This window comes from Polypterus senegalus, chromosome 2 (genome assembly GCF_016835505.1).
Source record: "Polypterus senegalus isolate Bchr_013 chromosome 2, ASM1683550v1, whole genome shotgun sequence".
Classification (NCBI taxonomy): domain Eukaryota; kingdom Metazoa; phylum Chordata; class Cladistia; order Polypteriformes; family Polypteridae; genus Polypterus; species Polypterus senegalus.
The window spans coordinates 90,993,480-91,065,568 of NC_053155.1; the positions used below are offsets into that span (position 1 = coordinate 90,993,480).

Sequence of the window (72,089 nt, forward strand, 5' to 3'; positions counted from 1 at the left end):
GTGAAAAGACACAGAATACTTTATATTTCTATAAATAAAAAACAAGAACAGGAGTAACATTAATGAATGTAAAATCAATGAAAGTAATTGTTTTAATTCAAATGAATGTGAGCTGTATTTGTAAAACTTTCTTAAAAGATCTACTCAGATTTACTGCTGTTTTCTTCTCCCATATTTTAACATACATTTTTTGTTATTTTTTTTTTGGACATTTTTATTCGGTGTACCCATGATGCCTAAAGAATCCTCTCAATAATCATTTGGTTCAAGTGATACAGCACCTACTGCTTGATGAAAGCTACAAAGCAGGAACATTATATCTCCCATCATTTCTCCATTTATTTCAGCTTCATAACAACCTTTACCTTTTTTTGTCACAACTCCATCAACAACACGATATTCTCCATGTGTCTGGATGACTTTTCCCAGACCTCAAAGTCTGTGTTAATATTTCAAATAACAGATGTACACATACAACAGATAAGTGAAAATTTTGTGCTCTTGTTTAATAATATGTGGGTTTTTATTATTGCTCTGTATTTTTCTGGTTTTCTTCTTTCTGTTGGAAAGATAATTTTGTTATGGTTTATGTTTGTCTGAAAGGATTTCCATGCATTGTGATGTGTGAAATGAAATCTTAAGAAAGGTGAAATCAATGTATAGTGCAGGTCAGTACCTTACCCATTCCTCCTACATGGTTCAAATGGACAAGGCAGGAATGTCTACAATAAAAAGGTGAACTGGCAGAAAAATAAGTAGCATGTTTCATATTGTAGCTGAATTTACGGAGGCAAATTGCATTATTTTCTACTGCAATTTGACTCTAACACCTCAGAAACATCCATGTGGAATCTTCAGAAATTGTACAGGTTCAATTTTGGTAAAAATTGACATTAAATGATGGAGAACTATGCGTAACGGAAATTCTGATATTAAAAATATTACTGTATATTGTTAAGTATTGTGAACATGTGAAATGTAACAGCATTATTAATTTTTACTATTACTGTGGATTCTACGGTAATTTCTACACCCAAAATTCATTAACAGCCAGTACAGCTTTTACTAATAACACTATCATTAAAGGTTCACTTTTGTGTTCTGCCCTAATGCCCTTTTAACTTTCAGGTAGATCATAAAGGGTGACTTGACAGAGCATTAACTGCAAGCTTTCATTACATTTCCTTTTATTGATTTTCACAGAAACATTAAAACTTTTTAAAGTTTTTAAAATGTAAAATTGTTAAGTTTGGTAATATAAACAATATATACAACTTCAGAAAATCCTGGCTATTACAAGAACAGCATATTAAATCAGCATTTACTGCTTACAGTAACTCCCCATAAGTTTGCTCTAACTACAATACAGTTGACTTTTTAATAGATACATTTTCCATCCTTCCATTCATTGAAACCATTTAATCCACCTGAATTGAAGAAGCACAGTCACAGATCAGGGACTGGTGACGCTCATGCACATCCCCTCATTCATTCATGCTAGGCCAGTTTAGAGACAACAAATGACATGGTAGTTTGTCTGAGAGTTCCATAACTCGTGTGTTTCCTGATAAGCATTTTGAATGCACAATTGCAGATTTCTACCAGTGTCCTTGAGTACAAATAATAGGAATTTGGCACTAGATTGTGGCACATTGTTTTAGCTCCTGAGTAACCACATGTTAGCTGGGATTATAGAAAGAAGAAGGGTGTGATTAAATTCATGTTTTCAGTCTTTGTAACCACCACCTTTTATTTCCTTCCTTTCAGCATAAAAAATATCTTATGTACTATTTAATTAGAATAACAGCCATAAATGTTGAATAACTTAGTGTATTACACAAATAAATCAATATCATTAAATGCAATCCATACAATCTAAACATAAAATTGTGCTTAATCTAATTCAGGGCCAGGCTATTCCAGGAGCACTTGGCTCATGCCAGGAAATAGCCCTATAAAGGGTACCATTCCATCATAATGGATGGTCACACAGTGCTAATTTGGAACATGCCCATTGACCTAGCCTACACATCTTTAGGATGTCGGAGAAAAAGAAAAGACCTGGAGAAAAAACCAGGGAGACACAGGGAGAACATGCAAACTCCAAAGAAATAAAGACCAGGAATGTGATTTTAACCTAGAGCATTGGATTCAAATAACATTCCATTTCTGCATTGCTGCTCCATGGAATTTTGGATTTGTCCTCTAGATTCTGTTGCGGGCGGCACGGTGGCGCAGTGGTTAGTGCAGCTGCCTCGCAGTTAAGAGACCCAGGTTTGCTTCCCGGATCCTCCCTGTATGGAGTTTGCATGTTCTCCCCGTGTCTGTGTGGGTTTCCTCCGGGTGCTCTGGTTTCCTCCCACAGTCAAAAGACATGCAGGTTAGGTGCATTGGCGATTCTAAATTGTCTCTAGTGTGTGCTTGGTGTGTGTGTGTGTGCGCACCCTGCGTCCTGCCCGGGGTTTGTTTCCTGCAGGCCCGCCGCAATAAATATTTTGGCCCCAGACAACTGGGTACGTGTGGGCCCCTCTGCCTTCCCCCGGGTCCCTACATGCCAAAACCTTCAAATACGTATACAAAATGATCGAAATGTAGTTTATCCGACAGTGACAATGCTGCATTTATGAATATCATACTTGATGAGTTAAGCTTTGATGACTGCGAGAAGGAAAGCCAGTGCTAACGGAAGCTTGTAGCGGAATTGTAACAATACATTAATGAGATAGGCCTATGTATTATCTAATGCAGCTGTGCGCAACCTGCGGCCGTACGGCCGCATGCGGCCGTGGGCAAGGACTTTGGCGGCCGTGGACGTGTATATAAAAGTGTACGTAATGGCGGCCGTGCAGGTGTAGGGTCTCTGGACTCCAGTGACGGCTCTGATTGACAGCAAAGAAGTAAAGCCTGACCAAATTCCTACCGTCCGTTTTTCGGGCACTTTAGACGGGCTGTTGCAGGAATTCGCTAACCGTTTTCAAGATTTCGAAAAGATTTCAGCAACAATAAGACTCGTTGCTTCTCCTCATCTGGTGGAGACAGAGAGTGCACCGTTACATCTACAAATGGAGCTAGTAGAGTTGAAGAACAATGAGCAGCTTGTGAAAAAGTTTACGGAAGAAAGCGACCTGCTGGATACGTGGAAATCAGCAGTAGAATACCCACAACAACGAGAACTGGCCAGGAACATTCTCGTTCTTTTCGGAAGCACTTATTTGTGCGAAGCAGCGTTTTCCAGAATGAAATATCTGAAAAACAGGTACCGGTTTTTTGTCCTATATGACGTTTCGTAGACATTTTTTTACATATGTAGACCAGTAAATTGAATATTGTCAGATATATCATACTCTGTTTTAATGTGTAATCTGTAAATTTTTACATAAATCATAAAACATTATTAAGTTTACTTGGACTTACTGGCGGCCGTTATTAAAGTAAAAGTCTGTAGTGCGGCCGTTATTAAAGTAAAAAGTCTGTAGTGCGGCCGTCAATAGCGGAAAGGTTGCGCATGCCTGATCTAATGTATTATCTAATCTAACGGTACAATTATACCAATGCAATGAATAGAAGTAACATCTGAACATTTTAATATATACTAACGGTTAGGGTTATCTACATGGTGTACAATCAGTATGGTAACTTGCTGTATCAAACTTCAAAGTTTTCAAAAAATCCGGGTGATCCAGAATCTTTAGTGATACACACAAAACCAACGCACAATCGTGACTGCTTTAAAAACAACAATAAACAACCAAGCAAATGAATTATCAAACTACAGAGACGGACTTCTGCTACACCATACACGTTAACATCCACGATAGTGCACAACAATATCGCTGTTGTCTGAGACAGAACAGCGCCTGTGTGTGTGAAATGGAAGTATTCAATTACAGCAGCGAAGTCAATCCATTATCAACGTACCCTGTACAACAAATATACTACTCAACGTCAAGCTTAAGGACGTCGGCGTCGGCTCTCCTTTGTCTTTGAGAAGCGTGCCACTGCCGGCCCCCTTTGACAAGCGTGCTTCACACAACACGAGCACGATATCTACTTGCGTGGAGCTTGCGGCTATTAAAACACTCACTTGTATTGTTGTAAGCTAAATGATTTAACTTTTCTATTACATGTAACTTGAATAATTGTCCGAATATATATCTATGCGCACAACATCAGCATAAAAAAAAATCAAGCGCGAAGGGGCCCTCTTCCGTTACGGCCCCGGACCAGAGACCCGTTTGTCCCCCCCTAGCAGCGGGACTGTTTCCTGCCTTGTGCCCTGTGTTGGCTAGGATTGGCATAGCAGGCCCCATGGCCCTGTAGTTAGGATATAGCTGGTTGGATAATGGATGAATGGATGAATTCTGTTGCTTCACAGTATTCTGATCCTACCCCAAAACCACCTTTCTATTAATGTGTTTAAAATAATGGTGGTGTACCAAGAACACTGGTGCTGATTCAGCTGTTGTCTTCATCTACTTAATGGCAATCAATTCCTGTCACTATTGGCTGGTTTATATTTTGAGTGCACCTCAGAACGCTTACAGGCCTTTTCATTGGTTCTCTGTGATCCATTGTGTATTTGAGTGATCTTGTAAATTTCAGTTTTATGCTGAATTACCTAATTTCTCATTTTAATGCTTTTTATATATTGTTTAAATTTTCACTTTAGCATTTAGCCAGTTACTTTGAAAACCAAGCATTAGTGTATACGAGTGTAATTTTCAGTGTTTGTATTCTAAATATTAAAACCAGTAAGAAGGATACTTTAACTGTTAATTTTATTAATAGATTTTTCAAAAAGAGTGTGAAAACCCCTAAAATTTGGAATGCTCTTCATCTCAGACTTTGTAAGGAAGAATCTATTATTCATTTCAAAATCCTGTTAAAAACACATCTCTTCAATGAGTATTATTCATTTTTTTTGTATGTAATTTCTATTCTCTTGTTATTTTAATTGTAAAGTGTGCTACATAAATAAAAAATTATTATTATTATAAATATTGTATTTACTTTCTTATTTTGGAAGAGTGACATTTAGAGTGTTATCATTCATTCCTTGCTGACTGAAAGACTAGAATGAAAGTGCAAAAAGGTGGTATTTGTGTATATCTAAAATAAACTTGGCTTTCTTTGGCGTATTTCAATATGTGTGAGAGACAATTTCCACTTTGAATCCTTACTTTTGTGGCATTTCCTAAAAGGAAAAAAAGAATCTCTTCACTGATTCTAGGTTGCTTGCTATTTTTACTGACTCTCAACAAAAGCAGTAACATTTTTTGAGATTATATGCTTTTGCAACAGTAAGGCATAACACACAAAATCAAAAAGAATGCATTTCACATTCATAGCAAATTCTTTCTTCATATAATTGGATTAACAACATCTGCTTGATAATACAATTAACATGGAAGCCACATGATTGAACAAAATACAATGCTATAAAATTTCAAAGGCCTCTAAACAAAGCAGAACTACTTACTTATGGGCATGTATACTGGAATATTTCATTTGGCCTATTTAAAACAGTTATACAATTCTGTAGCACTAGTAATAGTAGAAGAGGAAGACATATGGTCCTCAGCAGAGAGTAAACCAGTAAAATTCCAACTTGTACCTCTGACCAGCATGCAACACATTTTCATTTTCCGGCATGAACAGAAGCCATCATAGTTTTAGTCAGATGTTTTTTCTTAAAAAAATGGAGACCGTTATCTTTTATACTTGCTTAAAGTGGTTAAGAGCTGTGGGAACCAAAGCCCAACTGCAAAAATCTGGTCACAATATCACAGGATGGGACATCACCTAGAAATAAACTTGTGGTGAATTTAATAAAATAAAAACAAAAATGCTTCACATGCTATGTTATTTATTGTATTTTATTTTCTGTGTTTTTAAAAGAGCAAATTAAAATATCTCACAATGTGAAAAATGGGATTTGAAAACATGTAGACTGGTTGGGCAAACTTCCATGCACCCTCCAGGACTCTGCTAAGTGTGAGATTGATAGGCGGATCGGTGTGGCATCTGCAGTGATGCGGGCTCTACATCGGTCTGTCGTGGTGAAAAAGGAGCTGAGCCGAAAGGCAAAGCTCTCAATTTACCAGTCAATCTACGTTCCTACCCTCACCTATGGTCATGAGCTATGGGTAGTGACTGAAATAAACGAGATTGTGAATACAAGAAGCTGAAATGAGATTCCGCCGCAGGGTGTCTGGGTTTTTTCCTTAAAGATAGGGTGAGAAGCTCAGTCATACAGGAGGGGCTCAGAGTAGAGCCACTGCTCCTCCGCATTGAGAGGAGTCAGATGAGGTGGCTCGGGCATCTGATTAGGATGCCTCCTGGACACCTCCCTGGTGAGGTGTTCCGGGCATGTCCAACCGGGAGGAGGCCCAGGGGAAGACCCAGGACACACTGGAGGGACCATGTCTCCCGGCTGGCCTGGGAATGCCTTGGGATTCTACCGGAAGAGCTAGAAGAAGTGGCCGGGGAGAGGGAAGTCTGGGCCTCTCTGCTCAAGCTGCTGCCCCCGCGACCCGTCCTCGGATAAGTGGAAGAAGATGGATAGATGGGATTTGAAAACAAACTCAGAGGGTTTGCAAAGTGAAACTGTAAAGACCTATCAGGTAGGACAGTACTGTTCTTATGTTGCTGAGCTGGGGTCTGACGGTGTATGTTCCGACCCAGTTCTCCTTAAAGAGAACCTGGGAGCTTAGGCAGAAGACCTACAGATGAGGACCAGGTTCTGAAAGGAACACAATGGAGACCTATTATAGGCTCCCGAAGATGGGGACTGACCCAAAGAAACCCACAAAGAAAAATTTCTTTGCGAAAGGTGGGAGTGCCCTGAGTCGGCAGGTGAGGGAGATAATGAATTGGGAGTATATCCCAGAAGAATATGTCTGAGGACAGGCCATGACACTATAAAAAAAAGTTGGGTGTTGGCTACGGCCATATAATAAAAATGCTTGAAACATTGCAGAAAAGCTGGCCTGTGCAATAATAATAAATAGGTTACCCACTAAACTCGCCCAGGTGACCTGGGGACATTCATATAATAACATGATCACCCTCCTGGGGATCATTAACACATTGAGGGAGGAAACCTACTTGGAAGGACCAGAATGGAATCCCTGTGAACCCAGATGGAGTTGTGCCACTAAGTTAGAGTCTTTCTCTTACATTGCGGAACATGTTTTGGAAATCTCCGATGCACGACGGAGGGCTTTGCGAGGTGACACGAGGGTCTGCGGAGAGACGCAGAACGAGGGGCAGAGGGCTCCTGCTAATCCTCTGGCCTTTTCTCATATGGGAGAAGCACTGGTCAATGGCTTTAAAGTATCATCTTTGTTTGACTCTGGCAGTAACATTACCATTGTTGCTCGCCATTTAGTGTTGACGCGACAAAGGTTAAAAATAAAGACCCGTCTAACCTGTATTCATGGGGACGTCAGATCGTATGAGTCCGCCCGCTGCTACATCTGCCAAAATGGCATTTTGAAAAAAATAACAGTGGCGGTGCACGACAATCCTCCATTTCCCTTGATACTGGGTAGAGATTGGTCTGATAAAAACTGCGGCAAAACACTCGCTATCCCTACAAAAACACTAGGTCTTGCTATGGACGCTGATTCTGCATCCTCAGCTACCTCCACAAAATGTACACAGCTGGTAGGGGAACAGAATGCTGCCTTAGAGAATGACGTGGAAACAGCTGGACCGTCGCAGAGCGATATGTCATCTCCAAGCGCTGCGCTGGCCCGGTCTGAAACCACGCCCCTTACGGTCGAGTCTGATCCCCTCAGTCGTCTGCAATTTCAGTTTAGGCAGACACTGGCTTCATTTAAAAGGGAGCAATGGATTGATGACTCCCTTAAATTTGCGAAAAATGCAGTTGTCTTAGTAGATGGCCAGCGTACAACACATCCCATGCCACAAGGTCCCCACATTGTATTAAATAATGACCTTTTATTTCGGGTGGCAGATCATGAAGGGCAGGTAAGGTCACTGCTCTTAGTTCCACAGACTTACTGGTGACAAGTCTGTGAACTAGCTTATACCCACCTCCTGGGAGCCCATCTGGGTCCCGAGAAAACTTTAGAGTGAATCAAGCTCCGATTTTTTAGGCCAGGGATTAATGAGGAGGTCCTGTCCAGTCCAGACTGTCAATTGCGGCAGATTCCTTGAAGGGACCGTGCTCCTCTAATCCCTTTACCCCCAATTGATGTCCCTTTTGAACGTATCTGTGTTGATCTGGGGGACCCCTACAGCCTTCAGCCAGAGGACATAAATATATAATGGTCCTGGTGGATTATGCCACCCGATATCCTGAAGCTGTTCCATTACGCTCAGCCACTTCCAAACATATCGCACAGGAATTGGTAGGAGGATTTGCGCAAGTCGGAATCCCTAAAGAAATCCTGACGGATCAAGGGACTCCATTTACCTCAGAGACGTTCAGGGAGACAGCTAAGTTACTGAAAATAAAATATTTAAAGACCTCTGCATATCATCCTCAAACAGACGGTCTAGTCGAAAGGTTTAATCAAACTCTCAAGCAGATGCTATGCAAAGTAGTCAATGAGGACAGAAGGAACTAGGATCAGCTCCTCCCCCTCATCCTTTTTGCATACCGGGAAGTCCCACAAGCCTCCACGGGGTTCTCACCCTTTGAATTATTGCATGGACGACAACCCCGGGGTTTGTTGGATGGGAAGAGGAGGTCCTTCCCTTTGTAAATATACTTGAATATGTCGCGCAATTACGTGATAGATTTGCAAAAATTAGACCTATCCTACATCCTCACATGGAGATGGCTCAAGCAGCCAGGGCTCGTTGTTATAACCGTGGCACATCTCTTCGGGAGTTCCACCCGGGGGATCGTGTCATGGTATTGGTTCCTACCTCACACTCCAAATTATTGGCACATTGGCAAGGCCCATGTGAAGTTAAGGAGAGGAAGGGTCTGGTCAGTTATTTAATTATTCCACCTAATCGTCGACCTAAAGAGTGGATTTATCATGTCAATTTGCTGAAACTGTGGAAGGAAAGGGATCCCAATCCCTCCTCCGTACAGCCCTGCTCACTCTTCACTCATAAATTACACCTTAACTTTGGTAATGATTTGACTCGCCAACAAGGACAGGAGCTCGAAGCAGTTATCCTGTCTGTCCCAGAGGTAGTGAGCGAAAATCCTGGACGAACCTCCCTGGTTGTGCATGACATAGTGACGAAACAAGGGTTATAGTCAGAGAACGCCCATATCGGATTCCTGAAGCAAAAAAGGCAGAAGTGGAGTTGGAGATCAAATGAATGCTGGATCTAGGTGTGATAGAGGAAAGTTTTAGTCCCTGGTCCAGTCCCATCATGTTGGTCAAAAAGCCAGACGGAAGTTGGAGGTTTTTCAATGACTTCCGTCAGCTTAACCAAGTCTCCCAATTCGACGCCTATCCGATGCCATGAGTGGATGACCTCCTTGAGCGGCTAGGACATGCCAAATTTTTGACTACTCTTGATATGACAGAGGGGTACTGGCAGGTTCCCTTAACAGACTCCGCAAAGGAAAAAACTGTGTTTAGCACTCCTAGTAGACAATGACAGTATCGTGTACTTCCATTAGGATTACATGGGGCACCTGCTACCTTCCAATGTCTGGTGGACAAAGTGCTCCCACCCCATCATTCGTACAGTGCTGCCTATCTGGATGACGTTGTCATCTATTCCAGCACCTGGAAGGAACATCTACTGCAGCTTGATGCTGTATTATGGACACTAGCGAATGCCGGTCTCCAAAGAAATGCTATTTTGGATTGGTCAAAGCCAAATATTTAGGTTACCTAGTGGGCCGGGGTATGGTCAAACCACAATGCTCCAAAATAGATGCCATAGTGAACTGGCCCCGTCTGATAACCAAGCGGCAGGTACAAGCATTTCTCGGCTTAGGGGGTTACTATCGCCGGTTTGTACCCCGGTTTTCCGAGAGAGCAACGCCCTTGACAAACCTGACAAAGAAGGGGAAACCTAACCACGTGGTTTGGGATGATAATACACACGCTGCATTTAGTGACCTTAAGCAGGCCCTCACGTCAGCTCCTACTGATTTTACTTTGCCTTTCATTCTCCAGACGGATGCTTGGGACATAGGTCTTGGTGCTGTGCTGAGCCAAAGTATCGATGGAGTGGAACACCCCATTATGTCGGAAACTGTTGGACCGAGAGACCAGGTATGCAGCAGTGGAGCGGGAGGCTTTGGCGATTAAATGGGCAATTACGCAGCTGAGGTACTACCTCCTAGGTCAGGAATTCACCCTGGTAACTGACCATGCACCGTTGCAGTGGATGGCGTTATACAGGGATTTGAATCCACGAGTCATGAGGTGGTTTTTGGACCTACATCCTTAAAAGTTTTCAGTCGTTTATTATCGAGGTCTGCTTCAGGCCAATGCTGATGCCCTTTCCCGGTGCCACGACCTCACGAGCAGGTAAGCCTGACCCAATGGGTCTGGGCTTTGGGGGGGCTGTGTCACACACGTGCGACTAGGAGTGAGCTGAATGGACAAAGTGGAGGTGATTACCTGCCAGGCCAGGGGGTGGCGGGGTGCTGTAAACCTATTTCTGGAGATCAAATACGGGAAAACCTGCCTGATCTGACGTCACTTCCTGTTCCGGCACCCAGGCTGACACCACTTCCGGGTTACAGAATATAAAATCCTCCATATTGACTAACTAAATCAGCTCAGTGTGGGAACTCAAACAAGCAACATCGCTGTGTTGAATTTAATCCTTTTGCAGCTAGGAACAATATACGGGTGGCTCCTCCAAACCTTTTTTAAGAGTGTTGAGACTCGTTCTTTCACAAGGGATTGGGGCCTATACTGATATGCCATAGATTCCAGCAAAATTGAGTCCACCAGAAAATATACATGCAAAATAAGCATTGGAGAGGTGCTATATACCATCACTCCATTTTCCAACCCACTGAATCCGAACACAGGGTCATTGGGGTCTGCTGGAGCCAATCCCAGCCAACACAGGGCACAAGGCAGGAACCAATCCCAAGCAGGGTGCCAACTCACCGCATGACACACACAAACACATCCACAGCCAATTTAGAATCGCCAATCCACCTAACCAGCATGTCATTGGACTGTGGAAGGAAATTGGAGCAAACCCACACAGACACAGAGAGAACATGCAAACTCCACACAGGGAGGACCCGGGAAGTGAACCCTGGTCTCCTAACTGCGAGGCAGCAGTGCTACCACTGCGCCACCGTGCCATATACAATATATAAAATATTTACAAAACCCTTTTTTGATGAATTGTTAGAGGGAACCCTCTAATTACTAGATTTAATGTTATTAGTATTTGAAAGAAATATAATATTTTCATCAGTTTGCCTAGATTTTTCTTTCAGTTTTTGGCTCCAAACAATACTGTTTCTGACATGTTTTTTATTTAATGTTATTCATTCTCTGTTATACCTTCTTTGAAGTTGCTGGCTATCTCAAGGGAACACATTAAAATAAATAGATACAGATGGTATAACATGAGGAATCAAAGCAAAGTACATGAAAACTATGTAAAATGAAGAAGAACCAATCCACTAGGCTAACACCAAGTGAAGAAGAAAAAAAAATCTTTGTATAATTTAAAATTCTATATAAATATAGATTCACAAGAAATAAATTGATTGGAGTAAAGAAAAATGATCCTACAAAGCTTTAATTCCAAACTGGAGCCGTACCATATGAATTAAGCTAATTACTGGAGACACTATATTCCATTAGCATTATTCTTATACATTTTATTTAGCTAATCAACCTTTTTTCTTTCAATGTTTTGGTGAGAATCTGTATCAGAAGAGCTTTAAAATATAATTCAAGTTTATTAAGAAAATATACCATTATTCCCTAAAAATGAACAAAGAAATGGTTAAAAAATAATTACATAGGGAAAGCTATACAAAGATTTGTAGCAGAAAATATTAATATGGTTCTAATTCTTAAAATGTAGAGATGAACATTATGGAATGATGTTTTTGAGTAGTCCCTGAACCCAGAATAAGACTTGGGTAACTAAAGTAGTATAAAAATATATGCTTATCACCAGAAAAATAAACCATACAGGCAGGAGTAAACACAGTGATCTGTGGTGGTGGTGACATATGTGGTAAGTTGGGGGCTTAATGAGAGAGAGAGAGAGAGAGAGGGGGCTCAGCTGATGTCACTGTTAACCACTTCACTTGTACAGGTATTGTTCAGAGGTAATATTTGAGTAGTCAAAGCTAGGAGTTCTCTTTTAGCTAAAAACTTAAACAGACTGCTTCTGAAGGCTGTTGTAATCCAGACATCACAGGTTCATGTCTAGCCACTGGCATTTACCGTAGTGTAAGTTTGTGAAATAAGATGCATTCCCAATGCATGATGATAAATAACACATAAAAGAATAGGGGAACAATTAACAAGAGCAGCCATGCTTTTTGTATGGCCAAAAATCACACAAGGAATGCCTTAATGGCTTTTCATAGCCACTCGTCTCAGCACCAGCCTTGAATCTCTACAATCAAACTATTACCACTTCAGGCTTCCTGTCCAGCATTTGTTCTATGACTGTCTAATATACTGACTTACCCAATGTCATGCTAACATAATGAAACTCTCATTGTTTTTTTGATTTTCTGTACATCCCTTCAAACTTTGGCCTCTCTTCTTTCTACCAGTTGAGTGGTTGACCCTACTTGTCCTTCTGACTCTACACTCAATATGCTCAAGCTGAAGCTCTACCTAGTGGTTTATGATGGTCCTGCACCCAAGCATTGGACATGAATTGAATTCCTGTATTGTTATTGTACACAGTACACAAAAAAGAATAATCTTCCCATAAAATGACAAAAAGCAGCACAATAGAACAATATGAACATACAATTTGAAAATATAGGTACAATGTACATATACATATAGTACAAAGTGCTCTACCAGGAGCACTTATTGGACTGATTGAGTGTGTTTATAGCTCTTGGAATGAAAATGTCTCTGAGCCTTGATTGCATTAAAGGCTCTGTAGCATTTTCCAGATAGGAGAGGTTCAAATAGAGTATGGCATGGGTAAATGGAATCCATGCAGATGCTGGTGGCTTTCCTGAGGCAGTGTGTGCTAAAGATGTCCTCCAGGACTGGAAGCTGCACCCTGACAATTCTCTGCACTCTTGATACAACCCATTTGAGAGCTTTCTGATCAGCAGCTGTGCAGCTGAGATACCACACAGAAACATGATGGGTTAAAATACTCTCAGTGGTTCAGCAGTAGTAGGTCAGCAGCACCTGTCAAGGGAGGCCAGATTTTTTCAACATTCTTAAGAAAAACAGCCATTGCTGTGCCTTCTTCGACAGTGCTGTGGTGTTAGCTGTCCATGAAAGGTCCCTGGTGATATACTGTATATCCCCGGGAACCTAATGCTTGATACACACTCCACCCTTTACCCATTGATGAAAATAGGAGCATCATGCTCATCCTGTGATCTTCTGAAATCGATGATGAGCTCCTTGGTCTTCCCTGTGTTGAGGGATAGGTTGCTCACTGAGTACCATCTCACCAGACTTTTCACCTCTGCTCAGTAGGCTGATTTGTCATTAGTGGAAATTAATCCAATCACTGTTAAGTCATCTACAAATTGTACTGTGGTATTGATGGTATATGCAGGTATACAATCGTGAGTGAAGAGGGTCTAGAGAATGGGGCTCAGTAAACAGTTATTCAGTGTTATGGTGGAGGAGAAATGTGGGCCCAGCTGTACCACTTGATGGTGCTCCGTCAGGAAGCAGAGAACCCAATTACATACTGGTACGCTGAAGCCCAACTGGTGCAGTTTATGGATGAGCTGGGAGGGGACAACAGTATTGAAAGTACAGCTATAATCTACAAATAGCATCCTCACATATGTGCCCTGTCCTTTTAGATGAGTCAGGGTTGTGTTTAGAGCTAGAGCGATGGCATCATTTGTAGGTCTATTTGCTCTGTAAGCAAATAAATATGATTCCACAGAGGTGAGGATGTTGGCTTTAATGCAAAAGAGAACCAGTCTTTCAAAGTACTTCATTTTTATCAGTGTCAGAGCAATTGGATGATAGTCATTCACTTTACTGATGTTGGTTTTCTTCGGCAACGGCACACTAATGACTGAATTAAGGCATCCAAACTGTAAATACCTCAGCAAGCTGCTCATCACAGTTTTTAAGCACCCATCCCAGTCCAGCAGCTTTACGTGGACTGGCCCTCTGCAGTGTGCGTCGTATGTCATACACGCTCAGTCTGGAGGTGGGAAACTTGGCATGCTCTGTGGCTATAATCTTTCTTGGTGGACTAGGGCTGCTCAATTCAAAGCTGGCAAATAATGTGTTGAGATCATTGGCTAATGCAACATCACTGTGGGGACCTGTGGTGGTTCCAGACCAAATTTACCATAAGTAATTGATTAAAATTTTATCTCTTCAGATCAGGGGCCATAATAGTGGCCAGGGCCAGTTCTACAGGGGCACTGGCCCCTGTTGGCCCCCGTCTAAAACCTCCAATGGTGGGGAGAGACAGGGCTGCCTTTGTGGTCAGTAATAGCTCTAATGCTTTTCCACATGCTCCTGGTATCCAAACTATAAAAATAATGTTCCACACGTTTCCTGTAGATATCTTTGCCCTTTTTTATACCTTTTTTCAGGTTTCACCTAGCAACTCTATAGGTTCTGAGCTCCCCAGAATTAAATGTCTGCTTACGTGCTTTTAAAAGGTGTTTCACCTCTTTGTTCATCTATGGTTTCATGTTTGGAAAATTTATCTTCTTCTCCATAGTGACATTATCTATGGATGAGTATTCCTTCAGGTTTATCTCTTTGCCCCGTACAGCCTGCTGAGCAAATAGATCCCTCTAAGTGCATTCAAAGCAGTCCTGGAGTTGTGATATGGCTTGCTCAGGCCATAGTCTCACTATCTGTGTGACAGCTTTGTTTCTGCAGATATATGAGGATCAAAAATAACGAAAAATGGTCAGTGTCCAAGGGGTTCAGTAAGTGGGGCTTTGTAGGAGTCTCTTACATTTGTATATAATTTATCCAGGGTGTTTGATCCTCAGGTGGGGCAGGTTACATGTTGGTAAAACTTCTGGAGCACAGTTCGAAGATCTGTCTGGTTAAAGTGCAGGCAACATCTCAATGAGTGCCCTGTTATTTACTGAGAGCCAACTGCAGCTGTGCCAACGCTAGCTTAGCATTAGATTGAGGTGAATTGTACTTTGCTATAATGATAACAAGAGAGAATTCCTTCGGTAGAAAGTCATGTCTTTAAATCAGCAAAGCACATTCCTGTACTCTCTGAGTGACAACATGTTCCTGCTCTCTGATTTAGCCATGTGCCATCTGGAAGGTAGAACCAACTGGCATATCCAGTTTTTACAAGGGGAAGTCAAGCTAAAGTTAGAAAATGGGATTTATTACAAAATGGAATGAACCTTAACAAAACTGATAATGTCATTTCTCACTGTAGTCTCGACCCTTCTCAATGTACTTGCGCCACCTGCCTGGAAGTACCTTGATTCCAGCAGAATTAAAGGTTTTGTCTTATCCTTGCAACCACTCGTACACCTGAGTTATTGTCAAACACTACATGCCGAGGGGTACTACAGTCACTTGTGCCAAGTTACTGCGACTTGCTGGAGACCAATGTGAAGCCTACTATTCGATCCAAGTGGAGGGGACTGCTGTCTTAAGACATGCCCACCCATGCAATGCTAAGAACACCAAGGCTTGTCTGGAGAAACCAAAGTTTGAGGTACTGCCACATCCTCCTTTTTTGCTAGATTTGGCACAGTGTCATTTCCAGCTTTTTGAACAGCTAAAAAAAACATCTGGGTGGTCGTCGATTCAAGACAGATGACGACATGAAGAAAGCGATGCATAAATGTTTGTGAGGACAAGACATAACCTTTTATTCTGCTGGAATCTAGGCACTTCCAGGCAGGTGGCGCAAGTGCATTGAGAAGGGTGGAGACTACATTGAGAAATGGCATTATCGGTTTTGTTAAGGTTTGTTCTATCCTCTGATAAATCCCATTTTCTAACTTTAGCTTGATTCCCCCTCATACTTCCCTGTTAAAAAAGAATTAGTAAAGTCAATGGCTGAGCCGCCAGTCTTAGAATCCCAAGAATACTCTGCATGTGTCCATCTCAGATTTACTCTTTCTTCTTCTACTGTGGCCTTCTTGTATGTATCCTTACTGAAGCCCCCAATCCCAGAGATCAATTATTGCCCCATAGTAGTGTACTAGTTACAATGGAACAGAAAGATGTGTGACCATTGCCTGTGTATACCTTACTAGGACCTTGTGCCTTGTCTGATACTACTTTTACCTGCCTGCATTCAAATTTGTGACCAGGACACCTGTTTACAGAATCAAATCCATCTAGACATTCTTTAAAATGACTTTAATCATTAAGTAATTTCTTGTTTACTACTCCAAATACTAGTACTAGTGGTATTGATAGTAATAAAAATAATCATAATAACAAATCATATGTATGAATATACTGTACAACATTTTTCTTGTATGCATATAAGTGTCCATTCCCAAATACCCTTATAGTATTATTAGATTATCAAAAAATGACTGCAGCTTGTTATCACAACATAAATGTATGGATTTGTTTTTGTAAATAGTGGATTTCAACTCACAGAAAATAGCTTGATTAATACAACTCCAGCCATAATTGTCAGTCTGCTTTTGACATATACTTTGGGACAGGTGTAAGAAGCCCCAAAGCAGATTTTATTTCTGAAAGACTTACAGTGGAAACATTGAAAACCTGGGCTGACACAGAGAAAATTACATTTTTTGTACAGAATGCTAGGCAATGCATTCTGTGTACAAAAACAATAAAACATGATTTAGCTGTGGAATACACTGAAACATTTTAGGGTTTGTTGCAGCTTATATCTTATTTTAATTCTGGAAGTGCGGAAAGGCAACAAATTTTCAAAACATAATGTTTTACTCTTTATCCACAGTTATATAGTGTTAACTTTTAAAGATAGTGCATGGAGAGACCACAAAGAAAACCCTGGGATTAGTTTCAGTCACAGCATTTTAAAAAAGGATGTGTAAGAAATTAAACTGTCTGATGTTTAGCCAAAGGGCTACATTAATCAATAAAGTTGAAGATCTAAATCTTTTCATCTAAAAATAAGTTAACGAGCTCTGTCAGAAGAGCCTATCTAGCCATCAAAGAGCCACCAGAGCAGTGGTGGTTAAGAAGCTTGGACTTATAAGCCATTTAAATGTCTGCACTACATCAAAAAGTCAGGTGATCTCTGAATAGGACATGTCCTGTAACCTGAAAAGCATTTGTATAATGTGACCGGTTTGACAGATCAGGAGAGTCACTTTTGAGTACTGGAGCACCAACTGGGAGAACTCTTCAATAAACTAACAGAAAGCGTGCACTGCAACACAATGGGAAGGACAGCTGCAGTAGCCCAACAAATTCACTTTCCCAGGAATTATGCAGGAGCTCTGTTCAGGTCAGGTCTTGTGTCCAAACTGAGACACTACTTTCTGGAGCTATCTGGCTACGTGAACGAGGACAACTGCTTTCATTGGATGTCTTCTCAGGACTGCGGGTGAAAAAGAAGAGACCGCATGAGGGCCCCCTTTCTTCAGCAGTGGTACTGCTTACGTCAGCAGGGCACAAATGCGTGACAACAAGTTCATTATTGTAATTACTTAAATAAATGCTACTGATATTTTAAAAGCTCTACTTAGTTTGTTTGGAGCCTGTTAACAGGGCTTATACTTTGGGAATTTTTGATCAAAATAACTTGATTAGATCTTTTCTTATGTGTTATTGGAACACATCAATATTCTTGGTGAAATGTTAATTACTAGGTTTTGGAGCAATACTGAGCAAAACTGAGCAGGTAGTTCTGTTTACTTTTAATGGTAATAAAAAATACCCAACTAAAGTGGCAGTTACACAGCATTTATAGTGCACGCTTTTAACATGGATTAGACAGAAAAGAGAGACAGCTACTATCAATTGTAACTGTTGAAAACTCAAAGATCACAGCTAAAAGCACATCAAGTGCTGTTTAGAAACTAATGGTTGGCTGGAAATCATCCATTAGACAACTTCTCGTTCCATAATGTGCATATCAGAAATATAGGCTAGTTTAAGTATCTATAAGGTGCTTGAGCAGATATAAAAGCCTTAATCTGTCATCCATATTAATGCAGCAGATGCTGAAATTAATTCTAGCATAAGTGTGTCATGCAATGAATATCATGCATACTTTATTCGAGAAACAACAGTCAATCAGCCACTGTTGGTGGTTATTAACTTTGAAGCTCTTCAGAGCCAAACAGTTTGAGATACATTTCTGTGAGTATCAGCTGTAGAAAATAATTTACAGGATTAGTATTCTTAAACTAAAAATTGAAATGATGTTTTAAAAGTATAGTTGGTGAATAAAGTCTAAAAATTTGAATTTCTAATGTCATCATTTAATATGAATTTTTATATAAAGGAAAAGTTAATACAGTCTAACATATAAACAGTTTTTCCATGGAAGCCAAATATCAGAGAATTATGCAAAATGTTTTCCACTACAATCTCATTTTTCTACACTGACATCAAAAAAAAAAAAATTAGAGGAGTTGATGGTGATTTCAAATGTTCTTTCAGTCAAACAAATTAGGTTGGTACATTATTTAGAAAATGGACTATCTGAAGGTCACGTTGATCATACACTATGTAGCATTTCTGCTAAATGTGGGTAGTGTTAGTGTTCTGCAGTGTTGCTGCCTGGTAAGATCACTTTAGGTCTGGATGAACTAGCCCAATACTGGCTGTAGGCCAAATGAGTTAATTCTGTTTTGTTATGAATATTCATGATTTTAAATAAAGTATTACCATAACATAACCAAAATAACCTCCTACATGCAATGTACTTCTTCTGTGTAGTGTAACAAGGATGTAAGATCCATTTACTAGGATGCTACCTTTTTAATATAGTTCTGGGTTGATTGCTGGGTATGGAGCATTCCAAAATCCAATGCTCCATAAAGCTTCCTGTCTGTCTTCTGTTTACAACTTCACATGGCCTGCTGGCATTTCACTTTCCCTGAGCAGCGTGTCTGTGTTCCCATGGGATAGGGAGCGTGCAGATTTCAGGTCCATCATATACTATCAGATGAGAGGATGCTACATAATATCTCAGAGTATATCAAACAGCATCACTCCTCTAGTATATTTCAGTTGGTGTCAGAACAGTGATAGCAGAACAGTGGTAGGGCACAGAAAACCTAAAGCATCTCTACTGAAATCTACTGGAATCTTTGGCCTGCCACCCATTCTCTTTGACATTTTCTACTATGTAGTAGCAGCCTGGTATGGGATAGAGAGTTACAGGTAATACGGTGCCCTCCACCAGACACATTTTTCTTTGCTTTATCCCTCTGCTCCACAGTTTAAGAATACAAATCAAACAATTAAGACATAATTGAAGTTAACATTGCAGACTTTCACTTAAGGGTATTTGCAACTCTTTTTTCACATGGTTCCCCCATTTCTGGGCACCAAAATGTTTGGGACACAGCAATGGTCGATATATTAAACTGTCATATTTAGTACTTTGTTGCATATCACTTGCATGCAATGATCACTTGACGTATGTGATTCATAGACATCACCAGATTCTGAGAATCTTCTCTGGTTATTCTCTGAGAAGTCTCTAATGCAGTCATCTTCATCTGCTGTTTGTTATGGGGCTTGTCCCCTTAGGTTTTCTTTTCAGCATATGATAGGCATGCTCAATTGGATTTAAATGGGGTGACTGGCTTGGTTATTCAATAGTGCCACCCAATTTTCAGGGATTTACTGGAACTGGAGTAGATAAGTTGTTTCTGTACACCTCAGAATTAATTGTCCTGCTGCCAATACTTGTGGAAAGCCATACATGCCCAAGCCATAACAATCCCAAAGCCATGTTTAACAGATGAGGTGGTATGCTTTGGATGTTGGCCAGTTCCTTTCGTCTCCACAATTTGCTCTTGCCATCACTCTGATATAGGTTAAAATTTGTTTCATCTGTCCACAAGACCTTTTTCCAGAATTCTGCGGGCTCTTTTAAGTACTTTTTTGCAATTTGTAATCTGGCCATCCTGTTTTTGTGACTAACCTGTAGTTTGCATCTTGCCATTTGGCCTCTGTATTTCTATTCAGGAAGTCTTCTGTAGATAGCAGTCTCTGACATATACACATCTGCCTACTAAAGACTTTTTCTGATAAGTCAGACAGGCATTTTGAGCTTTACCTTAGTCTTGTTTTTCAGCCACATAATGGCTTCTTTGACTTTCATTGGCACAGCTTTTGACCACATTTTGAACGATGGCAACTACAAATTCTAAAGGGTAGAAGCAAGCCTAGGTATCTTATGTCTGCACTAATGAAGCAATGAAACACACCTGAGTAATCAAAAACACCCGTGAGACCCTGTAGAAAATGTGTTGTCATTTCTAAATGCTGTGGCCAAAATGCATGTAAATACCCTTAAATGAAAGTCTGCAATGTGCACTTTCATCACATCAGAATTGTTTTATTTGTAATTTTAAACTGTGGGGCAGAGGGGTAAATCAAAGAAAAATGTTTGTTTGCCCCAACCATTATGGAGGGCATTGTATAGAGGTTAGTCATGTTTTTCCTAGCACATAGTCATAGGAAAAATGACACTCTACCTAGATTTGTTACTTAAGGTGCATGACACATAAATAGTTTACAAGGATATGAAACAGCTATGGATGTAGTGAGCTTATGGATGTAGATATCAGATTATGATGATACTGCACTGGATGTATAGCTGTGAAAAGTATTAGAGCTTTAAAATCCAGCTGTTTAACCTGGATACTTTATGAAGAAAATGGATAGCTGCTACTCCACCCTGGAAAAGATTAACCCAGTATCAGTGACCTAAGGGGTGAGGCAAATTTTGCCAAAAGACAAGTTAACATTTAGATGTGCTGTTACGGTGCAGGGAAAATGTGAACACGCCACGGAGATGTTTCCATCCAGGATCCAGTAAACAAGCAAGCATGGCATAGCAGAAACAGCAGCTGTAGCTTCACTCCTAGAAGGGGAAAGAGGGCAATATGCTAAATTAAGCATGGAAGTTGCTTGCTAAAGTAAAGAAATATAAACTAATTCAATGGTGTATACCTTTTTAAGGAAATGTGCAATATACCACCAACAGTGAAAAGAAAAGCTATAGCTCTGTGTACGATGAAGGGTAGTATATTTCTGACAGCAGGGTCAGTGAAGAACGAGTAGAAAGATTGCAGCTACTTGCGTGAGTTTTCATTCCCAGCCTTAAAACAAGTATCTCACGTTCAGTTGTAGCAATAGAGGTAAATTGACAGGACATTTGTCATGGATGTTAGAGTGTACAGAGAGCAACAGAGAGAGAGAGTGTTAGAGACATCAGCATCTTGGCAAAGGAGGATTGAATGCCAGTTACTTCGAATTTGGAGACTATACTCATACATGAAAGAGAGGAAAACACCTTAACAGTAATGAAAAAGATGCTTTAACCCCATACAAGAAGTTGTGAAGGTAATGTTACTCCAGGAAGAGATAGATAGATAGATAGATAGATAGATAGATAGATAGATAGATAGATAGATAGATAGATAGATAGATAGATAGATAGATAGATAGATAGAGATAGATAGATAGATAGATAAGCTTTTCTTCTGAAGAGGAATACAATACACTATTGGTCAGGCATGTCAAATACGTGGTCCCCGGGCTGCATGCGGCCCGCATGACAGATCCTAGTTAGCACTAAACTAATGACAAAATGATTACTATCGTTTGTGATTGAATCATTCTGCATCTTCGGCATTACTTATTGACTTTTCTTACTTCTGCTTTCTGACAAAAGCACATTTTCCCATGGCATTATGGTACCGGAAACGTCATCTGCTAGTATAGTTGCAGCCACGAAGTTGCAACTGAAATGCTAGGCTGTGGTCCGCGGTACACTACCGGGCCGCGAGAGAACTGCCAGCAATGGAGACTCACTCAGTGAAGAGCTACAGCAAAAAGGCTGCCCCCTTTACTGAGGACACTTTTCAGAATGCTAGGTGGGCGGGACTTTGCAGCGGTGCAGAAAGAGGAGAGAGACCGCGGTGAGAGAGTATTACAACAAAGTATTTTTATGTTTCTGACAGTTTCCCCATATGACACGAGTCCACAGAAATCTCGTTACTATGAAGTACATTCAGCAGCAGATACTTTCATTACAACAAAGTGACATTGAAATGCTTGAATGAATCATCCACAGAGCAGTTAGTTCTGCGGTCACAGCTCAGTTGTGGACATTTGCACAACGATCCCCAAACAGAAACACTGTAAAAAAATGTTCTTTCTTCGAACTTTCCTCGTAGTGTTTTTTTGCTGTTTTTGTTTTGTGTGGTTTTAAGTGAAAAATTTTCCTTATTGCTCGTCAACATTTGAAAAACATCCATTAGAATTTAATGGATGATCACCCTTCTATAGAAACGGCATGCTTATTATATGCAAAAAAGCAGAAAAATCTCGGGTTGCAAACGTATGCAAAGTGCTGCATTTGAAGACGCCGAAAAAGCCGTTTTTATGTGGTTGCATTGATGCTTGTTCAAGAAACATTCATATTAATGCGGCACTCATTCAAAAATATATAATGTTTTTAAACTCTCTTGGGACCCGGACAAACAATCTCACATGTGGCAATAGCATGTTCACGTTAAATTCCTCCCACCCAATTCTCGTCAGCATAACTTCTAGACAGGAGAAGATTAAAATAATGCGAAAGAAGCTATTGAAGCTGCTTCCACGTGTGATGCACCTTTTCTGCAGTGACAGCAACCAAAACTAGATTACGGAGTATACTGAACATAAGCAACACACTTCGCGTGTCACTGTCTTCCATCCTCCCCAGATGGGATCGTCTGGTTGCAGCAAAACAAACTCAGGGCTCTCACTGATTCTGCATTATGGTAAGCTGTATAATTTCTATTACTAAATTATAACTTAATAATAATAGAAATGTAATGTAAATTGTGTATAAAACTGCTTTACGAACCCACCCATAATCACCCCAGAAAAAAAATTTGCTTCTAGTAAAGCGGTTCTTGGTGTCAATTAGGTTGCGGACCACTGGGCTACACTACTGGCTGGGCTGCTGAGACTGGCCACTGGGTACAACTGACCATCACGAGTAGTAATAGCTCGCATATTTTTACGTTTTTTTGCTCTAGTTTTATGTAATTTTGTGCTAGTATTGTAACGAACAGTTAGTGCAGACTACAGCTGAAGATCTGAAGTGGACGCGAGAGGTTGGTGAGTTGTTTATTAACAGATTTTTGTGATTTTGAGTTTGTATAATTAGTGTAGGTCAAGGGGCTTTCGCATATCGGCTTATTTTACAATATAAACCTTGAAGTAAACTTAGTAAAGTAAAAATTGATTTTTGGAGGATTTGTTTTCCAACTTGTATTACTGAGCAATGAATTCAGTGAGCGTTTTCGCAATTTCAGTTCACACGAACAGGACTTTGTGCTGTTTACGTCACCATACTCTTACAACGTTGAGAATGCGCCTGAGAATATCCAAATTGAATTGATTGAACTGCAGTCAAATTCTGTTCTGATGGCAAAATACAATGAAGTTGGTGTGCCAGGCTTGTATGCTTACCTGCCACTCTCATATGTGCAGATCCATAAGTTGACACCGAGAGTAATGTTTATGTTCGGAAACACTTACCTTTGTGAGCAATTGTTTTCGTTAATAAAAGCTACCAAAACCCCACATCGCTCAAGACTTACTGTCGGGCACCTTTCATCCCTCATAAAAGTTGCAGCTGCACAAGATTTCAAGCCTGATATTGACAAACTGGTTGCTAACAAGAGATGCCAAGTGTCGGGACAAAAGAAATAAATCTCACACTGTTTAAGACTCCTATATTAGCAATGAATATAATATAATGAATATAATATAATAATATAAGTACCTAGATAAGAGGCTAAGACTCTAATTGTACGCTGTTGTACTGCGATTGTATGGAAATAAATTGCTTTTCTTTAAACTTTAAGTGTTACATTTTTTAAAGTTTTCAGTATTGGAAAGAAAGCTACAGTAACTTTGTATAATAGTATAATAGTATTTGTTACAGTGCGGCCTGCTGACGCACATATGGCAGTCGAAGCGGCCCACCAATGGTAGTGAGTTTGAAATGCCTGCTATTGGTGACAGACGAAGTTGCCATCCCATTGAAGAAGGAGAACTCCAAGTCAGAGAAAAATGTTCAGGATATGAGTGTGCTACACCTAAGCTGAGGATGACAAGTCACTGTACTGTATTTTGGGTCAGCAAAGGCTGGAGTGTTTAATTGCCACTGTTACACCTGCATGAAGCCCAGAATGGTAAGTAACAAATGATGGTGCCAGGGCCAGAAAAGCAAGAGAGAATGGTCTCCAGGAAGCTTAAACCAGGAGTTGACATGTGGAGAAAGCAGGTAGTTAGCATGTGGGACATTAATATAGAAGAATGTCATCAGCCTTGAATGTTTTTCACCAGGATATGCGCATGCATTCTGGCCATGAATAAAGGTCACTGCAAGGAATAAGAATAAGGAGAGGGCAGCATGTCTGCAAACTAGATGATGGCTGGATTTGAGCCCCGTGTGTTGGAATTCTGTGAATCCTTTGTCCTTCTTGAAAAAGACTTTAAACGTGCTTGTACATTTTCTATGTTTATAACAAAGAGGAAGTGCATATTAAAATGCTGCCTTATGACACAAAGTGTGCGTGTGACCGTGGGAAAGTAGCTGTACACAAGTTGTATCAGCAAATGCTGGTCTGGAAAGCCTGCACTCTTCTATTTCTAGCCTCATTTTCAAATCACGCTTAGCAGTGTTATAAAAAATATTAGGCTTATCTCAGCCAACTGAAAATTAAATTTTTATGTAGCTAATGAAAATTCAGTGGTGCACTAATTTTTAATGTTGTTTTATTGGTTATTTTTAATTATAAGAAATAATATTTACAAGCATACCTTCATTGATATTTTACCCTGCTTTCTTCTACTTTTGTTCATTTCATTGTGAAACTTCTTCATTTTGGGCAGCTGGCCAGCTGAAGTGTTTCCTATATTATAATACATTGTCTCAATGTTTCAGTGAAGGAGGACTTTTATACACTGCTTTGATGCCAATTTCTAGTTGCCCACTCTATTATGATAATCATTTATTGCTGTTAATGGTTTCATCATTTGACTACAGTGTTGTTGTAGGTAATAAATAAATGCACATAGATGGATCAAAAGTGAATGAAACTTGTAAATATGAAGATCAGGAATACCTTATTTATGTTGCTCATTTACAACAACCCAATAAATTCCTTTTGCAAAGATCTTTGTCCAAGGCAGATTGGTCTTGAAAGAATGCGCTCATACAAAATTACCATTAGAAAATTGTCATATGTATAAATATGGCATAACACACTTGTGCCAATTACTGTATATTTCCTTTCTTGTAATCAGGCTAATTTATTTCAATAACTTAATATTATCCTTTGAACTCACCGAAGTGCCACAAATAATGTCATATTTCAGTCATGTCATGCAACGAGTTTCACACACACTAATCTAAGCTAATCACTTTCAATAAAATTTATACCAGCTGTTATACTGCATGTAAAGTTTTTTGTATTTTGAAAAACGTGCTGTTCCAATTTACATTTAAATACTGTCATATAAACCAATGGCTAAGACTGAAATAGAAATCAACTAAGTGAGAAGACTGATGCCTTTTGATATGTGAATCTGACACTAGGCTTAGAACCTGATAGCTGTGATTATACTTGGTGTCTCCAATCTCAGGGCAATTACATTATCTATAATTTGTGTTGGGACAGGATTCATTATCATACACCAGTAACGGCACACTGCACAATAACGTGCAGTGAATACACTTGACTTAAGCATTCATAGTTTTCATACTCTTACTTTGTACATTTAGCTCTTCTTTTCTCCACCCTAGCGGCCTGCTTCTTCTCTTCTTTCATCGGCATCTTTTCACACTAAAACACACTAAAATAAGTCAGTATTTGTGTTGCAATTACTTAGTATGTTTTCCTTAATTTTTCACTTAAGCTGGCACTTAAGTCTTCAAACTACCTCAAGAATGATTCAAGAGATAAAGAGACAGGGGAAGTGACGGCGAAGGTGGTAGGTATGAGAATGGTGCCCATACGCATGCACCGCACGGCCACCCTGCAGCCCGCTGCTGTGAGTTGATTCTACAATAAAATAAAATAAAAATAAAAAGAGGAATAACCTTAGAGGTCAATCATTACCCTGAAAGTGGATAGTAGAGTAACGTAGTATATGTGTACCAAATTTCAGATCAATAGTTCAAATGGTTTGCGAGCTACAGGTGATTTAAAATCCTGGACAGACAAACAGACAGCCACGGTAGCGTATTATATAAGAAGATTTCTCCTATGTGAAACATGCATTGCTGACGTGTATTTCAGAAAGTATTTTTTTCCTCCTGTGATTTACAGTATGCTACATTTGAATTACAATTTTTCCTCCTGCGATTTATTTTCACTACATTGTATTGGTGTAAATGGAAAAAAACAACTCATGTATAAAAAAACAGTAAGATATGTTTAAAAGGAGAAAACATGGTATAAAAGGAGATTGGAAAATCATGGATGTGTTTCTCTCCAAATGTTTTTTTATAACTTGCTTTAATTATACATATAATATTTTGTTATAAAAGGTCTTTTAACTAATATTCTTTTAATGCATTGTATGGTGACTCATTGATTGGCTCTACCTGAACCTTGGGTTTAAATGCTGCCCCGTTGTGTGTCTGTAAAGTTTGCACATTTTCTAAATGTTCATGTGAGTTTTCCAGGCACTCTGGTTCTCTCCCAATGTAAAACAGCTTCAGTTTATTAATGGCAGTAAACTTGTCTTGTATGTGTGGCTGTGTGCATGGGTGAGCCTGGTAATGACCTGGCACAGAATCTTATGTTAGTTCCTGTCTTGTGCCCAGTGCTGTCAGGCAGGGTAGGCTCTGGTTATTTAGACTTTTAATTGAAGCAAGCAAGTTCAGAAAATGAATTATGTTCTGTTAAATTCTGTTTGTCATTATCTTTTTGCACAGTACGAGAGGTGCCTTTACTTATAATCTTGTCACTAAATTTCATTTGTTATAAACATAGCAAAAGTATCAATTTCTTATATATATATATATATATATATATATATATACAACAAATATACATTTCATCCCACTGGAGCTTGTCCCACAAATAAAATGTAAAACTAGGTGTCATCTCACTTACTCTCTTACTCATAATATTAGGACATCAGGTTCTTGAGCTTTTTTGACAATAGCAAACACAAAACAAGCTTAGGGTTCAATTGTCACACATGCACACGCACACACTCTCTCTAACCAGGGCATTTTAAAGATGACAAATGACCTGACAGAATGGTTTTGGCTTACAGAAGAAAATGTGAGCCTGTGGAAGGAAATGCATGCGGACATGGGAGAGAAGATTAAAGCCCCTAAGAGAAAGTTCCCCAGCTGGAAAGTTACCTGAAACATGCTCAACTTTCAATATTACAAGATTTAAAAAAAAAAAAATCTATTTAATATCCTATCCAGCTATTTTATTAATATGTACCATACTTGTGCACTGCCATTATTATTATAATCACTATTAATATTAGCAAAAATTTATTATAAATAACACAGCTGGGCTGAAATATAAAGACTCAGGTAGGCTGAGCAGCTTATATAATAAAAAAACTTTACATTTTAAGAAATTATCTTAGGAATAACACCAGCTCTTAAGCTTTGCAAGATGAGTAATTGTTAAGTTCTTTGAAGCTGTGTGTGTCTTCAGCCAAATTTATGTAACATAACTTATTAGAGTATACATCCCAGAAACAAGACAGTAATCACAACCTGATTCCATGAGTAAATATGCCCCTCAGCATCTTAAATCCAAGCTAAAGACGCATTATTTGAGCATAGCATACCCTTAGCAGATATGATAACTATGTTGTTCCCACTGCAAACATGTTTTAAAATGTTTTTTCGGTCTTCTAAGCATTTCATATAGTGGCTCTCAATTAATGTAATTTATCAAACAATTTGTCAAATTTTTGGTATCTTTGAATTATTATTTCAAACACATTTTTTTCTTCTTCTAAAGATAGACAGTTAGGTGCAGGGGTATCTGACCTGATCTGAATAAGATGTCATTAACACTGCAATCCATTTCCTAATTAATTAAGTATATTTTAATTGTAAAATTCTCATATATTATGTAGAGCCATAGTCAACAACTGCTCTATAAACAAATATTTCAAGACAAGTTGTGGAATTTCTGTTTGTTTCTCATTATATAATTCTTTTATATATTTAATCCACTGGCTGCAATTTAAGGCAACTGTTTTTTCCTGCAGACAAAATAATGAAGCTAGAGGTTGTGCCCAAAATCAGTGCTATCTGATTAGTTTAACCTAATGTTAATAGCTAAATATAATTTAACATTATATGACTGAATGGGCTTCAGTATATTTTTGAAAATAATTTATTAATATTTAAAAGTGTATCAGTCTTTTAAGTACTGTAAATTTCAGTATTATTTGTATTCCTCATTTGATTCTACCACATAACTCCCTGTGCGGCAACTTCAGCGTGCAAATCAGCAACTGCAGATTGCAGACAAAAACAACTTTAATTTATATATGCCAACATAAAAGCACTGGTTTGAAACATTTTTTTTTCTTGGGTGAAATACTCATTACTTTGTGTCTTTCCAGACAGAGTAATATTGAAAAGAAAGGGTTGCGGCAGATTGAAGAATTTACCAATATATTTGGCTTCACAGGCTTGACACATAACTCTTGAAACCTGATTATTAAAATGATAATATGTACCAGAGGTTCTATCACGATGGCCTTTCCAGCCAGTAATAAATTTGGACCAGAATGGGTAATATTTTTTCTTCACACAGGCTCTTCAATTTCATCCGGTAGAAAGGTAAGCCACATATTATTAAAACAGACCCTGCCACTGGAGAAATTACTGCAGGTTTCCAGGTGCTGAAATGGTTGGATTGCCTTCTCACTAATAAATATTTAATGATATTGCTTGTAAGCAGGTACCACGTAGGTAATAAGACAAGGAATCAAGATTTATAAGGTGAATGGTATGGTTATTTTTTATGAAGGCATTTTTAAAATCAGGTTCGGCACAAATCCTTCTGTTCTGAAACTGAAGAATAAAAGTATAAAAAACACATTTTCTGCTTTAACTACATTTTAACATGCTTTTGAACTTCACGGAGATGACATTAAAGCTCATGATCTATTGGAGTAACACTCCAGCACTTCTGGAGCTTTAAGGCTTTATTGCATTGATCAGATGTTTTTCATTTCCCACTGTGCAGTAGAACAGATCTAAGGCATGAAAACTGTTGTTTAGAATCATGGTGTATCCGCACCTAAATGCTCAACAAAGCAACTATATTGACTGACGCTGAAAGACATTGAAAGTTCCCATGCCCTCTCATTATAGGTACACGCAGCTGTACTGATTTCATTGCAAAAAAAAGTATTGGCAGCATGTTACTGGCTTCCACGGCAGTCCTTCAGACTGATTTTCAAATGTGAAAAACAGAAACTGCATTCAGAATATATGTCTGCAACACTGTTTTGAGATTAACTGCATGAGTAATTGATATGATGAAAAGTCTTTCTATTTAATTTAATCACATAAGGAGTTTACACTATAAAATGGGATCTGCATCAGATGGAATCTTTGGTAAATGTTTTCATTTGTATTTCATCCTGAAAGAGTCGTAGTAGAAACGTCTGTTATTCAGATCATATATTCTTATGATGTACAGATCTGAATCAGTCTGATATGGTAACATTTAATCCACCTCACGTGGGACGGTAAAAATCCTTTAAAACATTCATGCCCTAGTAACTCTAGCAAAATCCCAGAGCACTCCTTTTTCCTTTATATAGGAAGATAAACATATATGGGACAAAAAACTTACTGCACATTATCAAACAGTGACAGTGTCTCTCATAACTTTCCAAAATGCATTATAAGAACAGACTGAAGATTTTTAAAGAGACAGCAGCATTTACTGGTAAACCTCTTTAATTTGGCCATTCCCTACATGGATTATATAATGGATTATTCAACATCTCACCAGAGCATTCCCAGACAATGTTGTCTAGTAGTAGTAGTAGGAGGAGGAGATTTTTGTTGTCATTTCAACCATATACAGTTAGTACAGTACACAGTGAAACAAAACAACATTCTTGTAGGACCACATAGAACACAGGACTACAGAAAAAACGTTTAACATAAGATGGATGTGTGCAAGCATGTGCAATCATTGTAGGACAGTGCAAGGACAGACAGTGGTGCAAACAAAGCAGTGCAGTGGCGACCAGAACACATTTATGATATCTACAAGTACAAAAAAATTAGCAGGTTGTGCCAAAATATGACAATATCTTAATAAAAGGAACAGATATAAAGATAACACTGGAAGTAGGAAGAAAATAACAGCATGATAATAAATATAAAAAATATAAAGACATGATCTAGTTGACAGGGAAGGTGTGTACATGTTATCAGTCTAGTCTCTGAGTGTTTAGGAGTCTTATGGCTTGAGGGAAGAAATTATTACAAATTCTGATAGTAAAGGCCTGAATGCTTTGATATCTTTTTCCAGACGGCAGGAGAGCGAGGGATGCGTTGGGTCCTCCACAATGCTGGTGACTTTGCAGATGCGGCATGTAGTGCACATGCCCGTGATGGAGCGAAGAGAGATTCTGATGTTCTTCTCAGGTGTCCTCACTATCCTCTGCAGTGTCTTGTGATCCATGACAGTGCAATTCCCAAACCAGACAGTGATACAGCTACACATAATGCTCTCAATAATCCCTCTGTAGAAAGTGGTGAGCATGGGTGGTGGGAGATTGACATTCCTCAGTTTGTGAAGGAAGTAAAGATGCTGCTGGGCTTTCCTGGCTATGGAGCTGGTGTTCAGAGACCACTAATCAGGCCCATGCTGCCATTTCATGGCAGGGCCAATGTGTGCTGCAAGACTGGAACTCTGTGAGTGGAATGATCTATATTTTATATACTATTTGCTAGTTTGTGGCCATTTGCTGTATTCTGTTTGTTGTATGTGTTTGTCTGAGTCTTTTGCTGTTTGAGGCACAGTGGTGTAATGGTTTGCACTGCTGCCTCCCAGCACAGATTATATTTTTGGCAACAGTAATCAGTCCAGCATAGTTGGTAGATGCTTTCCTAACCCCCAGGGACACTTAAAAGACCATTGTGCCATTATGATCCAGTCAAAATTAGTTCAGCTCCTCCTTCCCTATTAACTTCAATGCATTTTGCATAGTTTGGTGAAGTTCCCGATCATTCCGGTGTTTTCACTAATCTCACAGCAAAGCAAACTCTGTACGGTTTGCTCATCACTACTCTTAACTACCTAGCGAATATTATTTTTTTTTTAAAAAGAAACCAGTACTCTTATACAAATGCACTATGCCACCATCTTATATTGGCACAAAATGATGACACAATACATCACATGACTACTTTTTCAAATACCTAGCAAAGAATATAGTAAGTCAAATGGTCATAATCACCTCTAGTCAGCATATTGTCACAACCTGTCAAAGGGGTTGCCATATTCCTTGCACTTCATATAACCCTGGCATATTTGGATAATACAAACTGGTATGCTAGTTCTCATTGTAGATTACAGCTCAGAATTTAATACTGCTGTAACATCAAAGTTGACCACCAATCTCCTCAGTTTTGGAGTCAGTGTCACCTTTTGAAATTTGATTATGGACTCCCAAACCAGCAGATCTCAGCATGTGCAGATTGGTAACAAATTTCATGCTCCATGCTGACCCTCACCACAGGCAGCACACAGGGTAGTATGCTGAGCCCACCTCTGACTGTGTGGTCAGAGCTCCAACTCCATCATTAGATTTGCTGATGACACCACCATCACAGGGATATTCACCAAAAATAATGAAACAGCTTAAATAGAAGAGGTCTATCTGCTAAGTCACTGGATCCAGGGTGATGATCTCACTGTCCATTAATTTCAGAAAGCAGAAGGCAGACCAAATTTCCATATACATCAGAAGGGATGCTGTTGAATGAGTGAGAAATTTTACAAGCATCTACAGGTGCACAGCAGAGTTCATCCTCACTGATTACATGACATCCTGATATGGCACCTGTTTGGCTCAATGTTAAGCACTGTAAAGATTGGTGAAAGCGACACAGAACATTAAAAACATCCAGCTGCCTAATGTTCAAAACATATTTCATTACTCATTGCCATAGAATGTCAAATAGTATATTCAAAAAGACATTGGCCAACCTGCACATCACACTTTCTCATTCTTTCCTTCTCAAAAATGATACAAAACAATTAGTACTAACACCATTAGATTTAGGAAAGTTTCTACCCACAAATTGTAAAGTTCTGAACAGTCAATCATAAGAACAGAAAAAGTAACATAATAATGCGTGTTTTTGTCAGGTCATGTCATTTTCTAACCCACTTAGTCCTGAACTGGGTCATGGGGAGTGCTGGAGCCTATCCCAGCTAGCACAGGGGTGCAAGGCAGGAATAAACCCTGGACATGGTGCCAGACCATCGCAACATGCAAACACACCAAACACACACTAAGGCTCATTTAAAGTTGGTAATTCACCTAGCCTGTATATCTTTGGAAATTGTGGGAGGGAAATTGAGCACCCAGAACATACAAATTCCGCACAGGAAGAATCCAGGACATGAGCCCTGGTCTCCTTAATGCGAAGCAGCAGCTGTACCACTGCACCACTGTGCTGCCCATTGTAAAAAAGTTAATTTTGTAATTTCACCTAATTTAATGCAATTTATGGTCATTTGTATTAAATTCTGCAAATGGGTTTTCTTTGTCATGTTTGATTTGAAGTTTGTATTAACTGTATAATAATGTATAGATTTTAACAGTTACACCTTATTCTCTACAAACTGCATATTAACTGTAGATAATATATATAATTGTCAGGAGTTTGTGAAAAATCCTGCTGCTAAAGTATACATTTTTATTCAGTTCCATAATGACAAATCCAGCTGATCATGGAAACACACAGACAGCTAACTTTGAAATGTTAATAGGAACAAAAGTAATGAGATTTAAATTTATTTAATAGGGAGGAAAAGATATACACTGTCTGTAGGTATGCAAAGCAGACTTCATGTTGGCAGTGAAATGTGGCTTCAAAACTCATTTCCAGCACACCCGCACTTGCATAAAAAACACAGCTGCTGTCTGACGAGTGCATTGTTTCGTTTGAAATCATTTAATTAGATGCTGTAAAAAACAAGTCTGTCAGTTTTAACATTTACTGTATGTCTTCATAAAATGCACAGAATGAAATGTGGAGAGTATCAGCTCCTTTATTTTTGATTAAATAAAAAAATAAATGGATAAGTTTAATTTTTTAAATATATTGTTTATAGGGTGGTTCAGAGTACGTCACACACTGAGATGTATGGCCTATTTAGGGCTGCACAGTAGTTAACACAGAACAGAAGAAATGGTGTAGGATTTACAGTGAGGAAAGACTGAAGGGGATGTTGTGAAGAATAGAAGGAGGCATTTAGAGAGGAGCTGGAAGCAGAAGTGAATGTAGTATAGGATGTAGAGAACATTATCTTGAAGTTTGATATGAAAGTGAGAATTGGACAGGGGAATGAAGTATACCAGGATAAACATGGTAGATATGGATTAAGAAGAAGACACAAAGAGGAAGAATATGTTCTGGAAATGGCACAGAGCTTTATGCTGGAGTGAATGAACACCTGCTTTAGGAAAATAAAACATAACTGATGAGAATGGTGGAGTTTAACATCAGATAGATTACATTCTGGTGAGAAGAGCTGACAGAAAGTTTATAATTAATACCTGGAGAATAAAACAGCACAGTCTTCTAGTAATGGATTTGAAGATGAAAAGAAGCAAGCCTAAGAAGAGATGTGGAAATTCAAGGATTAAGATGTGAAATAAGAAGGGAGAAAAGAGAGAGCAGGAGAATATGTAAGAAAGAAAGAATTGGAATCAGATGGGAATTTCTGGAGGGGGCAAGTGTTGGACAGAAATGAGAACATTGTGCATAGAAGGAGCAGAGACAGTGTTAATCATCTGATCAAAAGGATATAGGACTCCACAGGGGGAAGGAGGTGCAGTGATGAGTTAATGAAGTACAGGAATGAGCATGGGCGAAAAACCAAGGGGCTTTAAGTATTGGAATGTGAAGCATTTACTGCATGGGCAGAAGAACTGTGCAGGTATTGAAATGGAAAGACAGAGAGCAGTGACAACAGCAAGAGTAAGGGCGGTGCAGGATATGTGTGAGAACTTGGAAACGGGACAAGGAGAAAAGTATTTGTATGAAATAACAAAGACCAAAAAAACAACAAAAACAAGATCTAAATAGAGCTTATAAAATTAAGGATGGGAATAGATATATCCTGCAAAATGAGAGCGATATTAACAGTTAATGGAGAAGGTACGAGAAGCAGCTGTAAAATACAGAGAACAATAGGTCAACTTGAAATATTTGGAAAGGTACAAAATCCAGTGATGAAAAAGCAAAGATTGGAAATTGAAAAAGTATTAAGTAAGATAAAGGCAGGAAAAAAACATAAACCATAAGGTGTTCAGATTCAAATACTGAGAGCTTAAATTGCTGAAAGTACCATGGGATGAGGAAAAGATCCCAGATGACTGAAGAGATAATGCACTAGTCCCTTTATTTAAGAGCAAGACTGGATCAAGGAAATTATCATGCGGTTAAGATAATGGAACACTTTGATGAAAATGTTGGAAAGAGTAATAGATGATAGACTGAGGGCTTGTGAGGATAGATGATAGACAGTATTGTGCAGCATCTTCAGGTGAAAAGGTTGAAGAGAAATTAAAAGCTATATTATGCATTTATATGAAAGGCAATGAGAGAGTCCCATGGGATGTAATATTTTACAGTATAAGGAAGAATACATTTTTGGAAAGACTGGCAAGACTAGTAGAAATGATGTATGAGGGATCAATAATAACACAAACTGAAGTCTAGAAATATTTAATGTGCAAGGTCTACAACTGATTTCCTTTCTGTCCTTGCAGTGTATCTGCTTAGAAGGGTAAGTGCTAAATTAGGGGAATGTCTATATGCTGATGATCTTGTGATCACAGTAGATTCAGAAGATGAATTATAGAGAAGGGTGATCAAGTGGAAGGGGTCTTGGAACAAGAAGGATTGACAGACCATGTAGGAAAATAGAGATTATGGTCAGTATATTGAGGGGGAGGAAAGCCTGCTAACAGAAGATTAATGGGGCTTTGAAAGTAGAGCCGTTTAAATACTTGGGGTCAGTTACAACCTTAGAGGGGTGCTGTGAAGTGGAAATAGGTGAGAGAATAAAAGCAGAATGGAAAAATGATGGACGATGTCAAGGTGGTTATGTGATAAAAATACGTCAAGCAAGGTTAGGTAAAGATTTACAGTACGGAACAGTAAAAAGTGCCAGTGTTTGTGTATAGTACAGAGACTTGGCAATAAAACAAAGACAGGAAAAGAAACTTAAAAGAACTAACATAAGAATGATGAAATTTGTTTGGGTATTACACTGAGAAATACACTGAAAATGAAGAGGTTAGGAGTACATCAAAAGAAAGAAAGATCAGTAAAAAATTAAAAACCTAGATTGATGTGGTGCAGACATATGGTAAGGAGAAACATGGAGAAAGTCTGCAGGAGATTTGCCACAGAGAGTAGGTAAAGAGAGACGCAGACGCTCAACTGAAGAGAATGTGTGCAGAGGGATATTAGGTAGACAGGGTTGAAATGGAACATGACTAAAGATTTAAGCAGCTTTAAATGTGGCACAGTAGTAGGTGCCAGACACACCTACATATGTTTAGTAACAGCAACTCTGCTGTGTGTTTTGGTTGAATCAAAAAAATGAACCAAGAAACATAAAATCAATGACAGTACCATGGCAGACCTCTGAAGGAACCCTGTGAACAGAACGAGATGGACTACAATTAGCCATTTAACAGCTCAGTATGACGTTGATGATGAAAGTGGCATATTAGAATGCATGATGTGTCCTACTGTGTTTTGTCATTAACTGAGTATGAAGGCAACAGATCAATCAAGTTTCATTTTTACCAATGAAAAACAAAACAGTTCCTGTTGGACAATGGAGGATAGGAAAAACCATTGCCTAGTCTGATGAATCTTTCTACATGCTGATTTATAGGGACAGAAGAAACGGGATATCAAAAGACCCGCAAAGCCATTGATTTTTCTTTGTTGATGTCGATGGTGCATGCTGGTAGGGGAGTTGTAGTAGTGTGGAATGTGTTTCCAATTGTACACATTGGATTCCTTCACTCAAACAGAGCAAAATTTGAATGTCAAATGCTATTTGAACATTGCTGGCAATTAATGACATAGAGAATTTCAGTGTTATAATGGAATGTCCTGGCATGGTACCAGGAAAATGGTAGAGAAGTGGCCTCTTTAGTCACCATGTGCGTCAGCACTTTTGGGATGATTTGGGGGATGAGATGTGATGAGGGAGTAGGAGTAAAGATCTGCCACAGCCTTCTTTTAATGATACAATGGATGTATTTGTCTAGTAACTAGGAAATGAAGTATTATTAAACTGACTTTGTACATCAAGCATTAAATCTATTGTTCCAGAAAGTTGGAACAATGCTCTAGTGTTTTGGAACCATAAGAAAGAAAAAACATAAATTTAACTTGGAAAATCAACTCTCTCTGGATAACATTTATATCATTATTTTTGCATATTTCCATAATTCACAATAAAGCAGAACTTGATTGATTGTTTGACATTAAAGAACAAGATAAAAATGTTATGCAAGTTTAGCAATGATCCATAATTAAAGCAGAAAACTTAGAATCTGATACTGACTGAATTACTAATTGTAAAAAGCCACTGAATTATGTTTTGTAATATTCTTAATATAAAATAACTTCTTTTTCCCTAAAACATTTAAGTGTCACCATTTCATGATATGTGTCTTTTTTGTTCCTCTGCATATATTACATTTGCCTTTTCCAGCAATATTCTCTTTGCCTCTGGCATCTCTTCCTACGACACACTTTCACTTGTATGAATTAATTCATATTAATTGTATTTTTTGGATAATTTGAAACTTTTTAATGGTCCATACTTGAAACTTTTTAATTATGTTGTACTGTATATTAATCCTCCTTTAATTGGGGTAACAAGCTAGTGTTTTTTGATGAAAGTCAAATAATACTTCAGCTCAAAAGACTACACCATACTTCAAAATAGGAAAGCTTATGCATGGAGCATGCAGTGGCCAGAAATTCTGTATTTGACATTAGAGTTATCATGTTCATAACAGTAAAACTTCAGAAAATGTGACTTTCTCTTTTATTTATTTATTTTAACATTTTATTGAATTTATAAAAATCAAATAACATTCCATACAAGCAAGTCAAGTTTTACAAAACAAGGTTCAAAATAAATCAACCCCCACCCATGGGAAAGACAGCTAGGCCAACAGAGTAAAACTTTAATAGTAGGAAAAATAATAAATAAGTAAAAAGTAGAGTAAAAATAGAGAAGAGAACCCACTTCCTCAATTTAAATCCATCCATCCATTATCCAACCTGCTATATCCTAACTACAGGGTCACAGGGGTCTGCTGGAGCCAATCCTAGCCAACACAGGGCGCAAGGCAGGAAACAAACCCTGGGCAGGGTGCCAGCCCACCACAGTCAATTTAAATACTTATTCTAAAATGTTATTGATTAGATCCCGGTTTTGAAAAAGTTTAGTACAGATCCTCTAAGTAAGAATATGATTTTTTCCAATTTCAGATAATATATAATATCAGTTACCCACTGACTTAATCTTTTATTAAACAGAATAAATGCATATTGGTAATAAACAATGGCTCCACTTGGATACTTGCAATAGTTCTCTTGCAGTACTGCTTTACTTTTGGCATTCTTCAATCATTTGAGATATCCTACATTCTAACATTCCTGGTGAGAGATACTATGAGAAAAAGTGGAATATGCCCCAAGAACAACAACCTCCTAAACAGACACTAAAATGATAAAAGGGAAATGGTAACCTAACAGAGCTTGTTAGAGGGAGATGAGGACAAGGACGTAACAGTCATAGACGTGATGTGCTTGATGTTGTTGTCATGGAAGGAACCCATTTTGTGTGTCCTACATTTGGCTGTGGCTGAGCTCTTAGTGCTACTGACATCAAATTCACCTCACAAAACAAAACCATGGACTCATTTGTCATCTACTAAAACTGCAACACCAACACTTACCAGTTATGGGACACTGCCAGTGCACTCACTGCATAAAAGATTATGCATACAAAAGCTTCTGAACTACAGGATTTCAGGAAGCTGATTAAACTAACGGTGATTGCTAGCACTCTGAGCTGGAATCCACTTATCTGGAGCTGAGAGACTGTAACACTAATTCCTTTGCTCCAGTGCCATCTGCAATAAATAAAAAAAGAAAACAAAATAACAGTGAAATCTTTAAAATCCAAAGAATACCTTCCCAGTCTGAACTAATCTGCCTCACATGGCTTTACCTTTTGAAAACCACACTTTTAGCCCCAGTATGTGGTTTTAACAGTGAATATCTCTATTACTCCTTCATCTACCACCGCCTAATTCTGAGCTAACTCCTGTGCTGCACAAGATTTATGGTCTATGAAAGGGAAATTTTCTGTATACCTATCTGTGTGCTTATCTGTGTGACCAAAACATTATGTGCCAGCACAGTTACCATAGAGATGATGAGATCATATGACATTTAGTTTTTAACTATAGTATTTAGAGTATATACTTATGATGTTCCTATTTAATGATAAAATATTTGCCAAAGACAATCAGTCTATCTTGATATTTTTGTACTTTTTACTGTATTTTCTTTGTTGATAGGTACAATGTTATGCAAATTATCCATTATCATGGAATCAAGCAATTCCATACTTCTTCAGCCTTGTCATGGTGAACTGAGGTGTTTAAATGCCAGCTCCCTTAGATCTGTTGGATCTACGTTGATACCCACCCTGATGTCGATTCCAGAAAAACTTCAAGGACGAAAGACATCGGTACTCCAATGGAAACCCAACCTGGACGTCTACAGTCCAAAAACATTAACAGCGTCATTCAGTGGACTGGTCCACAGCAACATTAGGTGGGTTTTCAGCTGTCACTGGGCTGGAAATATTTCCAGAAATTCTAGTTGATACCCACTCCAATAAGGGGTGGACCCACCCTGGAGGACTCTCAGAAAACCTGTGCATTGGCCAAATCTAATTTTTTTTTCCCACACATCGATTTCAAAATTAGCCCATTTTGGTTGGAAAACAGCACATCTGCCAACCCTGTTTATAATACATGGTGTCTATTGCAGTGTTGATCTCATTCACTATTCAAAGTAAATTTAAAGACTAACTTATTGATAGCCAATACAATACAGTATCTGACTGTTTTTTAAGTTATGCAATACATTATGATTTTAGTCATAAATATTAAAGAGTGAATATAATGATACTCAACACAACCAGACTTACAGAAGGAGTACTCAATAATCTAACAAGATGAATTCCTAATAAGCCACTCAGTTAAACTTGCAGCTATTGGTAGTCTTTCTTAAAGTTATTTATGTTATCTATTTTTATAATTTACAAGTATGTCCCATGTGTGATATTCCTTAGTATGTTAAGTACCCTGCACACATGGGAGTAAGCTTGAACATATATGCACTGCATTCAAGAACTCTTTATGGAAGTGTATAAATTATATAAAAAGTCAAAGATGAAGCAACCCGTTAAGAAATAACTTTTGAAAAGTCAAGTCTATGATGTATAATTAAGCAAACTGACTGATTAAAGTTGACATGCTCAAATTACACTTTTCCCTATTTTTATTGTGTTAAGCATGCTATTATTCATAGGAGGAGTGGCACTGACAACATGACACTTGACTATGACTTACACTTTTAACATCTCAAATGAACAGCTAATGTGTTTTGTGAATATTAATAGCCTTTGTGCATTTTTCATTCTTGAGTACCCCTTCCTCCAGCTTTATATTTGAATAGGAATAGCTGACATTTATTGAAGTTTCTAAATAAAGAGAATTCCTACTGAGTTATTTTCCAAGTAATGTTTTGATCATCTTATCCATTGTACAGGCCATTGCTTTAGCGTAGCATGCAGCCTTCTGATGTCTAATAATAGGAAATGCTATAACATTTTTTGTTATTTGATTTAACTTAACACATATGCAATGGTGTGTTAATCTTTCTTGAGAGCTAATTTCTGTGGTTTTCCTTTTAAAAATTAACTTAAAATGAAATATACAAAACTTACATTCAAAATATGATTAACTTTACTTAGATTGTTGCAAAGACAATGACAGCGACAATGCAGAATGCAGTGAGCTGTTTCTAGACATATCTAGATGAGTTTATCGAACAGAAGTTGATTATATGTGATCAATGCTTGTTAAGCATTATCCGTATTATCCTTTGGCAAAAAATGGCAATCTTCATCTTGTTCATTGCACTCAATAATAATAATAATAATAATAATAATTCTTTACATTTATATAGTGCTTTTCTTGCTACTCAAAAGCGCTTAGACAGAGGGGAACCACTTCAACCACCACCAATGTGTAGCATCCACCTGGATGATGCAACAGCAGCCCATTTTGCACCAGTATGCTTACCACAAATTAGCTGTTAGGTGGTTAGGGTGAGAGAGGCAGTTAAAGACAGTCGATGATTAAGGAGCCAGAATGAATAGGCCATGGACAATTTAGCCTGGACATCCGGATACACCCTGCTCTTTACAAAGGATGACTAAGGATCTTTTATGACCACAGAGAGTCAGAACTTCAGTTTTACTTCTTCGCAGGGTAGCGCCAAATTTAGAGCAAAACATTCCTATCACTGAACTGTGGCATTAGGATCTACATTCAGACCATCATTGAGACCTGCCAACAGACCCTCACCTACTTCTTCTAATTAATGTTGTGTACTGTATCTTGTAAATTACAGATACACAAAACATTGGTTAACAATTCTACACATGTCTTACCATTTTCATAGTTAGAGTTTTACAATTTGGTTTCACCACAGTTATTGTGAGTCAGTGCAGCTAATAATAGATTGGGGTCTTGTCTCAGTGGGGGTAACTTGCTCACTTGCCCACTGCAAAGTACAACAAAAAAATTCTTTCCCCACCTGGCCGCTCTCTTCCTCTATGCAGTTGAGATTTTGCCCCTGACTCACCTGTCTCCAAGCTCAGTGAGTTTATGGAGAAACCCTACAATGACTCTAAGGAGACAAGGGTAGCTTTACTTTGTAAGAGAGACACCAGGAAGGAGGTCCCTCTGATAGATCCTGGTGTCCATGCAACCCAACTCTGTCGGATCCTTTAAGAAGACCGTATATTGAGGGAAGACCTCTTGTTGCATCAGGGGATAAGTGCCTTCTGTTGGCCTGGAGATATAATAATCTATTTACAGTCCTCCATAGCCCTGTTCTCATTTTATAAGGAGGGCTTGAATATTTTGTGAACAGCTTGGCTGCCTGCCACCTACCATACAGGGGGAACATTGCATGCTGGTGTCCAAGTCACATATCATTCTCATGCACCTGGGCAACTCTCCCCTGACATCCTGTACACTAACAGTGAATACTGTACTTGTGATATTCCTCCTTCTGTACTAGCATGATAACATATATCATCACCGCCAGTGCATCTTTCTCCTCTCCTCTTCTTCCTAGAACATTGCTGAGCACCTCTCACTGCCCTATTCCCAGCCTTGACTGCCTGCTATTTGCCAGGTCGCCAGTCACAAAACATGCACTGGTTTTAATCAAGACTGTCTACATTATCACCTTACTTTGTACATATATGACTAACATTTTTTATTTAATTTAATAAAATGTATTCTGATATCTTTTAATCTCTCTAGGGAAAAGCAATAGGACATCTGTAGGACATCTCTCAGAGGGGACTGGGCGGTATCATGGTCTGGAATCCCTACAGATTTTATTTTTTCTCCAGCCGTCTGGAGTTTTTTTGTTTTTTCTGTCCCCCCTGGCTATTGAACCTTACTCTTATTCGATGTTAATGTTGATTTATTTTGTTTTATAATTATGTCTTTCATTTTTCTATTCTTTAATATGTAAAGCACTTTGAGCTACTGTTTGTATGAAAATGTGCTATATAAATAAATGTTGTTGTTGTTGTCTGTCTACATTCTGTGCCTTTGCTCTGGCATAATTCTGTCCGGTATCCACAAAAGGGTTGAAATGCCTAATGAACAAAGGCATGTTTGGTAAACTGCAACATACGTCCATGCATCGCATCCTCCACAGCAATGTCCACATCAGGGCTGCAATGATGATGAAGAAAGGCAAAAGAAAGAGCAATGTAAGGTAAATCTGGTGCACAGAGGTTTATAAATGCAAAACGTGATTGCATTTGGTAAGACAAACTTACCATTGTACAATTCATTTTAATAAACGGCCGTTTCTCTATACTAGTTACCAATAATAGTTTGAAGGCTTTTAACATTGGGAGTTAACGTGTACTGGCCTTGCTGACTGCAATCTAAGTTTATCAAGCAACTAAACACCAGTTTAAATACATCTTTGGAAATAAGGCGACTGTTTTATTTATTTATTGTGAAATTACAGAATTCATTACATAGATATTTGAAGTAAATTTCATCAAATTGCAACAAACCTTCCCTAAAAAATGTAATGCATTAGGATTCTAGGAAACTGATTGCTAATAAAGTATTGTTTACAATCTTTAAACAAATAGCTTTATGCAAATTTAATTAGGGATTCTTAGAATTTTAATTAGAATGTAAATTATGTGGTAAATGAAGAAAGGAGTCTATAATAGCATAAAAAACTTAACATTAATGCTGTGAACATATACAGTATTACATTGACTTAACTAACCAACACTATCCTTTAAAGTAAAGGTTGTTTTTTTCATTTTGTAATTTGTACATTCATCCAAATCAAAATATTCAAGAAAAATATTCAATATTGTATAACATTAATACTTAGATTTTATTAGGAGATAGCAATAGAATATTAGTTCAAATTAGCTGGAAGAATCCACATGTACTGCACGTAGTTGCCAAACTAAACTTACATCGATGTACAGTTCGTGAATATAATCATGTTGCCAAGTAAAGGCCTACTTTTGCCTGTGGATTGGTGAGCTTAGGTAGTGAAAACATTGAAATATAAACTCTGTCAGGCTCAGAACAGTAAAGTTCCTATAATCCTTTAAATCAAGACTGTATGAATATAGTTGCTAATTCATACCCATTTCTCCTTTTTTAACTCCAACTAATTCATGAAAAGAAGTACACTACAATAACATATTGCCTTTGTACAAAATAACTCTTTCTTTGTTCAGAAATTCCTCCGTGCCAGCAATGATGTGTACAGTTTAAAAATGCATGTGTAGCATAGATTTAGGAACGGTATGTACTTTGCAGAGTGAACTTTAACTCATTGTCTGTGAATGTGAATATGAGGTCTTCCTTACTCAGGAGTCTAAACATGAGTTGCCTTGTAATGATTGATATAATTTTAGATAAACTATTTTTTCATAGCTTTATTTAGGTCAAGCCTGTCTTGTCTAAGCGCAAACTTGAAACAGTGATACATGCTTTTATAACATTTCATCTAGATTACTGCAATGTGCTTCTTTTTGGAATGAGCCATGCCTCCATTGCTCGCCTACAGCTGGGACAAAACGCTGCTGCTCAATTTTTAACTGGCACAAGAAAGCATGAGCATGTTACCCCGATTTTGGCTTCCCTTCACTGGCTTCCAATTCGTTTTCGAATTCATTTTAAGATCCTTGTATTTGTTTTTAAATCCTTTAATGGTTGTGCCCCACTTTATTTGTCGGAACTGCTGCACCCTTATGTACCATCTCGCTCTCTCAGGTCAGCAGACCAGATGCTTTTTTGTGTTCCCAAGGCACGATGCAAACTACGAGGTGATCGAGCTTTTTCAGTTGCAGCCTCAAAACTCTGGAACGATTTGCCGTTGCACGTTAGGCAGGCTCCTTCACTAGCAGCCTTTAAATCCTTTTTAAAAACACATTTGGCTTTTAACCCAGTATGATACTGTATGTTGGCTAACTGTATACTTTTTATTAAGAATCTCTTTAACTTTTATGTGTTTCTGTTTCATCTACCCTTTGGTTTTGTGTGTCTGATATGTTGGGTTTTTATTTTACAGCACTTTGGTCAGCCTTGATGTTGTTTTTAAAGTGCTTTATAAATAAATAAATAAATAAATAAATAAATAAATAAATAAATAAATAGCTTTATTTAATAGCAGTCTCTCTAATAGTCAGAGAGAATAGTTTGGAAAATGGAAGTATGGCATATTATAGTAAACAACATATCTAAGTGGCCAGTATTGAAAAATAACATTCAGCTATTTGCTGTCACGGAGATGTGCTAATGATGAAATATCCCTGTGCTTTTTTAGCATGTAATTTAGATTCTGAACACTAAATCAGTACCATCGGTACTGTTAACGGTAAGTTACATCAGCTAGCGATGAGTGACCCAAGTATGAGCTGGCATTACATCACCAGTGGCAGGGGTACCTATATAAAATACAACACAGAAAACTTGCAAGCTTTTCCAACTAGTGCGGCAAAGGGTGAGCAGTTCTTTTAAGGATAGAGAGCCACCTGAAAAAGCCATGTAAACAGCAAAGAATCCATCCATTGCGGTTCTCTGTGTCAACGGTACATTAGTGTCAGAAGCAGTTTTAGGAAACCTACAGTCTGACCTAGCCAAGTGTTGAATGCCTAGGAGACCTAAAACAGATTTTCCTGGCTCTTCAGAGGAGCTGCTGGATAGTCTTTAGGCTCAAATTCGTAATCTAGAGTGCCCTTTGCAGCAGCAGTACAGGGAGCAAGACAGCTGAGAGACTACCACCTCTGCCATTCCACCACTGCTTATCCTTCTGCTAAGGTCCATTATGATGGGTGCATGGATGCAGATGGAGCTTTGGGCTCATGGCCGATTGTTTTGCCACTATCCTCAAGTGAGCTGTGAGAAGCAGGGCTGTGGTAAAAATGCATAGGCAAAGGACAAGGCAGATAGTAGAGGTGTTGTGAAGTGGCTGTGGAGGGAAGAGTCTCAAAACTGAGATTCAGAACTGGAACACAGTGTACAGCTCCAGTTCAATGAAAGAAGACAGCCAAGAGTCCAGTACATCTACGTCTCCACACACACCACATGTCAGCACAGCACTCAACATCCCAGCTGTGCCATTTTATAGCACAGCACTCTTGGCTCCTGCTGATGTGCCCTCATCACCAACTGCATGGCTGAATCAAGAGAGAAAACCACACTGCCATTTCAACAATTGTGTGCTATTGCAAGGAGTTGATAGCGGTTGCTAGGGACAGAGACTTCAGTGGGAAGGCTATGTAATGGCACTGACAAGTTACATCAGCCAGGGATGACTCACCCAAGTATGAGCTGGCATTACATAACCAGTGACAGGAATGGCTATATAAATGGCAAGTCTGCAAAGTCACATACTTTTCCTACTAGTGTGGCAAAAGGTGAGTAGTCGTTTTAAGGATAGTGAGTCACCTCAGAGAGCCATTTAAGAAGCAGAGAATGCATCCTTTGTGGTGCTTGACACCGACATTACAGTACAAAAGTTGTAAAAGACTTCTAAATCAATATTTTTGTTGCTCTTTGTTAGATTTGTTGATTATGGTACAACAAAGGACAACATGCAGAGAAGAAAATATATAACACTTTTTTTTAGTAAACCATACTGTTACATACTGAGAAATGCATAATTCCTAACAGAATCCAATTTTCTGAGTATTTGCTACCTAGAAATGTAGCTGGAGTTATATCTGCACAAATGATCCCACCAGTTTATTAAGAATGTGTAAAAAGTATAACATGTCAAAAGGAAGAGAAGAACATATATGGACAATGAGGTGGAATATTCATGAGGGAAAAGTCTTATGCAGGGTCAGGAACAGTCAAAAGATTAGAACACCAAGAAGTTACAAGCAAAGGTCCTAAATCCCCTAATTAGTGCTACAGAACAAGTTGATTTGTAAAGTTTAATTTTAGGTCATAACTAGGACACCTTCCATGTCAATGTAATATACACAGAGCGTTAGGACATCAAATGTAGGTGATGCAGGATATGTGACAGACCACCATGCTCAGCAATAGTAAAAATACATGCCTATGACTTTGTAACAAGCAACAAAATAGTTGCCAAAAATGATGAGGTGAGTTTACCAACAAAGTGATAAAAAATATAAACAGTGATAAAACAAAAGAAAAATCAAGTTCAAATTCATAGTACAATTCCATTGTTATTTGTATGCCTCCTGAGAATGATGACAGTGCTACAATACAAGCAAAACTACAAATGCATTAAAATGGAAAGAAGTGAGAAAAGTGACTGTGCGGCATAGCTGAGGTCTATTAAAAAATGTAGAAAATTCCACAAAAATTGTATTGTACCAATTGTGTGAATGACTTCAGTTAATGAAATTAATCAACCTATTGGAAAGGTGCTATGTGATGGCTGAAAAAGGGAATAAAACGTAGCTTAAATTGGTTTAGGCAGGTATGAGTAACTGTGTCAACTAAAGATGCACATTCATGTAACATGATGGAAGAGGAACTTCATTTGGTATTCATGGAAAATAAAGAACTGTATCTTAAGTTTAGCTTGAACAATGACATCATCACAAATTTAATAACCATTTTCCAGGTTAGCCCCCCATATTATCACATTCAGTCTCTGCAGTAATGGGAATCCTTTGGTGTGAGAATCATTCTTTGAACCTGTAGATTATTTTGTAATCATAAGTAGTCAATACAGAAGTAAAGAGTTTATGTTACATATATATATATATATATATATATATATATATATATATATATATATATATATATATATATATGCAGCATCACAACTTTGTACAAAGAATCAGTTTGCTCTAATCACCCTCACTGACTTCCCTGAACTACACATTTTTCTACAAATATTAAAAAAATTAAATGAACAACATAAAGCTAAAAACAGAAATGGATCAACAACGTACAGCCCAATATTGCATTTTCTATTATTTTTGTGAATTAAGGCAAGAATACAACAATTTTACATATACTTTTACATTTGGGATCTACACAACGGCGAATAAGTAGTCCCACTCAGTTCTATCTTTTCCGCATTTAGGAGCAATAGTATTTTTTTGCTTTAAAAGTTATATGGCAGCTATAATAAATAGATGTCACAGACTGTATTACTGACTGTACTAGGCAAAAGCAGTATGGAGAGAGAGAGATGAAATCAGGAGTTGGTGATGATAAAATAAACTATTTAAGGTCAAAACTGGGAGAGTGAAAATCAAGTAGCAAATCAAAGAAACTGAGACAAAAATCATAGTAATTTGAAAAAGAGAGAGTCAAAAACAAGAATTTACCTGTAAACTGAGAAAAAATGTAAGACACAGACAGATATACGTAGAATTCAAACCATACACTAAAATATAAAAGTTGTTCCACATACTTTGATAAAGTAGGAAGTGCCCAATGCTGACCTATGCACTGTACACTTCCAGATGAACTGCTAGTAAGAAAGACAACAAATAATATAAAATGGAAGCATCATTAACAAAAACAAAATGGCACCACATGAGAAACTAATTTATGTTTAGATTAGTTTAAGCAATTCAAAACTAAAAATAAATTAAACTAAATTCCTTAGCCTCTAAACTCTCCAAAATGATATATTGAATATTCTAAAGGCCAAGGAACAACTACAAAATATTCAAAACAAAAGCCAGATCATGACATACTGAAGAAAGTGTTTATACATGATAAATCCTGCCAGTGAGTCAGTGATTTTCTAACCTGCTTAGTCCAGAACATGACTGCAGGTGATTGCTAGAGCCTTTCCCAGATAGCATAGGGCACAAGACAGAAATAAACACTGGACAGTCCGCATGCCAATCACAGGGCGAACACACGCACACCTTCAACCACACCTATGGCCAATTTAGTAATGCCAATCCATCTAACCTGCATGCATTTGGACTTTTGGGAGAAAACTCACACAGACATGGGGTGAACATGGAAACTCCATGCAGGGAGGACCTAGGACGCTTACCCCAGTCTCCCTACTACCACTGCGCCACCCTGCAGCTTGTCAGTTATTGGGAAATGAAAGAAGGCAGGTGTTTTCCTAAGCAGTTTTGCTTTTACCAACACTTGACATCAATGTACAAAAGAGAAATTGATCTACAACATTTGTACCTTATTTACTTAGTTTTGACTAAAAATCTTGTTATGCTTATCTGATGTCCCATTTCTCCAAAATTTCTTGCAGCTTTGAGGAATCATCATTAAAGATTATTTTAATATATTTTTAAAAATATTGTCCAGTCATTCAACCAGGTTTAGGAACATTCTATGACTGAGAAGATTTTACTATGTCAGCATTTTCAGAAAGTGTTAAAATGTGAGGCAAGGTAGATGCATCAGATCTTAAACTTGCATCTTTTATTGCTGGGATAAGAGATCTGTTTATGAAATTCTTCATATATTTTATTTGATTCTGACCAATACAATGTTTAATTGAATTGTTTAATATTTTCCATTCAGTATGATTTATAAAATATTATGTATATTTTGCATTTATTTCATGTTACAGTGGTATATGTCATAATATTCACTTTATTTCTATAGGCCATGTCACTATTAATGAAACATGTCTAAACATTGCTCTAATCACTTTTGAAGTTAAAGACACAATACTACAACAGCTTGCTAACAAATGGAAATGTTTCTTCAACCAGATTATAAACGTTCTTCTTCTTCATGGCACTACTTTCATTGAATCTTCATGGCACCTTCTATCAGACTTTGATTTAATTTTCATATGTGAACATCCCAGAAAAAACTACTGGCATCTGATTGACATGTACAGTATAAGATACACGGGCCCCAAAAATATAATATTTTTTCAGTTGTTCCACCATGTTCAGGTTTATACTAGATATTTACAGAATATTTTTAAATAAATGTGTTCTGTAATTTAGATGTAGATGTACATACTTATTCACACAAAATGTGAATTATTACAAAAATAGTAATGATTTACATTTCATTTGGTTAAATAAATTACACTTGTTTCTTTTTATAAATCAAGTAATATCTGCAGTACTGTATATGTACTTACCAAAAGACATTGTAAGATATATTATTACTAAACCCAGTTCAAAGATACTTATCATCTTTTCATTTCTACATTTTTACTGCTGCTATGCACCATGCCTGTAGCTGGCTAACTTTATTTTGCTGACAAATTTCTAGGAAGCCAGCCAATTCACAACAAGCAAAACAGCAAGGAACAGCAATATTTAATAAAAATGATGGAGTAGCCCCCTTAATAAGCAAACTAAAAAAAAATATACAATTCCTTGTGTTAAAGTATAGGAACATTAAGCACATTTAACATAAACATATGCTGAACGGTTATATTAAATCCACATCCGCCTCTAACTGTTGTCTAAATAGTATATGTTTAACCAACCAAAATACATTGTTAGGATTGCTATTAATGACCGCATTCCATATAGCCTATTGTTGTTATTAAAGGCCACCCCTTCCTTGTACACAGCATTTATTAACTGACAATTTCTTTTTTTTTTTTGTATATCTTGAATTGTCAATATTTAATCCATTGTCAAATCTTTGTGGAATTCTGCTTACAGGGAAAACTAGAGGGTTGGCTGATCTAGGAAGTGTGAGACTAGTATTTCCAACATTCTCTGTATGTCTATGTTCATTTCCATGTACATAATAAATAGTGATTTGTTTCAATATTAGGTTTTACATTTTTATTGAGTATAGTTTTATATGGTATAATTTTTAAATATTTTTAATTTAGTACTTAATTGAGTATTGTTAATTAAGACTTAATGTGAAAGAGAATAAGATTATGTCATGTAAAATATCTCAACTGATATTTTCTTTTTTTTGTTGTTGTTATATAATGGAAACAGCTCAAAAATCTTAATCTTTATCAAACATAATAGTTTCATATTGTCACACACGTGCACAATGGGAGGCAGTCAGTGGGCTTGACTATGTGTAAAATGCTGGGTTGGAGGTTGACATAGTGCACTAACATCTTTTCTTTCTCCACTTTAGATCATCAGAAGGAAAGCTTACTCGAACCCAACACCCAAACAGATTCTACTTCCCGTTCTAACCCCCGTCCTGCTTCTGACCTCACTTCTGCCTATAGTCATCTGGACACTCCTCTTCCTGCTCGCTGTCTTTAAAAGCCAGCTCATTCCTTTTCCCCAGTCAGTCTCGTCCAGGACTTAGTTGTTTGAGACTACTCTCTCTATTTATCGCTTATTTTAAGAAACTATTGTTAATATATGAGGTGTAAACCCAAACCTTTTTTCTTTGCTTGTTGTATTTCTTTCACAATATACAAAAACACACACAATTAGGCAATACCTTCATTTCTCTTACAAGGTAAGCATCCCCATCCCAGGACAAGAAGGGGAACTGTTACTATGTTCTCTTGTTTTCTCCATCTGCAGCTCCAAAAGACAGCACCAACAAGACGTCTCACCATGCCTCCCAATGACTCCAAGAGGCCCCGTCTCTGCCAGGATGAACACTACATACTCAGTCCACATCAGAAGTGACTGTTCATTTCAAGAGAAAGGGAGACACAGCTTTCTGTACTTCATGCAAGCGCAATGACCATATTAGGTTAGATTCAACATTATTGTCATTGCACAGGTGTGCGTGCATTGCTGCACCCGCTACACAATGAAACAACTCGGGATCCCTGTTGGCAACCCCCAGGCAGACACGCAGTCCAGTCCCACCCTCCGGAAATGACTCTCAATCTGCCACAGCCAGGTGTTACGTGGGCAACTCCTTGGCCTGGTCCAGCCACTCGGGTCCCCAACAATGAGGATCTTATGAGCTGGATCACCCTTTGGGAAATGCACCACATGGCTGTAGTGCTGTAACTGATGCTCCCTCACAATGCAGGTAATGTGCCTCATTCGGAACTCCATGAGCAACCGCTCATTCGACACAAAGTCAAACCAATAGTATCCAAGGATTTTCCAGAGAGACACAGTACCAAAGGAGTCCAGTCTTCGTCTCAGGTCCCTGGATAGCGTCCATGTCTCACAACCATATAGCAAGACAGGAAGCACCAGGACTCTAAAGACTAGGACCTTCATCCTTGTACATAGATATCGGGAGCACCACACACCCCTTTCCAGTGACATCATGACCCCCCATGCTCTCCCAATCCGTCAACTGACTTCACAGGAAGAGTCACCAGAGACAAGAATGTCACTGCCAAGGTAAGTAAATCTCTCAACAAGGTCTACACTCTCTCTGCAAACAGACACACTGCTGATGGCTGTGCCCAAGAGCTCATTAAAGGCCTGGATCTTGGTTTTTATCCAGGACACTCGCAAGCCCAGACACTCAGAATCCTTGTGCAGTCTCTCAAGTGCCTCGATCAGAGCCTCCATTGACACCGCAAAGATCACAGCGTCATCAGCAAAGTCAAGATCTGTGAATCTTTCTTCACCAACAGACACCCCACAGCCGCTGGACCCCGCAACGACCCTAGCAAGAACCTTACCCGGCTCCTTACCCTGTAGTTGTTGCCATCCCGGCTTCCCTTTCCAGATAGGGACGATAAGTCCCGTTTTCCCATGTAGTGGGTGCAGCAACGCACTGTACCAGTGCATGCTCCCCATCTTGACTTGACTTGTCTTGTACAGGTACAACGAAATGCAGTAGCCACCATTTCTTTATTATTTTCTTTAATTTTGCACCTTGCAATTTTGATCTGTAGTCTGTCCAGTTTGTGACAAAGCAAAAGGAGAAAGTAAGATGACAAAATAAAATGCAGAATAAAAAAATCAATTTATTTTTTTTATATAAGAGAGTGGCTGACAACATGGGAACGACCATGTGACTGCTGGAAAGACAGCTGACAGGAGGGAATAGACTCTGTTTGGATTAGCCACCCATGTCTACAGAATCCAATACTAAGTAGTATTTTGGAGTCACCCACTTTATGGCTACAAAGGACGTTAAAGAAAAAACACCCCTAGAGTCTGGGAGAATGGAGGCGAACAAGGACTCACAGCAAGATAACATGGTTTCAGACCTAGGAACAGAAATGACTACAAGGAAGACAAGCACCTTACAAGAGTTCCATTTTACTAAAGCATCTGATTGAAGATTTCAAGTCTGTGCCTGTGGCTAAGGGAAAGTAATATCATTTTAGGGCCTGAAAATACATCATGGGAAGAAAAAGTGCTTGATGGGATGAACAACAGGGACCTCATATTAACAATTATTTCCTAAAAGGTAAATCAAGTCAGGTTAGTGAAATGTAGTAATGTGGGTTACACCACAGTACAAAGAACATCAGTACCACTGAGAAAGAAGGCTCAAGCACAGTTGCAGTAGTAACTTGTATCAAGCCCAGCCAGCTTTAAATGTCAAGGGACAAATTCAGTGGGAACAAGCCATAAATTAACCCTTACATACTATTCATATTTCATGCCCTCACAGTATGGTCCAGATCAATTTTGACCAGGGCCAAGAATTCCCTCATAACAATTGTCTACATGTATAGTAAATTTTGAACTACAGATTTAGAATGTATAAATATCCTAACTGACATTAATAAATGTATGATAAATCCTTGATTAATGTTTCAGAGAGCAAGAAGAGTGTATCTTTAAGGTTTTACAACACTCGTTTTTGGAGAAAAACATCTGCTATCATACAATCTCAAGTACTGTTTTACTTAAGACATGAAAACATAACTGTCATAATAATTTAAATATATTTTATTGAAAGTGAAAATGGCAAGAACAGTTTGGTACTATTGGGATTTATTATATAAACATGCATAACCATTAAAACCTTTAAACACTGTCCTTACTGATATATCATAAACAAATCCTAATAACTGCTGTCTATAATGCTAATTCAACAGTAATGAACTCTTAGAACACAAAACATAAAAGATTCCTCATTACAAACTAGTCTTTGCATTCAAAGCAGTGGTAGGAATCCTTACATGTGTAGGACTTGCATGCGTGTTTCCCACATTTGCAATAGTTTTTCTGTGTTGAGCAGTCCTTTTTTGCAGAGATGATGTTGCAACGCTTTTCTCTTCTGTAACCTTCTGTTGGCTTCTTGAGTGACTTCTTGATCAAGGCCAGGTCCAGATCACTGGAATGCCCTTACCAGAGCATTCAAATGACATTTTCCACTGCCATCCAGCCTGATAATTGAAGTGGAAGTGAGGACCAACTGATAGCATCATTTTCAACAAAAATAAATATCTCCCTTGTTGTCTCAGAGTCATCTTCATCCTCTTCCTCATTGTCATCTTCATCAGAGGGACTGTAAGCAGAGTCTTCCTCTATTTTGTCTTCCTGCTTTGAAACATCCTCCTACAAATCACTCTTTGTTTCCTCATCTTGGAAGACTGGATTAAGGCCCAGTTTCACAGTTCAAGATTCTCTAAACCCAGCATTTTCCTTGATTTGACCCACATTAGTGGATCTAAAACCCATCTTAATAGATACAGGTCAAATATGACAGCCTCAATGTACAAAAATGTGTAGCACCTGTGCAACGGTATAACATTTTAAAATATTTTAATTTTCGTGCATTTTGGGTCACTTTAGCAAAAGTCATCAAATTTCAGGCTAAATGAAGTTAGGGTATTTTTACTGTTGTCAAATGCTGAAATGGGTCAAATTTGACCCAAAAATTATTTAAGAGTTAAATGGTCTGGAACATCAGAAATGGCAGAATGTGGGACAATAAACACAGACCTAACTAGTGACCTGGAAGGGATAAGGAGCACAGTTCAAAAAAGCTTGAACGGATAAGTAATGTCATCTATAACTATGTGGCAGAATGGTATAGATTAAGGGTTATAAAGGAAAGGCATTTCCCAAAGTCTCAAAGGTGGAAAGCAAGTCCAGACGGTAGCAGGAGATTGAGCACCTGCTCCAGAAGGGAAAGCAACTTAAATAACAGTGGAGGAAGGCTTTTGATAGCTAGAAGGAGGGCAATAACACACTCCAGGGAAACATCAAGCGCCACTTAACTACTGTGAGATGAGTAAAGAATCTGCAGAAATTATGCAGAAGGAAAGTGAGAGAGAGATCACATTATTTTGATCCCTTTAATTCTTTTCACTAAATACAATGGGGGAAGCATTGAAATATCTAAACAGAAATTAGAGGACCATCTCCAAAGAACATACACAGATGATAACAGGTACAAGTAGTCAGCTATTCCATCAGATCTTAGACCAACTGAATAGCCCGAGCACCCAGTTGATATCAGTCATCCAAAGTGGAGGGAAGATGAGGTGGCAGTAAGGCAGGTGAGAGTGGCAGCAGCCACAGGGTCTAATGGGGTTCCATACAGAGTGTACAAAAGCACACCTGGAGAATAATGTATGTGGTCTGGGAGAACAGGAATTGTGACCAAAGCGTGGTGTAGAGCAGGAGGAGTCTTGCTTCTTAAGGAGTAGGTATCCACAGACATTAGCTAATTCTGTCCTGTCATACTTCTCAATGTGGAGGGCAAGATTTTCTTCAACAAGTATCTAGACAGAAACAATCTTGTGGATACAACAGTCCAAAAAGCTTGGAAATTTAAGGAATCTCTTGATGTCTTGAGCTTACTAGCATGATTTGGCATCAAATTCAAACTACATAAAAAAGCGAGATTATCATTGTGAAAAGCAGAGCAAGAAGAGTTGAAAATATTCACTATAGGGAATCCTTGAGGTGGCAAATTGGACTTAACATCAGATTCTGTGTATCTATAAACATAACTGTATGATAGACAAGCCCCATGAGCACTTGATGCTTGATCTAGATCTTCAGGTATGACATGTTAAACAGAAAATTACTGAATGTATTCAAAAACAAATTTGTCTTAATCTGCTGTCTCCAAACTGACCCACAAGTGGCATGACTTAAGGAAACATGGCAGGTCACATGGTACATCAGACCTTTGTTTAAAATTAAGTAGAAAATTTTAAATAAAGCTTTTCTTTTAATCAATCTGCTAATAATATGAAATTTACTAATACCTTTAACTAAACACCATGTTTAATTAGGGGGTGAAGCAATTAATAAAACACAGCCTTGCTTTGCTACAGAAAATGCAGATTCTTCTTTTATTTCTTTAATATTACTGTTCCTCCCCTAGCTGATGTTCAGATTTATTTTTTATGTCTTTTTTGCTCATGTTTGATTAATTTGTTAGTGTTACTATTGCTATTTATGATATTTATTTGGATCATTGTGTGTTTTTTTAGTTTTGTGTATTGTTTAAATTTGTTTCCATGCTTTTACTATATTCAATGTACAGTGGCTGGTTCTCCAACAGGTGGAATCTCCTGTTCTTCACTGCAAAGTGACAGCCCACAACTCTGTAAAGACTGAGGGAGCACAGAGTGCATTGTGTGTGATTGTAAGTGATCATTGCTTTGGTTTGTTATTGATCCTCTTTGCTCTGTTTCTCAATTTCTCTTTGGATTTGCATTCAGTGAATTGCCTACAGTGCAAGTCCCAATATTAATTTTGTGCTGCTTCGAGCTTTTGTGCTACAGAGCATTTTTGATAATAAATCTTTTATTTTATAAAGATTTTTCATTTGCCCTTTTGGCATACAACTGAAAGGTTACAAGACCCTTCCTCTTCTGGGAATTTTTGCAACAGTTTTTGGAACTTTGTATGAAAGAACGCCAAGCTTATGAATATTTCTTCTTTATTTCAGTCATCCTAAAAGAGGGTACAAATAAGATGAATTAAATCTTGAATATCAATTAACCACACCATGGGTAGTGAGGTATTTTGTCTGGTCCATGGCTTGAGAGCACAGATTCATTCCATGGAAGGGAATGAGATGTGGCAAGCACTAAAGGATAGCCTGATTTCATACACAGTAGTGTCTTGGAGAAGAGATTATGTTTACCTCTTTTATAAGTCGCTTTAGGTAAAAGCATATGCCAAGCAAATTAATGTAAATGTAAAGAAGATGCCCTGCATCAAAGACCAAAAACATAATTTCTACACTACCTCTCTCCAGATTATAACCTCTCCCCCTATATATACATGTGTATAGTCTGGGGCTGTGGTTAAATCTACTGTATATATATATATAAAATCCTAAGCCTAAAAGTGCAATGATTTTATGCAATGATTTTATGTGACTTTTTATGTCACGTTTCTTGATATGCTTTAAATATGGCTTATTTTAAAACCTACGTCTATATGTTTGGTATCATTCTTTTCAGAATTTATCAAACTTTAATGTGATGTTAGATTTTCAGATTCTTATTCTGTTTTTAAATTATAAACTAAAATATCAAGAAAGTCGTGGTTTTTATTTTTGATCGTGTATACTTTCTTTCACATTAACTATATAAAAAAAATCTATTCATAACACTAATGTTTGTATTTAGGTGATTTAGTTAGTTGAAGGTCGATTTACAATGACCCATTGCATACCACTTTAGTTTTCACGTGATTTTTCCTGTTATTTAAATAAGTCATTTTTTAAAAAAAGTTTTTTTATGTATAAGAATGTCAGTTAAAATGAATGGATCGTTTATTTAGTCTCTTATAAATACTCATTGAGCATAGTGGACCTCCGTTTAAGGGGAATACTCTAATCAGTAAGAGAGTAAATATTTTATTCTCATTTCATGATTTTTACTCCGTTAAATAATAATTAATTTTTCTTTTACATATTTGTAGAATTTTGTGATTTTGACTACAATAAATAATCATTTTTCTTTTGTACATTTACAGATTTTACTAATATTCTGGCCACAACTAGGGGTTGGGCCCCAAAGGCACCAGGGGGGCTTGCCCCCCAGTATATGTATAATCTGGGAAGCATGAAAGCTGTCATTTGATCCTAGGGGATGAGGGAGGCATCACATGTCCACTGGATGAACATGTTAGAATGGTGTCAGAAGTGGAGATGGCATGATAAATGGTGTCAGAAGTGGAGATAGCATGATAAATGGGAGATAGCATGATAAAGTTCAGCAGGGCAGAGTGCAACATTATTGCATCTCAATAGTGCTTGCTTGGAAAGTTACACAGCTTCTACTTTAGGTTAACTGTGAGTCTAAATTGGCTCCTATTTAGTAACTGAAGTGTATGCCCTGCGTAGGACTGGTGCCCTGTTCAGAGTTGTTACCCACCATGCACCCTGTGCTGTCTAGACAGGATCTGGCTGCCATAACCCTGAACTGAACTGAATTAAGGAGGTTTCCCTATTTTTATACAGTACTGTATGTATGAATTTCATTTATGCAGTCTGTCACAAATTACAGCACCATCCAATGCATTAGTTCTCAGTGCATACATTTGCAGGTGTTTTTTTAATAAACAATGACTACATTCTTTTCTCCATCATTTTTTCCATTCATTTACTGGACTAATATCTTTTCTTTTATAGGTTTTTCTAGTGATCCAGAGTCTGTTGCACTGGGTGTGAGTCAAAATGAAACTGGCCATACTCACACATGCACTTACATTGGGCCATAATTGATTTATCAGTTAACCTAACAAGTGTACCAAGAACAAACAAGTGCAAATACAAAGACAATGGGGAAATTCCACATAGACAGAGACTTGGGCAAGAAATAAATCTGAAGTGGTGAAACAGCATCTCTATGGCACTGTTCCTCCTGAACATTATACCCTAGAGTTGAATCATCAAGAGGCCTTACAGCAAATCACTGACATTGAAGTTTACATTTGTGAAGTAATCTTAATCAGCATTCACATTACTTAACAAAGCATTGTTCAGAAAGCATAGTATTCAAATCCTAATTAAAAGAATAAATTAGAGCTGATTTTTTTTCCAAACACTAAATTACATTTGTATTTCATTTTGGCAACATGTTTCAAATATATTTGAACTATTAAATGGACATACTGTAGCCTTTTATTTGGTAATTTCACACTTGGTGAGGCCCTGAAAATACTATGACCTCGTGAGAATGCTTTTGGGATGAGTTGCAGCAGAGCAGCAAACCCTTTGCAAACTTGTCAATGTGCCCTTGAGACCACAGGGACGGTGCAAAGGCTAAAGACAGAGGCAGAGTCAACAGACTGTGAATTTTAAACACCAGGGAGGCCCAAATCACATCCCATTACTGTCGATTTGGGGCCTACAAACGTGAAGCTGAGAAGTGCGCAGAGGCTCACTTCAGCAGCAAAAAGGAGGAAATCGCTCAGCGACGGTCAATGCCATTAAAGATCTGCAACTTCATTCCGTTAAAATGGTCTTTGATTTGAAACTACAGGGATATGTAAACTTGAAGCCGCATGGGTTTTGAATGAAAATGATGAAAAAGCACAGAATATAAAAATCCCAGGTGCTGGAAAGGTTAAGTAGGACACACATTTTTATATTCAGCTGCTGTAATTGATTTAAGAGTTTTGCTTTTGCACAGTTTAGCTGTATACTGTACGCCTCTTACACTGTCTGCTACATAACCTACATCCACCTTAAAATGCTATTATTATTCACTCATCAAATATTTGTACTGTTTCTAATTGCTGACTGGTGTAAAGATCTACCAGAGATTATCCATTATAGAAAGTAATTTAAAACAAAATGACAGGCTGGCTTACTTAGCAGGACTCACTGCACATTACAGAGCAGGTTTAATGTCTCTTTTAAATGGAATCAGGTTAAAATAAAAGGCAGGAAACCCAAAGAGAAATGATTCTCAAACCTTGCCCTGGGGATTTTCTGGGTTTTGTGGCAATACATTAATAAATAGCCCATTCTTGCTGTTAATTGAACATGTTGTTCAGTTATAAATTACCAACAGTATATGTTTTCCTTTATAGATAAATTCAGCAAAGATGTCAATGTGTGTTTTGTATAAAGGATCGGATATGTTCTTGATATATACTTTACTAAAGCAATTCCTTTATAATTAACAGACATACAGGATGTATACTTTTGGGCTACCAGTTTTATTTGCCCATGTGGCCACTGAAATGGTCTTTGATTGTAAAAGTGTGAGAAAGAGGAAAAAGTAATAGGCAAGGGTCTAAAATAAGGCTATAAAGTATAGGGTTATTCAAGAAGAATGCCCCTTGGCATTACAATTTTCTTTCACTGGGCTGCTAGGTGTCAGAAAAAATAAACTCTTTTCCATCTGTGTAACACAAGAAACTTGGACAATTTCCTTATCATTCAATGTAAAGCAGATATTAGTAAGTTAAAAACTACCAGAATGAAATTCTGGGAATTCTTTTTGGATAATTCTTAGGACTTGATGGGGCAGATTAGAAGGTAGCACAGATGGAAGGGTTGAATGTGACAATAGGAGTACTGTGTCTCTCTGTTTCCTTGCCAGCCATGAAGACTGTCCCATCTAGCAACATTGATCCAGCCTCTCCCTCTCTGTGTGTCTCTTCCAGGACATGCCACTTTAAAAAAAAGCTGACCAGTAGCTGTGGGCAGTCATGTTGAGGTCTTGGAAGAGAACACCTCTGCACTCTGCACACAGATAAATTCTTGTGTGAACTCTCAATATCTGGCAAGGATCAAGGCAACCTCCAACCTTTCTCTTTTGGTGTTGTTTTGGTGTTGTCTTTTCTATTTAGGTATTGACAACCTGTATATCCACTATGATCGTGTCATGGAGAGCAGGACTACTTGATTTCTATTTATTTTTTATTGTTATCGGTGATAAAAAAGTCATCATCACTTTTTCTCAGTCCCCCATTGTAAGTTCGGAGCTACTAAGCCTACTAATTTAGGGGGTTCATTACACTTTTGGTAATATAATGATTGATAACAGTGCGTAGATTAAATTAATTTAAATAACCTTTATTTAAACCAAGTGAAAAATTAGATGCATACAGCTGCAGAAATATAAAAAACAAGAATATAGACTCATAGGACAAATAATACAATCAATCAATCAGTCAATCAATTAATCAATAATGAATATTGTGCAGTAACTGGAAAATGAACTTAAAGAGTATCAGCATATAGTTTGGGGCATTGGGAGGAATAATTGAATTGCCTTATAGCAGTAGACAGAAAAGCCCCCAGCAGTGCTTCTCAGCAGACCATTGATGAATGAGCCATTGCCCAAAATTACTCCAAGACCGTCCTTTCTGGATAAGATGGAGGGTATTATTCATAATGGCATCCAATTTTGCCACCTCTTTCCCACAACAGCTTCCAGTGTGTTAAGGGTTCTTCAGGTATTCCTGATAGGTTTCCTTAGGCATTATGCATCTTTTGAGTTGAAGTTGCTTCCCTAGGAGGCTGAAGCATAGAGCAATACTACTGACTGACAGAACATTTCCAGGAATTTGTTGCATACATCAAAAGTACTTACATACATTAAGTGTAAAATACTGTTTACAAAGGTATAAACAGCAGCACCCTATTTTTCATTGCAGTTCTTACTCTACAGCAGGGGTGCTCACACTTTTTCAGCTTGCGAGCTACTTTTAAAATGACCAGGTCGAAATGATCTACCTACATTAAAAATTATTTATTTAATTAGAGAGAGAGAGTATACGTTATGCATAAAATATATGTTGTCGTACCTTGCATAATTGAATAACCTTTATGGCACAATAACAATTCAATACATTTATGGTCACTGCAGTATTTGGATTTAATAATCTTCATGTGGGAAAAGGCTGTCTCGCATAAATAAGAAAAGTCCGAATAATGCAGTCAAGGAGGTATCACATTTCCTCATGTTTGGATACTTTTCCTCTGTGAATAAGTTCCAAAACTGTCCATGAGCCCCAGACTTCAGCTGAATGTCATCCTGTAGTGTCAAAATATCATCCTCCACTGTAGAGGAGTTTTAGGTGAAACAGTGCTGCAATTTTTGATGCGAGTGAATCACCCTCAACATCTTCCCTAAATGGATAGCACTTAAATGTAGCGATTGGCTCAAGTAAAGCTGAGTCTTGAAACCGTCTGTCAAAGTCTGACAGGCAATTTTCAATCTATTCTGTGCAGCGTATGATGTCAAGTTGCGCACACGCCTTCAATTGCATCTCCGGCTCTGACATGAGGTTTTGGATATTTCCCAAATCATCAACGGCCATTGATCATTATTAAGTTACTTGTATTCTGCATATTTAATAACAAGGAGAAACTCCTTTTTCTCTGACCAGGGCTCTTGAAATCTCAGCAGGAATTTCTCCCTAGCCATCTGTCTCAACGAAGGCCTCTTTTATCATTTCTCCATCTTGGAAGGACTTCTTATGCTTAATGATCAAGTGACTCACCTGAAACGATGCTTTGGTGTGTCTGCCTTTGCTTATGAATTCAGCTGAGTGAAACTTGATGGCTGTCTGATTAACTGCGATTTTTGTTCCCTCTCCTTTCTTAGATCGCTTTTCGGAAGGAAGTTAGTTTCATAGTTTTTATAAACAGTTTGAAAGTACCTTTCCACATTTTCCTACTTTGGAATAGCAATGATAGATTGACAGATCAGACAAACGCACATTGATTGTGACATTGTGAGAAAAAAAATCCTCTTCCAATTCCACATCCAGCCCATACCCTCCTCAAACAATTTTGTTTTTAAATCCCTTCTTTAGTCGATATAAATTGGAAGGCTAACTAGATCACAGCCGGAGTTTTGCAGTAGCTCGCACGTTTGATCGTGCGTGCGAGATGACCAGTGTGTTAGAAGACTGGCCACCCTGTATGTCAATCAAGTGGCAAATGCCATAGGGAGGATATATGATAGACTAACGTTTAAAAAGATTTTTTTTGAATGCAACGCGATCTATGTGCACTACCTTTCCGATCTACTGGTTGATCGTGATCGATGTCTTGGGGTACCCCTGCTCAACAGTATTAAACAAAAGGTATTATAAATGTATTGAATATTAGTAACCCAGACCTAGTCTTAACATAATATTAATATAACATTTGAAAACCCACTTAATACAATCCAGGCTTGTTGGAGGCAATGGTTTATCCCAGCAGAAGCTAGGCCTGGACAGGGTACCTATTTATAATAGGGAACATACACTCAAGGCTGTAAGTATTTGAACAGTGACAGAATTTTCATTATTTTGGCTCTGTACACCACCACTACAGATTTGAAATAAAGCAATAATTATGTGATGAAAGTGTATAGTTTTGGCTTTAATTTAAGGGGCTTACTAAAAATATTGTGTGAGCCAACAGACATTTTTATGCATGGTCCCCATATTTTCAGGGGCTCCAGTGTATTTGGACATTTGACTGACAAGCTGTTCCATAGCCAGGTGGGAGAATTTCCCCCATTATTTCATTAACTGTTAAGCAGGTAAAAGCTCTGGAATTGATTCCAATACAGAGGTTTTACCACAAAATGCAAACCACTGGCAAACCTCAGGCATAGGAAAAGCAGATTAGACTTCGCCAGAAAACAGTTTCTAAAAGTCTGACCAGTTCTGGAACAATTTTCTTTGGACAAAAGAAACTAAGATCAATATATACCAGAATGATGGAAAGAGAAGAGTATGGAGAAGAAAAGAAATGGCTCATGATCTGATGCATACCACAACATCTGTGGTGGAGGCAATGTTATGGCATGATCATGCATGGCTGTGAATGGAAGTCAGTCATAGATGTACACAGAAGTAGCAGGATGAATTCGATACTGTCTTCTTCGATTCAGCCAAATGCTGCGAAACTGATATGACAATGCTTCACAGTACAGATGTTCAACAAGCCAAAACATACTTATAAAGCAAACCAAGTGCTTTTCAATGCAAAGTAATAGAATATTCTTCAAAGGCCAAGTCAATCAATTGACCTCAACACAACTGAACATGCATTTCACTTGCTGAAAACAAAAGTGATGGCAGAAAGTTCAACAAACAAGCAGAAACTGAAGACAGCTGCAGCAAAGGTCTAGAAAAGCATCACTAGGCTGGAAACCCAGCATTTGGAGATGGATATGGGTTCCGGCCTTCAGGCAGTCAAAGGATTTACAATCAAATATTAAAAATGATCATTATAATTATGATTAGGTTAGTTTGTCCAACTTTCAAATCCCAGAAAATAGGGGGAACCATGAATAGAAATGTCTTTTGTTCATAAATTGCTCATACAATATTTATTGGTACACCCCTTAACTTAAAAATTCAAGTCTACAATTCAGTCACATCTTGGTTGCTCTATTTCAAATCCTGTATGGTGGTGTACAGAGCCAAAATTATGAAAATTGTGTTACTGTCCAAATACTTATGGACCTGACTGTACCTGACACACATACACTGGTCAAATTTAACGTCACTAATGTACCTACCACACACATCTTTAGGATTATGAGAAAACCCCAAGTACCAGGAGGAAATCCCAAAGTGATATAAATGGAATGTACTGACTCAGATGGATAAAAACCGGGCAGGGGATTTGAATCTGGGATTCTGAATCAGGTAGCAGCTGTGCTAATCACTTTGTCACCATTTTTAGAAGTACAGTACATTTAAGGAAAAGTATATTTTCAAGCAATAGAAAAAGCTGCATGTTATACTTTTAACACGTCAAGCTTCCTGGTTTTTAATGATCAGGAACTTGATTATTCAATTTTGTACATGAAAGTTTTGTATTTTTTGGTGCTGAATATTTGTATCATTATCTTAATCGCATCATTGAGCCACTACTATTTTCTTATGTTTTTTACTATTGCCACACACCACCAGTCTTGTGTTCAGTGTTAATGTTTAACGTCAGCACACAGTGTATATAAAACATGATGATGTGCATGGTCCAGCACCCGAGTTTTAATCCAAAAAGTCTTTTTGCAAATCAGTTATATTCTTTTTGATAATGAGACATATAGTGTGTCTTAGCAATTATTGTGAGCAGCCAACAAAAAAAAAAACAAAAACAAATGATTTGTTAACGAGAGATCTGGTTAGCTAAAACAAAGGGTCAAAATCAGGTGATCAGGCTTATAAATAGCAACCACAATCAAAAAACAAGACATTGCTCAGGATTCTAATGCAAATTGAAAGGCCTTCTTGAAAATAAGCTAACTGTACTAGAGAAACAAGACATTGTGTATCCATTGTGGGATAATGTATAGTAAAGGCATCATGTTTTTATAACGTCATCATGACGATCAATGTCACGTGATGCATCCTGGAAGTATTGTGTAAACAAGATGGTAAATAATAGAAATGTTTCCAAATAAGGTCAACTTGAAAACGTCCTAGCAAAAGAAGAATTTTTGGATTAAAAAAAATAAGTGTGAACTTGTACGGATAACAAATGATTAAAACTACAAACAAGAGCTAAAAATACTACCTAGTATTTTGACTTTTGCTTTGCCCTTTTTGACCATGTGTCCTTTTTTGTGCAATGGGCTTTGAAAACATTTTTTCTTAATGTTTTTTGTTTTATGTTATATGTTTTGTTATATGTTAATGTGTTCGGAACCCATCCCTGTTTGTGATATTATATTAGCTTGACCCTGAACAATTATCATCTGCCAGTAACAAACGTTTAATCTTTAAAAACATAAGCACTTACAGTCAGCAGGATCACAAGAGTGCAACATAGCAGTTAAAGCCCTTGATGCTAATGCACATGAACATTGCCATTATTCATTAAATAACTGTAAACCTTCCAGCGAGCACATTACATATCTACTGGTCGATTGATTTAAGCCTTGTACACAAAGAAACTGGTTCAACTTTTTACACATCTCCTTTCTCAGTAAAAAATAGGGGGCCTCATCTGCACATCTTTGTTATGAGGTAGGGAAGCACAGTAATCAGAGACACATATTAACATAGGTAGAACATTCAAATACAACACACAGTCACCAGACCAGGCTCTGAATCATTGTCCCTAAAGGTGTGAAGCAGTATTATTAGTCACAGCCACTATAACCTCCATTATCTTTCCTCGCAGTGTTACAATCGGTAATATTACATTCCCTGAAGTGTATTGAGCTGTAGCATTTGAATACAGAGGATTCAATATACCAGATACCAAATCTGATTGATTTCATTCTAAGCAATGTCAGATTTTAACTGGACAAAAACGTTAATTAAGAACGTGGTTATTTCCCAATTCCTTCTTTTTTGTGTCAGTCTAGAAATTATAGTAATACAATATGCATTACCGCAATTTTCAGTGATGAATTAGTCTGCCTGACTTTCTATTTTTAGTATTTTGCTTTCATTTAAATGTTTGCTCATTAAAGTGAAGAAGCCGTTACTAATGAGCCAACGTGTGGCTATGACACTGAAGTAGCCCCACTTTGTTTTTCAATGTCATCTGCAGCTCGGTCTCTTCTACTCTTTCTTTGTGGTTAGTACTTGGATACAAATAAGGAAACAAGCTCCACAGAAAAAAAAATGTACCTAAAAGAAGAAACTGACCAAAAAGAATTTTTAAGTATTTAAATCTTTGGCAAATTCTTCATCTGTATGTTATGTTTTTTAAAGCAGAATAAAAGGAGACAAATTAGCCAATTATAAAATGTAAGCAAAAATTACTCTCTGATTATAAAACTGTTTGAATTGAAAATCAGCAGTAGGGTCAATTAGGACTGAACTTGAGAACCATATCTACAAAACCATTGCCTGACAAATGACACATGAAATAGTATAGTCACTACCATCAAGAAAATAAACCTGCATACAACATTGTAATTGGTGTCTTTTACATGGAAAACAAATCCTTTAGCTATTTAATTATAACTGATAATGGCAGAAAGTGTTGATAGCACCCTTATTATCTTTAACTAGACACTGTGCACAGGTTGTAAGAAGCCCAATATAATGGTAGGTTCTAAACCACTATGCTGTGTAAGATATGGCCGGCCATGTACCCCGGCCAATACCCCCAAGCCGCCAGGTGGAGCCCTCCTTGCAGCATGGAGGTCCCAGAAGACCAGCAGGGCATTATGGACCATGTAGTTTTTGTGCACCGCCCTGCTGGATGCCATGGGGGCCACGAGAGGGAGCTGCAGGGAGGACCGAAGAATTCTTCATGCCCTATGACCCGGAAGTTCGTCATAGGAAGAGCGACGGGCTTCCGGGGTGAGAAACATTATTTACCCTGACCCGGAAGGAATAAGGACTTGTGGACTGTTGGGAAGGAACACCTCCGGGTCAGGGAATATAAAAGACTATGGCAGCTCCCAGGCGATGAGCTGAGTTGGGAGGCAGGGTGGCTAAGCGTCTGGGAGTGGAGGATTTGTTATTGGTTATTATTTATTGGAGTATTTGGGAGTAGAGGGTGCTTTGTGCACTTTATTATAAAATAAATATAAGTATTGGACTTTTACCTAGTGTCTGACGTGGTGTCTGAGGGTGCAAGGGTGCGAGAAGCATCTTATTCTGTTACAGCTGTTATGCTGCCTCCAGGCAATTTTATTTAGCACCCAATTAGCTGAGTATTGTACTACTCTTCAGAGAACGAGGTAGTCACCTTGAAAAGAGCATTCATGAGGGCGAATTTAAATGTGAATAATAAATTAAAATTTTGGCATTTTGGATTTATTAATTTAATTTTTGAAAATGTGTTTTTACAGTATTGACAAGTGTTGCCCCCTTACATGGGTAAAAAAATAATGATATCAACAAACATCTTTTGGAATGTTATTACCCAGCAAAAAACATATTAAAATACATTTCTTAAAATGTGCACTCAAAATATGTTAATAAGTCAATTAAGGAAGCCTCAGCATCAAGTGTGATATCCACTATTATAGTGTGTAAAACACCATGTCATATTACCTTTCTTATAAATTCATAACATTTTATATCATTCTTGCAACACTCTGCCCATACAATCTTCCTGTTTTTCTAAGAGGTTTTCTGCAGCCCTGCCTCACGAACTGGGCGTTAGCCTTCTTCTCCCTTCATATTTATTCTCATGGTTCTTGAAGTATTCTTTCTACAATGCAAATGCCTAAATTTTACTTTACACGTTTTTCTTATATCCTTGATTATTGGGCCAGAATCCCAAATTAATTTCTGCCTCATGAGAAACCTAAGTACTCTCTATTGTTCAATCAGCCTATTTCCGAATTAACTCAGTCTTATCATTCTCCATAAATTTGTCCTTCCTCACTACCTTTACCACTCAACATGTTTTTATTCTCTCTCTCTCTACATTGGACTGTGTCACCTCTGAGGGCTAAGAGGTGCATGCTCTGTCTCACTGCACACTGTTTTGTTCTCTTCACTGGCTTCTGTTTGCTGCTCTCAATACTGCACTCTTCTCCAAGCCTATAGGTTCCCATGTGTTTGTGATCTCACTAACTCTGTTCTCTAGTGTTACTACTGTATATGTTTCTCTGCTTCTGTTTGACAGTTTTTGATTTATATTAATAATTTTGATTCTGATTTAGTTAGTAAACCTCTGAATTTTTCAGACATTAAAAATGAATCTCAGAGGTCTGTAAGCTTGTACTGGCTGCATGAGGTGCTGTGAAGCCCTGGTTGCTTTTGGGAGCCTTTTCAACCTGTAACCATGGAGAGTCAGACTGAAATGAGCCAGGTAAATGAGGACACATACATTCAGCAAGGGGCTTGTGTAAAAAGTGATAAAATCCAAAAAACAAAGTGCAAACAGTGCAGTGATTTCAAAGAATTAATTGATTAGTAAATAAATAATCCAATAAAAACAGTAACAGTCCATGAGTCAAAATGCAGAGTTAAAAGTAGAGTAAGACAAACGCAGTCATTGGACCTTAATGTTCCTTCTCTGATCCCAGCTCAACTCCCTCTCTATCTCCCCCGCTCTCCCATAACTCGCTCAGCCTGCGGAGACTCCAGCAGCTGCGGTCCCGTCTATTGACCTCCATCTTGACTGCCCCATTTGAGGCCAGTTGTCCTTGCTCCCTTGGAGTACCTTGGAGAAAAGAATAGAATAATCAGCAGTGTTTGATTGGGAGCTGGTGTGATACACTGCCTCATCCAAGGTGTGAATAAGATACCTGACTGATCTGCTTAATTTGACTCGCTCACACAAATATAGTTTCCCAGCTCAACTCCCTCTCTATCTCCCCCGCTCTCCCATAACTCGCTCAGCCTGCGGAGACTCCAGCAGCTGCGGTCCCGTCTACTGACCTCCATCTTGACTGCCCCATTTGAGGCCAGTTGTCCTTGCTCCCTTGGAGTACCTTGGAGAAAAGAATAGAATAATCAGCAGTGTTTGATTGGGAGCTGGTATGATACACTGCCTCATCCAAGGTGTGAATGAGATACCTGACTGATCTGCTTAATTTGACTCGCTCACACAAATATAGTTTGGTGAAAGAGACAATATAGTCCAAAATTGCTATGTATCTGGTGCACCTCCAGTTTCCTTGTGAAAAGTGGACCTAAATTACAGACTCTAAAATTCTCCAGTGTCACTCAAAGCACTGCTCGATGTTCAGGCAGTTAATTAACAGGTGACTGTGGTCTATCTGAGCAAAACTTGCAAAAGCTGCAGATTGCAGCTTGTTATTAATATAGTGCCTGCAGTCACAAAATGATGATTACTCCATAACAATAATTGGAATCAGAAAAACTTTATTAATCCCGAAGGAAATTACTTATGTTACAACTTAACAACAAACAAGGGACATGTTACACTAAGAGCAAGTATAAAGTAATCATGTAAATATAAATAAAGTATAATAAATGTAAGTATCAAACTAGAGTACAGACCATTGCACCTTAAGTTAATATTGCACATTTTGAGAACAAAGAAGGTTATTCTCATGTGAAGAGTTGACAATTTATTGCACAAGAACAGATACACTGAAAAAAGAAATGTGATGATTCACACTTAATATTTTCAATCTGAACCAAAATAATTATTTTTAGCTTATTGATCCCACAATTTTTAAGTTGAGACAAATCATTTAGAGTGATTGGGTGCAATTCACTTGTTTGGCTGGAGATTGCAATCTATATTTATTATATGATTTTTTTATTTTCATTGTTCTGATTTGTCATAATTTTTTATCTGTGTAACAGATTGTGTTTTGGTACTTATGTATCTTGGAATTCCTTTTTAGCAACTCCCTTTTGCTGTTTTAAGCATTTTCTTGTACTTATCTACATTTATCAAAAAATCTCAATTTCTTTAAAGATTCTTGTGGAATTTTTTGGGGATATCAGAGACTCTCTTATTATTTTTGAACTTTAAAAGTCTATTGCCATTTTGTGGCCTGGACAGTCCCAAAACCTCTCATTTGCCTATGGTCAGGCTTACCTGGGTGAGGCCTGGCCTGTTTTTGTGAGGCTTATTGAAGGCCTTACCTATCTTGCAATTTTGTAATGCCAATATCGCATCAAATATCTTAATATCAGGATGAACATAAATATCATTAAATAGATTCTTTTGTCATATTCATTGTCCCCAATTATGGTGGGATTCAAGGGCGAATGGCTACTGCCCCAATTAAGTCTGCCACTGCATCCAGTTTTAAAATTTTTTTCTCAAACAAACTACTGAAGAAGAGCCAGAATGAAAACTCGGCAGCAAACAAGAAATTTGTCCACATTCCTGTTATATAAGAAACTTCTGATGACGGCTATAATGAAGAGATGCTCCCTGTTTCTACGGCTGCTTGAATGTTTCTTTTTATATCAGCATTAAAAACTGTGTGCTTTTCGTGCTTTACAAATTGTTTATATCGTTCTCCATCACCTGTTTTGAAGTGTTTATAGGTGCTTTTGGGCCAGTATTATGTTCAAGACAGATAACCCATTCTTTAGGGAACATGTGTCCACTGAAAGAGACACAAAATACAGATTAATTACTTTTGGCAAAATTAGGCTATGAAATTAAACTAAAAGTATGTCCTTGAAGACAACCAAAGCGAGCTTGGAGAGAACATTCAAGCTTCATTAACGCTAGAATTACCAGAGCCTACGAGAAAACTCGTAAATCCGGCCTACCTTAAATCCATTCTCACCTCTCCGTCTGTGTCTTTTGTCCTGTTAATGTGTCGATAAGCAGCAAACAGCCTGGTATCCCATCCCCCCACCCACCACCGCAGTTCAATTCGCAAAGAAGTTTGTCAGTGATCAGTGTTTATCTTCGAGTGAAGTGCTGGAGTGTTATATGGTAAAAAAAATACATCGTCATTTGGAATACATACATTTAATGTGTGTTCAGTGTCATCAACAATCTATGTAAAAATGTCATTAACACAGAAACGTTTTTCATGTTTTAGTAATAATTGACAAAATGTAGACATGAAATGTATAATGTGTGAAGCCTGAATACAAATATGAAATAAACACTTACAGAAAATGTACAAGTATAACAAAACAAGTGCGCATTTATTCAAGAATATAACCGAAGAAAAAAGAAAGCAGGTTACGGTAGGCGGTTGATATGACATGATGCAAAGCTAAGAACTGCTGACTCCCAATTAAGAGCTTCTGGGTTTGAAGCTTCTCAAGTTTACCGTTTTGAGTAGAGAGCTGCTATTATTGTTAATATTATACAGTAAAAACATACATTTGATTTGGGTCTGTAACAGCTGCTGTAAATTTATAGTGCTTGTCAAAGGTAGCGTTTTTTGTTTTATTCAATTTTACTCTCTCAGTCGTGTTCACGCTCGCACCGATCTGAAACTGCTGTATTCAAATAAAGATGTGCAATAACAGAGGTGAACTCAGATCGGAGAAAGAGAACAGAAGCTCTCCCTGTAAGAAATGTCCACTCACATATAAGAACAATGCAGCTGCACCAGGCGTAAAGGAGAAAGATTGGCACCATTTCGATACAAGATGAAGTCCGGCGTCATCCTGCCAATCACCTGTCCTTCAAACGAAACAGCACGGCTTGCAGAGCTCGCCAACGCTACACCGTCCAGATCTAAACCCTAATGTGGTGTATGTGCCCAAAAAAAGTCTAACTGCATTCTCGTACCATTGCTCGCATACTAAAGTGTCAGCAGGTATTTTTCATGGCATTACACGTATAATTTGTGAGCATTCCCTTGTCAATCAAACAAAGGAAACTCTGCAGCCTACTTGTGACTTTACGCTGTAGGAAGATAAGTAACATTCAATCTGGCTTTTATATAAATAAAATATAAATACTTCTTATGTAAAGACCATCACAAAACATAATCACAAACAGGAGTTTGCACGATACGCTGACGAGCTCTGTAAGTGGTGCTGTTTCTTTGAAGGAGAGGTGATTGGCAGGATGATGCCGGACCTCATCTTGTATCGAAATGATGCCATCTTTCGCCTTTATGCCTGGTGCAGCTGTGTTGTTCTTATATGTGAGTGGACTTTTTTGCAGGGAGGGCTTCTGTTCTCTTTCTCCAATCTGAGTTCACCTCTGTTTTAGCACGTCTTCATTTGAAAACAGCAGTGTCAGATCGGGGAGAGAGTGAACGCGACAGAGAGAATAAAACTGAATAAAAAATGCTAAACTTTACAAGTACCATACATTTACAGCGGCTGTTACAGACTCAAATCAAATGTATGCTTGTGATGGACAGCCAGGTCCCATGCCCGGCCGGGACGCCCCTGCTGTATATGTTCCGGGGAGCCACCATGGGCAGCTCAATACCTCCCCCTAGACGCTTGGTGGCAGCCTCCCTGGCTGATGTTTCGTTTCCCAGTCTCCCGCATGGCTCCATGGCACATGGAGTCCTCCACAACCTGGGAGAGAGCT

The 72,089-nt window shown here is 38.1% G+C and overlaps 1 protein-coding gene across 2 annotated transcripts; it reads left to right on the forward strand.

Moving 5' to 3' along the window:
* The first annotated feature begins 2,757 nt into the window (after positions 1–2,757).
* LOC120524230 (SCAN domain-containing protein 3-like) lies at positions 2,758–50,674 on the forward strand. Of its 2 annotated transcripts, XR_005632783.1 has the most exons (3): positions 2,758–3,256; positions 39,189–39,447; positions 50,526–50,674. XR_005632783.1 is itself a non-coding variant. In XM_039746090.1 (2 exons), the coding sequence occupies exons 1-2, from the start codon at positions 3,063–3,065 to the stop codon at positions 50,584–50,586; spliced, it is 255 nt and encodes an 84-aa protein (XP_039602024.1). In that variant the 5' UTR covers positions 2,758–3,062; the 3' UTR covers positions 50,587–50,674. The 2 variants fall into 2 exon arrangements, 1 of the variants encoding a protein (XP_039602024.1); XM_039746090.1 differs by lacking the exon at positions 39,189–39,447.
* Positions 50,675–72,089: the final 21,415 nt, after the last annotated feature.

Coding starts and splice junctions, on each gene's coding strand:
- LOC120524230 (XM_039746090.1), top strand. CDS start 3,063: ATGGAGCTAGTAGAGTTGAAGAACAATGAGCAGCTTGTGAAAAAGTTT. Junction 3,257..50,525: donor ATGAAATATCTGAAAAACAG/GTACCGGTTTTT, acceptor TCTCCACTTTAG/ATCATCAGAAGGAAAGCTTA.